The sequence below is a fragment of the Vicia villosa genome, linkage group LG3 (genome assembly GCF_029867415.1).
Source record: "Vicia villosa cultivar HV-30 ecotype Madison, WI linkage group LG3, Vvil1.0, whole genome shotgun sequence".
Classification (NCBI taxonomy): domain Eukaryota; kingdom Viridiplantae; phylum Streptophyta; class Magnoliopsida; order Fabales; family Fabaceae; genus Vicia; species Vicia villosa.
Genome location: NC_081182.1, coordinates 49,602,061 through 49,674,149, shown reverse-complemented (window position 1 = coordinate 49,674,149; position 72,089 = coordinate 49,602,061). Strand labels below are relative to the sequence as shown.

The window sequence follows — 72,089 nt, the reverse complement described above, 5'->3', positions numbered from 1 at the left end:
TTTTCAAAATCTCTTTCTCTCTTTTCAAATATCTTCCTTTCTTTTCAAATCTCTTTCTTTCAAATCAAATCCTAGCTTTATTCTACACCCCTTTTCTTTTCAAAAACCTACCATACTTTTTTTCAAATCCTACTACTATTCTAACGGTACCATTCCATTCCCAACGTCTCTATCTCTCTCTTTTCACTCTATAAATACTCCTCATTTTTTCCATAAATTCTCACATCAAATTTCACTCATCTCCCAAGTTTCTCAAACTTCTATCTCATAATTATTTTCTCTTCTTCCCCGGCAAAAATGGCAAAGTGGATGGATACACTTTTTCTTATAGTCATCACTATTTTTACGGTGATCATGTCCTTCTTCTGTCTGCATAGTCCTGAAAAATGCGGACCTGCGATGGTTACACTTCCGATCATCTATTTTCTGTTGTTCATAGCATGGATTATTAATCGTCATATGTAAAGTTTGTCGTATCTTCTGTTTTTTAGAATGTACCGTTCTTTATGTTTACCGTACTGTTCGCTACGTTTTGTTTAGGTAATATTTGTACTGTCAGTATTAAGTATTATACTATCTATTATACCGTCGTTTAACTAGTAAGATAATATTATGTGTGTTTATTGCTAGTTAAATATTTAATTTTCTATGCATTAAATCCCTTTCAATCTTATTATTGACGGTAATTTTGTTCGCGTACAGTGTATTTTAGTTATTTATTATATTTGTGTTTTCTAACAAATCATGTAAATAATTTCTCACTATTAACACAACAAAAAACAAAAAAGGAAAAAATTGACTTTAACTGTTAAGTTTTCACTTTAACTGTTACGTTAATACCCGGACAGCTAGTTACCAGTCAAACCCGCTATCAGCGCAATTCTCCGTGTTTGTACCATCAGTCAAATCAATTTTTCGCACTTCAAATTTCCAAGATTTTGTTCTAGAAGTCTTCTGATAATCACGTGATCAACAGAGACTCAACACTGCATAAAAATCAGGTACGCCTAACTGTCTCCTACACAAACAGTCCCTAACTAGGTTTTTTGTTTTTTTCCAGGAGAACGAGTTTTTGAGACCTCAAATGGATTTCATGGATCTCCATATTTCTCAAAGTACCACCAGACAAATTTTCAAACTTCGATTCGCTCGGACGCACAGTCAACAGCTCAAACAGTCAGTAGACGACCAATTTGACCAAAAAGTCAACAGACAGTCAAAAATGCAATTTTTTGTCAACATCCATATTTTGTCAAAAGATTCATCATGTGATCAATGGTTGATCATAATTCATCATGAAAAGTTCAGAAATCGACAAAACTCAAAATTGCAAAATTAGAGTTTTTTACCTAAAAGTCAACTGAACTTTGACCAACCATAACTCTCTCATAATTTATCAGAAAAATTCCAACTAAAGCTCATTCTCAAGGAAATTCAATTCTCTACAATTTGATGTTGGGACCAAGGTCAAGAAATGCTTCCGCCTAAGAGATATAAGCCAAAACATTACAGGTCATTTTCAAAGTCAACAAAAAACAGTTTTTTGTCAAAGCCCATATCATCAAGATAACTTCTCCAAATGCAAAAACGCTTCCAAACTGGCATGTAGAGGATATCTTGGGCTTTCCAAAAAGTACAAGAACACTTTCATAGGATCAAAATTGAGGGAGATATGCCTTGATGAAGTTGACCTTTTTTGGAAAAATGCATGAAACAAGTAATGACCAAAATTTGATTTTTTTTTTTAAAAGGCCAATTCTTTTGTGATTCAATCTTGATTCTCATATGTTTAAAGATATTCACAACATATCCATGATTCATGACATTTTTATTTCATTTTAATTAAATTTTATTCATTTAAAGTTTAATTAAAGTGAGATAATTCAAAGATATTATCAAAGATGCTTATGGTTGCCAATCAAGACCAATTCAAGATGCTTAAAGATATTATTGCAAGATTGAAGAGAATAACACTTGAGTGTTTTAACCATGGTTAAAGAAATGCACTCATTGAAAGAATATTCCATTCTTTTTCCACAAAATCAATCATGAAAATTCCAACTTGCAAGGCTTCCATATCAAATCATTTGCCTATAAATAGAACTTCATTTTCTTCATTCAAGAGGGGGAGAAAAAGGAGGAGGAACAAGGAGAGCATAACAACAACAACAACAAAGTCATAGCTTAAGAGTTTTATATTTTTCAAAAGTTTCAATAAACTTGTAAAAATCAAGGCTCATTCAAATAGCCACCTTCAATCAATTTCAATCACTCTATTCCACTCTTGGGACATCATAGAGTAAGTACAATGTAATTTTTAATATGTAGTAGTGTTAGGAGTTCATGAATTAAAAACTCCATATTTATGCATATTTTCAATTTCTCAAAAAAATGTTTTAATTTTAGTTTTAAGTTGATAAAATGTTTATTTAATTTTTAACATAAAAATATTTTATTTCTTTTCATAATTAATTTATTTTGCTTAATTAATTAGTAATTATGTAAATATTGTTTTTTTAAATTAATTTCAACCAATAAAAAAAACTCCAAAATATTTTCCTTTTAGATTTAGGTTTATATTTTTATAATCTAATTCTTGACATAAAAAAGAATATTTTTCTTGTTAAGTTTAATTATTTGTATAATTATTATTTTAATTAGCTTGTTAATTAACTTAAAATCAATTCCAAAAAAATCACAAAAAAAATGAATTAAGTTTAATTTGTTTTATATTTATTTTTGTATATTATTTGATATTATTTCTTATCTTTTTCTTTGTCCCGAATTGGAATAAAAGATCAAATATGGCAGAGATTGTATGCAGTTGATTTAAGACTTTTGGAAATTTATCGTGTAGTCGCTATGACTCTATCAAGCTTCTGATAAATTTTCATTAACTTTAAATCCGAGATCATCATTCACTCACCATCGATCTTCACTAACATCGTGGATATACTTGACTAGCTTCAAGATGATTCTCGTGCTAACATACTAACAATTAACTTTAAATTCCGCATTTTATTATATTGTTCTTTATATTTCTTGCTTTATACTTTATTTTATCATTCATCATATTTATGTTTATGTTATTTTCTCTTTGTCCATTTGGACATATTATTTATGTTTCTGTTATTTTTTCTTTGTCCATTTGGACATATTATTTATGCTTCTGTTATTTTTTCTTTGTCCATTTGGACATATTATTTATATTTCTGCTATTTTTTCTTTGTCCATTTGGACATATTATTTATATTTCTGTTATTTTTTCTTTGTCCATTTGGACATATTATTTATATTTCTGCTATTTTTTCTTTGTCCATTTGGACATATTATTTATATTTCTGCTATTTTTTTCTTTGTCCATTTGGACATATTATTTATATTTATGCTATTTTTTCTTTGTCCTTTTGGACATATTATTTATATTTGTGCTATTTTTTCTTTGTCCATTTGGACGTATTATTTATGTTTCTGTTATTTTCTCTTTGTCCACTTGGACGCATTATTTCTGTTTCTGTTATTTTCTCTTTGTCCACTTGGACGCATTATTTATGTTTCTGTTATTTTCTCTTTGTCCACTTGGACGCATTATTTATGTTTCTGCTATTTTCTCCTTGTCCACTTGGACGCATTATTTATGTTTCTGTTATTTTCTCTTTGTCCAGTTGGACATATTATTTATGTTTCCGCTATTTTTTCTTTGTCCATTTGGGCATATTATTTATGTTTCCTCTATTTTCTCTTTGTCCATTTGGACATATTATTTATGCTTCTGCTATTTTTTCTTTGTCCATTTGGACGCATTGTTTATATTTCCGTCATCTTCCTTTTGTCCACTTGGACCATATTTTTACCATTGAGCTAAAACATTAATAATCAAGATAAAACTTTAAAAAAAAAAAACACTTTGCACACTTGCACCTCTATGGTTCTCCCTCTTATTACTTTTTTTTAATCATACCATCATTTAAGAAAAATATTAAATGCATAGGAAAGGTCTTATAAATTGAGAGTAGATAACTCCTAATTGCTTGCTCAAACACTTTCATTTTTCAAACAACGTATTTTCAAAACTTCTCATCTATTTTCAAAACTTTCATCTGGTATTTGAAGGGCATTATTCCCGGTGAAACTCTTCAGAGACCTATGTGACCTATTGTCCATCTTCACTTCTTCTATTTTCAAATCAACAAAGCATTTAAAAAAGTGAGCTAAGCAATTAAGAGCCCATGGATAACCATGGATACAAAGGGTGCTTAAAACCTTCCCTTTGTATAACCAACCCCCCGAACCCAAAATCTGTCAAAAGGTCTTTTTCTGTTCTTTTATGCCTTTCCTAATATAATTGGATAAAATAAAAGTCGGTGGCGACTCTTGCAATAATAAAAAAAATAAAAAAAAAGAGAGCAAGGAGTCAGTTCGCCTCAAAAAACCGAGTTACAGCGAGCACAAAAAAGAAAGGCGGGAACAAGTCGGTGATCCAGGAAATCCTATCAAGGCCGAGCGTAGACAAGGGCGCGCAACCCCTACCTGTGCTCGCCATCGGCGACGACAACTGCTGGATGACCCCGGTGTACAACTTTCTCACAAAGGACGAACTCCCAACCGACACAAAAGAGGCTTCAGCAATCAAAAGACGAGCCTGCTCGTACACCATCGTCGAGAACAAACTATACCGACGAGGTTTCTCCATTCCTCTCCTCAAATGTGTCGACGCCTCGCAAGCGCTCGAGATTCTTCAAGAGCTTCACGAAGGAATCAGCGGTCAACACCTCGGCGGCCGGTCACTCGCAAGAAAGGCCCTCAGGGCCGGGTATTACTGGCCGACCATGCAGCGGGACGCCAAGGAGCACGTCCAGAAATGCGACAAATTGCCAGCGTCACGCCGACATGCACTTAGCTCCCCCAAACGAGCTTAAATCTTTATCCTCACCCTGGCCCTTCTCCACCTGGGGAATGGACCTCCTCGGACCCTTCCCGGTCGGTTCAAACCAAAATAAATACCTGGTAGTCGCCGTCGACTATTTCACTAAATGGATAGAAGCCGAAGCTCTCTCCAAGATCACGTCCCAAAACGTGCTCCGTTTTTATAAACGGAACATACTCGCTCGGTTCGGGATACCACAGGCGATTATAACCGACAATGGCACCCAGTTCACCGACAGAAAGTTCCAAGAGTTTGTGGCCAAACTCGGAACGAAACAGCACTTCACTTCGGTCGAACACCCCCAAACGAATGGGCAAGCTAAAGCTGCCAATCGGGTCATCCTCCGAGGACTGAAGAGGAGACTGGGCGAAGCAAAGAAAGCTTGGGTCGAAGAACTACACAGTGTTCTCTGGGCGTACAGGACGACCCCCCATTCGAGCACAGGCGAAACCCCGTTCAGGTTAACCTACGGCACCGAAGCCGTGATTCCCGTGGAAATCCGAGAACCTTCTCGCCGAACCGAGTCGCCTCTCGAGGAAGAGCTCAACGACGAAGCTATGAGGGAAGAACTCGACATGGTCGAGGAAATCCGAGCAGGATCTTCCCTCCGAGAAGCAAAGTTGAAACAACAGATAGCTCTGCGCCATAACGCCAAAGTTATCAAACGCGAATTCGAAGTCGGCGCCCTAGTGCTCCGCAGAAACATGAAAGACTCGCGCGAGGGCAAACTAGCCCCGAACTGGGAAGGCCCATACCGAGTTTACAATAAAACCGAGAACAGCGCCTATTATCTCGAGAACCTTCTCGGCGAAAAACTTGCTCGACCTTGGAACGTTGAAAAACTCAGATGCTATTACAGTTAGATACAACCTAACGATACCCGGCCTCTCGTCCGAGCACGAAGGTAAACCGGGCAAGGACTCGCGTCATGGTACGAGCGCGAGTACTCCACGACAGCGACAGTCGGAGCTCCCGATCAGAAGGCGAAACCGACTACACGGCGGGCTTTACGCCTAGACCCGCCGCGGCAGTACCTGCACGGCAGAACCCCAGCTCGCGATGGGACCGTTCACGCCGCGAGCACTTGGCCCCGACCGCGGTCTCGTGCCCGCTAATGACGCACACCTGCTCTGCGCACCCCGGACCGTACACCACACGCCCGGGCAATCAACCTCGGCCGAGCACAACATAGAAACTATTGAACACCACCCGAAACATATGACAATAAACATTGAAACAAAGCATAAAATACAAAATAGTATTAAAAACCGACCAAAATGGCCGGAGATATCCAAATATTACAAACATGACGGGCACGCAGGCCCCAAAAAATTATCCGGGCATCGCCCAACAAACGAATACTTTGGCACGCAGGCCACAAAATGTATCGGCGCGCAGGCCAGAAAAAGAAAAGAAGCTGATCAAATGTCGCCGTCGTCCTCCTCGGCACCGTTGTCTTCATTCTGAGCATCCTGCTCGTCTTCCCAATCCTCAAACTCGGGGTTTGACTCGATCCGCCCATCCACAACCTTGTTGTAAGGACCAATTCCCTTCGTCACCAAGCGCGGGTGGAGAACTTTCAGTTGATCCACGGCGGCCCTGAATCCAACCCCTAATGTGGCGACGCAGTCGACCTCCAGCTCCCTCACCTTGCCCAGAAGCTGAGAGCGAGTCACCAAAGCCTTCTCGTCTTCATCTTCCTCGGCAGCAAGGAGGTGAGACTTTTCCAGTTCAGCAACCCGATCACGCAGCCTTTTCTCCTCGGCTTCCAAGGCCCTGATTCTGTCCTGCGCCTTGCAGAGATCTTCAACAATGCCGTTTTGGATCTCGTATTTATCCTTGTAATTCTCAAACTCGTGCTCCAGCTTGTCATGTTTGAGCTGCAGAGCGTCGTAATCCTTCTGGGGACAGACCCTTTGAGTATTAAGAGCCAAAGCCAAGGCAGCCACCCTCATCATTCCCTCAAGATCCTCGGACAAGTCATTGTCCCGAGACACCCTGTCCCGTCTGACTATGTGCCTCACCTCCTCGCGCTCGAGCAACACATTCTTCTTCGAGAAGAGTCCCCTGTGCAAAGTACAAGAGGGCAGCACTATGTCATCATCAGAGGGGTTGTCATTGATGAGAGGACGAACTTCTGGAGTCCCTTCACTCCTTTGTTTCTTCCCGGCCGGGGAACCACCCGAGGCCGTCCCGACCGACGAAGGAGAGCCACCATCAGGAGCAGCCGCAGCAGCCGCTTTGACCTCCTTGACTCGAGACCTCTTCCCGGTCGCCTTGCTGGCCGCCTTATTCTTTGCTCTCATCTTCACGACTTTATCGTGCAAGTCGGCCATTTGTCCTGTAAAACAAAAGTTAGTACCGAAGAGACATAATTCAAACAAATGAAATAATTTCCTCACCAAGCAAAATTATAAAATCCCCGTAACCCCCGCACTCGAGGACAGCTTTGGTGTTGATGTGCCGAGGCTCCAGCATGGGACCCCCATCCTCTTCGAATAAAGGGTCCCCGTTAGGATAGGTGCATACTGCCGGCCTAAACCCATCTACGAAGGAGACGAGCCGTTGATACCCCGCCGTGTCGCGCTCGTTAAGATCGTCATCCCGGAAAATATAGTAGTCGGTCCCGTTCTCGAAGTGATCATATTGCCACTCCAACGGGAACCGAGCAGCTGGACCCACGTTTTTCACTCCGTCCTGAATATAGTCTCGGATCTCAAACAAATGATCCTCGGCCCCAGGAGTGAGAGGTTTAACCATAAAGTATCGACCCTTGAAGTGCTTGATGGAGTCTTGGTAAATGGCGAACAGCTTCTTCGGCTGCTTGAAGGACACCCAACTCCATTTGCCATCCGGGTCACGCAACCTCTGCAAATGAAACACTCTGAAAAATAGGGGCAGAGTCGCCTCGACCTCCAAAAATCCGCACACGATTTCAAAGGCCCTTAGAAACGCAAAAGCGTTGGGGTGAAGCTGGGACGGACACAAACGCAGCCACCCGAAAACGCTCCGCTGTAGATGCGTGAAGGGGAGCCTGAGCCCGACCTCCTTGAAGACGAACTCATACATAGCGAAGCGAGGACCGGGGAATCGCGAGCAGATCCTCTGATGAGGCTTGGGCACAAATGCGCCCCAGGAAGGCTCCTCATTCGGACCAAGATCTTCGAGGACATTAAAAGCCTCCTTAGGATGCGTCGAGAAACGCGATGCAATTGTTCTCGGAGCGACGACCACCCATTCCTCAAGCTCCCTCGGAGAAGTCTCAACGATTGGAACCCCCTCGTCCTGCGAGCAACCAATAGCTTCGTCCCCGTCGGATATGTCGAAGACGACGTCGTCCTTGTTTTCATCAGCCATTTACCTGAAAAGCAGAGGAAACAGTGAATTCGACTTGTCAAATCCACCCTTCCACCGCAAGTCAAGTGAAAGGGCGAGGAGAACGGACGAGGAAAGACTCCTGCCTATGACCAACATCCACGACACACTCTCCCAGGTCCATCATGTCCGATCAACTACCATCGAACTACACTAGGAAAACGTGCTCGCAAGATAAGGCGACCACCCCAAACCATGGTCGGCAAACATATCCAATTCTCCAACAAATTCATACCCTAATCGAGGCACACAACTGCTCTTACTCGCCGCATTTAAACTCTCCTCGTCTAATTCAAACGCTGGACGTTTCACTCAACGGCTCTCGCTCGGCTTACTCAAGCCTCATTCGGCAAACGCATCTGAAAGAATAATAATTTCCTAAGTCTACTCGGCTCACTCATAAACCCTGCTCGCTGCACTCATAAATCTTGCTCGCCGCACTCAAAACTAAAACGTAAATCTTAAATAAACACAAAGGAGAAGACGAGGAACTTACTTGAGAGAGCGGAGGAGAGATGCACGAGACGAAGAAGGGAGCTGTGAGCGAGTCTTGGAAGTTTTCAAAATGCTAAGTAACAAATGAATGATCTTCTCACTCTTTATATAGAGGAAGAAGGCCAAAGGGCATCATGATGGCCTAGGCAACCTAGGAGGCGTAATCATTGCCTACACCCCCAAGGCGGCTCTAAGCATGGGAAAACGCCAAGTGTCATAAATTGTCTTGGAAAGCCCAAACGGCGCAGTCAGTACTTATACCAAAACGGCGCTGCAATGATGTCAGTCCCAACAGTCGCCACCTGTCAGTCAAACTCTGACGGAAGCAACCAAAACGTGTCAGTTGGAAACCAACGAAGAGACAGTTACCTCCTCGGCCAGACTCCGGGAACTCGAGTCAATCACCTCTTTGGTCTTACATCCGGGCAGCAGCTCCTCTCCCCACAAACCTAAGCATCCGAGGAAAGCCCAGTTGACAGCAAATGTTCGTACGCGTGCTCGGCCAGCCTCTTGGTTAAAGTCATCACTCCCACAAGACTAATGACTTGGGGGGCTCCTGTTCTGGACTGGGCCGAGCAGGCCCAGCTCTTCCTTCTGGCCGAGCAGGTCCAATGCATTTGGGCCCATTTGCTTGGTAGTCGTTACAACTACTCAAGCACGAAGACCACGTATCACACTTCAGCGGAGGATCCGGCCAACCTCCTCCGAATCCTACGCCACGCTCATCCAGGACGTGGGTCACCTGCTGACTCAGCCCTAGCACAAGAGTGTTCTGGCAGTTTTCTAGCACGTGGGCCTCCAACTGGATTTGGCCCAATTAGGAAACCTTGGCCCAGCGCTGGGGGCTATAAATACCCTCTTTCACTAGAGGTCAGGTATCACATTCTACACTTTCTAAACCTTCAATCTCTGATAGCTACTGACTTTAGCATCAGAGGACCTTGCAGGTACCCCCCCCCCCCATTTTGCTCTTCAAGCCAGATTCTGCCGCCTTGACGATTCTTCTGATCAGGTACGATCAAAATTAAAATGTTATCCTTTTTTAGATTCTTATATATTTAAAAAAATAATAATAATCAAATAATAACTTTTCTAAATACTTCTTATATTAAAAAAAAAATTGTGATTTTAAAAGAAAGTACAACAAATGAATCAAGTCTTAGCAGTTGGTTTCATTCAGTTCTATTGTCATTTACTCATATATAGAGCTATTCCCTCTTAAAGTTGTTTCCAACATTTGATATTTTCCATCCACTTCAATCATGGATTCTATTTCTTTCAAGATTGTCTTTGGTACATGGATGGGTTCAGGGCCGGCCCTAGGGGTAGGCCACCAAGGCTACCGCCTAGGGCCTCACATTTTTATGTGATATTTATATAGCTTTCATTGATTGAATTTTTTTTTATAAAAAAAAACATTGTTAAATATATTAATTAAACAATATTTATTTAATGTAAATAATAACAATAATTTATAATATTTAGAGTATATAACCATTTACAATATGTATTGTTTGAGTTGTTAATGTTAAAATTACACATATAAGTCATAAATTTTTGAGTTTTTTAATATAATAAGAGACTTTATATCTACAATTTTTAAAATAATTTCGGTATTACTTTTTAATTATGAATTTTTTAAATAATAAGAAGAGTATTTAAATCAAAATGATTTTATTATCAATTAAAATAAAATATTAAAAAAAATTGATTATAATAATTTAATAATTTGAATCTTAAAACATCTAAATTATTTTAATTTTAAAAAATTAATTTTATTAATTAAAAAAAAGTTAATTATAAATTTCGCCTTAGGCCTCGAAATGTATTGGGCCGGCCCTGGATGGGTTAATGCACCCAGACAGAAACTAGCGCAAGATTCACCGCGTATGTAGAATTCTAACTCTTTCGGACAAGAATCCATGATTTTTCTTGCTCAAATCACCAATGTCGGACACATTCACGAATATATATGATGATTAAAATTAAGAAAATGCATGGATAATTAATGGAAAAGTGCTAAAAGCTGCATGCATCACAAATGGGATGTGTTTGTTTTAAAGATTAGAAATATATTTTCGGAAAATTGACATTAGAAATAAAATAATTTCATGTTTATTTTAAGTTTATAAAAATTGTTTTATGTTACTCAAGAATTTTTTCAAATTTATTCTCATATTTTAAAGGTGAGAATCCAACATTTCCATAAAAATAATGTTCAACTAACTATAATTTTTCACTAATATTCACATTTTTTATTTGTGTTTTTTAAATTAAATTAAATAAAATTTAAAAATTTCTGAGATATATAATTTTTAGCCAAACACTTGCATATGAATTATTCCTCAAAATAATAATCATAGGAATAGGATTTCAAAGAAAGATATTTCTTAACTTGAAACAAACGTACCAAAAGCTCTTAAAAGAGTGTTGATCCAAAATCTTTGAATTCTCCGTGCTCAAGTTCAACGCTCTTAGAAGAGCATCAAGCCGGAACTTTCGGGCTCTTTTGTGTTTAAATTCAAAACACTACTATAAAAAAAACTCATTTTACCTCAGACGCGATGAAAAACTCAGAGTTTAGTTTTCACAACAATACAAAATTTAATTTTTACAGACAGTCACTAAGTATCAAATTTTGTTTTAACCTATTTTTTTTGTTTCAAGCCGCAAAGTATCAAATTTCTTGACAAATTTTTAATCATCCTCATCATCATCAACAACAACAACAATAAATATAATCATTAAACATTAAATCTCTACAACAACAATAACAAAATCAATAGAACCTTTAAACATTAAATCTCAAAAATAACATCAACAATAACAAAACAAAAAAACAAACAAAATCAATAGAATCGTTAAACATTAAATCTCAACAACAATAACAACATTAAACTTTTAACTTGACACAACAACAACTAACATTGTTAAGTTACATTCATACTTTCTTAACTAACATTAAACATTTTTAACAAGCAATTATAAGAGAAGATATTACATTAAAGAACCAACCTAGAACATTTTCCTGCTCTTGCAATCCATCCCAACGAATAGTGTTGTACTTCATGCAACTGTTTTCATTATCATTGTTTTCATTACGTTAAATTTGCATTTTACCATTAATTAGTATAATTTATTCTTCAAATATAACTGTGTATATAATTATTTTTTAAACCAATTTAAAAAGCTTATGTTCAGTTAAGACTAAATTATTCATAAAAACATTTCAAAAAGGATTTTTTGGGATCGAACTCAGGACCATTTTAACTATCCCCTAAATTATTAGGAAATCAATGGATAAAGTTGCAAGTTTTCATGTCGCTCTTCCTTATATATATAAGATAGGATCAAATGACACCAAGATGTCAAACTTAGTAACATGACATCTTCGATAACTCTTTACCGTAAATCTGTATAATAAAATCCACTGTTGAATTGAAAACTAACATCATATAGATCATGTTCATAAAATTTAACATCAATCAGAAATTATTTGATATGTCAACGAGATGCATAAAAACTAACGTCTTACAAAATTTCAACAAAACCGTTAATTTTGATCATTCTGTTTAACATATTAAATGATTTCTAATTGATGTTAAATTTTTTAAACATGATATATATGATGTTAGCTTTCAAACCAACGGTGAATTTTGTTATACGGTGCGATAAATAGTTATTTATATAGTACTAGATCATATATTTGACATCAAATCTCAACTGTTAATAGTACTCGATCAAACGATCATATAAATAGCTTTTTTTTAGGGAAAAAATATGATATATATATATATATATATAGCAATGCTATGCTTACACCATTTCCTACACCCAATACTTACACCGTATACACTGTTCACCGTATTTATACAATACGGTGAATAGTGTTTTTTTAAATAAAATAATATTAAATGGTGAACAGTATTCGTGAACAGTAACAATGAACAGTGTCGATGAACATTGTTTATGAATAGTATATGAACAGTGACTTTTAATAGAAAAACAAAGTTGGTTAATAAAGTAAAAAAAAAATTGGTTAATGAAATGATGAAGTTGGTTAATAAATATTCTGATGTTAAAAATATTTTTTAGTAAAATAAAGTTGGTTAATATAGTGTAAAAAGTTGGTTAATAAAGTTATAAAGTTGGTTAATAAACTGCCCAGATTTTAAGTAGTTTGAAGTTGGTTAATAAAATATAAAAAGTTGGTTAATGAAGTTATAAAATTGGTTAATTACATAATTTTATTTTCATATTCTCTCAATCTTAAAAATAAAAAAATATTTTAAAAAAATAATAATATTATTATTAAATTTCACTATTCACCGTATAAGTTAATAGTAAAATAGGTGTAGATGTAAGAAAATGGTGTATGGATATCATTTCTCATATATATATATATATATATATATATATATATATATATATATATATATATATATATATATATATATATATATATATATATGCAAAGAGAACATTTACTAATATAAAACGGAATGATTACTTAATAAGAGAGGTGTCCATGATAATTGTATAATGTAGCTTTCTGATGTGACATGTATACAAAACATCTCTGTTTTAATTCTATATCTGGCTAAAGAGGTGGTTAATTTGAACTCATACATGACAAGGCTCATAATCAAAACAACAGTGTATGTGGAACAAACTTTGAATTGATCAATAATTTGTGATTTGATATGTGGGATAAGAATCAAGAAGAAGATAACCATTAAAGGCACAAAAACCAAAACAAAAGTAATTGCTTTCCAGCAAGGAACCACTTACTTTTGCTTGATGCTCCGCTCAGACGTTGAGGAATCCCATCATTTTTTACCACTTTATTGGTAAGCGGTTTCGATTTTGAACAACTAGAAACTTCTACAAACCACTTTCAACAATTTTGGTAATTTATCCAACTCTAATAAAAAAGAGTAATATGTAGTTTATATTTGCGACTCACAAAATAATTTTTGTGGATATTATATATAACTATTTTTCATTTATATCAATATAAATTACTCACATACTTTAAACAATTATTCTTAAAAAGTTGTTTAAATATAAATTTCAATTGTCATTAATTATTTTTAAAATTTTTGTGAGTAGTTTATATTTAATATAATTTGATATATCAGTTATTCAATAATTTTAAGACATATATTTTTACTTGTAATAAAAGCTGAAAGTTAGTATGAATTACATATTCACTATTATTTTTGATATAATTTTTTCATTACTTTTAAAGAAAAAAAAATATGTATGACATTTTTTATACGGTCAACTAATTACGATCATGTTAAGTGTCAAGTCACATTGTTATTTTTAAAAAAAATTATATGATATAATTAATTTATGAATCCCAATTGAATAACAGTGTAAAATTATTTTATACTATCAATGCACTACCTTTAACCTCTAATTTTGATTATTATATTATTTTTATACTGTATATAAATTATAAATTTGTTAATATTTTCTTTTATTAAATAAGATACATCAATGTAATTCAATTTATTCTTTTTAAAATGTTAAAATATATTAATTTAAAAAATATTTAAAATTTAAAAATTAAATCTAGTTTCATTAACAACCACCACAACATCGTTTAAATCGTGTAGGTTTTCTTATAAAATTAAAGGCGTAGACACTATCACAAAATAACTTTTATATATATATATATATATATATATATATATATATATATATATATATATATATATATATATATATATATATATATATACATACATATATATATATATATACATACATATATATATATATATATACATACATATATATATATATATATATATATACATACATATATATATATATACATACATACATATATATATATATATATATATATATATATATATATATATATATATATATATATATATATATATATATATATATATACATACATATATATATATATACATACATATATTGTAATTGCAAAAGCCTCTCAAGCATATGTGTTTTGATGAAGACAACATGGACATCAAGCTCTCATAAAGGATGTGCAAAAAGATTGTCAAAGCTAAAGAAACATCTTTCAAAGTCTTGAAGATATTGTGAAGATTCAAGAATCAAGAAATAAATGGCAAAGGTATAAACAATACTCACTTTGACATATAATTGTTCACAATATCTACTCTCATGCATATCATAATCATAAACAATTTTCATATACCATAGAAACCACTTAAAACCTTTTTTCATAGTTAAATTTCAAAATAAAGGTTTTAGGAACCGGGTTGTCCCTACAGGGGAACCGGTTCCCAGATTTCTCAAATTTTCACTCTCTGTGGTTTACTATGGGGAACCGGGTTGTCCCTATGCAGGAACCGGTTCCTCAGTGCAAAAATTCAAATATTCTGCTGTAACGTTCAGCAGGAACCGGGTTGTCCTATACAGGAACCGGTTCCTACTGAACCAGTGTGACTTTTCCATTGCTTGTTTCACATAAACGAAAATATATTCTTCACATTGAAACATTGCATTCCTACATGGAAAAATACCCTTTTGAAAAGGTGTTTAACACAATATATATTACACATCTTTCATAATCATTTTTTCACCTTCTTCATTAACAATTCAACTTCATATATTATTTTTTTTTTCAAATATTTTCAAAGTGTTCATCATTCATCTCTTTCAAAGTGAAACTTGCTATACACTCTTTCATTGAGAAAAATATTCTAAGTTTCATGCATACATTGTGAACACTTATATTCATTTTGAGAATTGTTTTATTGAAGAAGAAGATCAATCCAAGATTGATAAGTGCTATACAAACTTCATCTAAATCTCTTGTAAAAATTCAAAGTTATTATTCCTTACTATCCAGGATTGTTGGAAGTAAGTGTTGTGTTTGAAGAGGATTGTTCTTCATCCACATTAGTGTTGTTTGATCTTAAAGGTGTTAAGAACCTTTGATCACCCTATAGGTTAGATAGTAAAGCATAGGCTTGTACAATAATTCTAACTATAGTGAAATCTCTTTCGTGTTTGAAAGGGGACTGGAGTACTCTCGGATTGTGAGGGGAACCAGTATATATCGCCGTGTTCTTTATCTTTCCGCATTTACCGCATTCATCATCATTACCAAGAAAAAGATATGAACCAACAAACACCTTCAAACACTTAACCAAAAAGTTAGTAAACACATTGTCATAAAAACCGATTATTTTTGAAAACCTAATTCACCCCCCCTCTTAGGCGCACTTATAGACTTACAATTGGCATCAGAGCAAGTTATAGGTAACTTGTTCCTAAAGATCCAGAATGGCTTCCGCAAATCAAAGACCGGTTTTCAAAGATGGTGGTTCTAACAACAAGCCTCCATTGTTTTGTGGTGAATATTTTGACTTTTGGAAAATCCAAATGAAGGCTCATCTAGAAGCACAAGGAGAAGAAGTTTGGGAGGCTGTCCTACAAGGTCCTCATGTTCCTACAACGGTCGTTAATGGTGTTGGATCGGAGAAACCTAAAGCGTCATGGGATGATAATGATAGAAAAAGGGTTCTTGCTGACAAAAAGGCGATCAGTCTCCTTCATGGTGCTCTTAGTATGGATGAATTCTTCCGAATATCAACATGTACAACATCAAAGGAAATTTGGGATACTCTTGTAGAAACTCATGAAGGTACCGCTGAAGTTAAAAGATCAAGGTTGAATACTTTAAGCCAAGAGTACGAACTGTTTAGAATGAAGCCCGGAGAAACTATTCTCGATTTGCAAAAACGATTCGTACATTTGACAAATCACTTGAAGGCACTTGGCAAGACTCTTACTACCGAAGAACTTAATCTTAAAGTGCTCAGATCTTTGACAAGGGAGTGGCAACCAAAAGTGACGGCGATATCCGAAAAGAAGAATTTATCAAAACTTACTTCGGCAACACTATTTGGAAAACTTCAAGAATATGAGACAGAACTTGGAAGATTGGAAAAGCATGAGAACTTAGAGAAGAAATCCAAAGGCATCGCATTAAAAGTAGATTCAATAGAAAGCAAAATGAAAGATGCATCAGATGAAGATGAAAACTTCTTGCTTCTTGTAAAAAGGTTAGGCAAATTTTTTGGAAATAAAAATAATATTGATAATACTAACTATGTCAAAAGGAAGAAATTCTCAAAGCATAAAGATAAAGAAGCATCCACTTCATCACAAGAAGTTACATGCTATGAATGTGGGAAACAAGGACACATAAAGCCAGAATGTCCAAAGCTTTCGAAGAAGAATGTATTCAAAGGCAAAAGAGAATTCAAAAATAAAAAGGCCTACATAGCATGGGAAGATAATGAAGTAAGTTCCTCATCGGATTCCGATAGTGACGAAAGTGCAAACCTAGCACTAATGGCATCACACCACTCCGACGATGAAGAAGGCGAGGTTAGTTATGATAATTCTCTTTTTGATAATGGTGCGCAAGGTGCAATAGAAGAATTATTAAAAGAATGCAAAATTCTCTATAAAACTATCTCATCTCAAAAGAAAATAATATCATCGTTAGAAGAGAAGGTTAAGATAATTGAAGTAGAACATAAAGATGACAAAGAAAAAATGATTAGTGTTCAAGAAGATAATGTTGTATGCAAGAATTGTGAATCACTTTCCTTCCAAATTGTCCAATTAAAACGTGTTTTAGAAAGATATGAAAAAGGGCAAATTGGATTGGAAAATGTTCTTAGCACACAAAGATACTCCAATGATAAGAGCGGACTTGGTTTCTCTAAATTTGATAAACCAACATCCAACAAGACTATCTTTGTCAAGGCTAGTAACCAACCAATTCAAGAGAAAGTGATTAAGCCTAAAGTAATGCAACATTATCCTAAAAGGAAGAACTTTATTAAGAAGAAATCTTATCCTCCTAGATATAGAAGTAACTTTGAACCTACTTGTTTTTATTGTGGTATTATTGGTCACACACCCAATGCTTGTTATGTAAGGAACTTTAGTGTTCCTAGTGGACATTATGTATGGGTGAAGAAAGGAACTAACTATGATGGACCCAAAGCCGTTTGGGTACCTAACAAAACTTAATTTGTTTTGTAGGTTTGCTTGAAGACCACTTCAAACCTATGGTATCTAGATAGTGGTTGTTCAAAGCATATGACGGGTGACCTAAACCAATTTTCAGATCTAAGGTTAAAGGCCAAGGGTTTTGTCACTTATGGAGACAACAATAAGGGAAGAATTCTTGGCAAAGGCAAAGTTGGTGCACCACCTTTCACATCCATTGAAGATGTTCTTTATGTTGAAGGACTAAAGCATAATCTTCTAAGCATTAGCCAACTTTGTGACAAAGGCTTCAAGATCAAATTCACTAAGGAAGAATGTTTGATCATCGATGAAGTCACCAATGAGGTAAAACTCAAAGGTACAAGAATTAATAACATTTTTATGATTTCTTTAAATGATTTATCTTTGAAAGTAAAATGTCTGTTGGTAAACAATAACGAATCATGGTTATGGCATAAAAGAGCAGCCCATATTCATATGGATCATTTAAATAAGTTAACCAAACATGATCTTGTTATCGGCTTACCTAAGATAAAGTTTGTCAAAGATAAACTATGTGATGCATGTCAAAAAGGAAAGCAAACCAAATCTTCTTTCAAACCAAAGAATGTGGTGACTACAACAAGACCACTTCAATTATTGCATATGGATCTATTTGGTCCATCAAGGACAAGAAGCTTCGGAGGTAATGTATACGCTTTAGTTATTGTTGATGATTATTCTAGATATTCTTGGACTTTGTTTCTTGTGCAGAAAAGTGATGCTTTTAGAGCCTTTAAGAAGTATGCAAAACAAATCCAAAATGAGAAATCATTAAAGATTGTATCCATAAGAAGTGATCATGGTGGAGAGTTTCAAAATGCATCATTTGAAGAATTTTGTGAAGAACATGGTATCTCTCATAATTTTTCAGCACCAAGAACTCCACAACAAAATGGAGTAGTTGAAAGGAAAAATAGGTTTCTAGTGGAACTTGCAAGAACAATGCTTAGTGATGCAAACCTTCCTAAATATTTTTGGGCGGATGCGGTTAGTACGGCATGTTATGTTGGAAATCGAGTAATCATTAGACCTATCTTAAAGAAGACTCCATATGAACTCTTCAAAGGAAGAAAGCCAAACATTGCTCATTTTCACATTTTTGGATGCAAGTGCTTTGTTCTTAACAATGACAAAGACAATCTTGGTAAGTTTGATGAGAAATCCGACGAAGGTATATTTCTTGGTTATTCTCTTTCTAGTAAAGCATATAGAATTTATAATAAAAGAACTTTAACTATTGAAGAATCCATGCATGTATCTTTTGATGAGACTAACACTTCCAAAGAGGAAGAAGTTGTTTGTGATGATGATGATCCTTTAGATTTACCCCCGGAAGAACCTTCAAATAATACAATTGTAAAGGCACCGGAAGAACTTTCAAATGATATAATTGAGAAGGCACCGGAAGTACAACAAGAAAGTGTTCAACAAGAAAGTGTACAACAAGAATCGAACACCAATGATCTACCAAAAGAATGGAGAACTCATAGAGATCATCCTATTGATAAAGTTATTGGTGATATTAGTCAAGGAGTTGCAACAAGATTAAATCTCAAAGATGCTTGCTTACACATGGCTTTTGTTTCTCAAATTGAACCTTCAAAAGTTGATGAAGCCTTAGGAGACGATCAATGGATAAATGCAATGCAAGAAGAATTAAATCAATTCGAAAGAAATCAAGTTTGGGAACTTGTTCCTAGACCAAGTAATAAACATATCATAGGTACTCGATGGGTGTTTAAGAACAAACTTGATGAGAATGGTATAATTGTTCGAAACAAAGCAAGATTGGTGGCCCAAGGTTACAATCAAGAAGAAGGAATCGACTTTGAAGAAACATTTGCTCCGGTTGCAAGGTTAGAAGCTATCCGTCTTTTACTTGCTTATGCATGTTCATTAAATTTTCAGCTTTATCAAATGGACGTCAAGAGCGCATTCTTAAATGGCTACATCAATGAAGAAGTCTATGTCAAACAACCCCCGGGATTTGAAGACTTCAAGAATCCTTCACATGTCTTTAAGTTGAGAAAGGCTCTTTATGGATTAAAGCAAGCACCTAGAGCATGGTATGATAGACTTAGCAATTTTTTGTGTGAAAAGGGTTTCGAAAAGGGTAAGGTTGATAAAACTTTGTTCATTAAGAAAATCAAGAGTAACACTTTATTGGTTCAAGCCTATGTTGATGATATCATTTTTGGATCGACTAACAAAGAAATGTGTGAGGAATTCTCATTGATGATGCAAGGAGAATTCGAGATGTCTATGATGGGAAAGATGAATTACTTTCTTGGACTACAAATTAAGCAACTCAAAGATGGAATCTTTATCAATCAATCCAAATATTGTAAAGAACTATTGAAGAAGTTTGATATGGATAATTGCAAAGCAATGAATACTCCAATGGGCTCCGGTACATATGTTGATCAAGATGAATCCGGTACTCCAATTGATATTACCAAGTATCGAGGTATGATTGGTTCTTTATTGTATTTGACGGCAAGCCGTCCTGACATAATGTTTAGTGTTTGTCTTTGTGCTCGCTTTCAAGCAAATCCAAAGGAATCACATCTTATGGCGGTTAAAAGGATCATGAAGTATCTCAAAGGAACAACCAACGTTGGCTTATGGTATCCTAAAGGTAGTGTTTGCAATTTAATTGGTTATTCTGACGCGGATTATGCAGGATGTAAAACTGATCGTAAAAGCACAAGTGGTACTTGTCACATTCTTGGAAATGCATTGGTATCATGGGCTTGTAAAAAGCAAGCATGTGTTGCTCTTAGTACGGCCGAAGCGGAATACATAGCAGCGGGTAGTTGTTGTGCACAAATTCTTTGGCTTAAGCAACAACTTCGTGACTACGGACTTGATCTCGGATGCATTCCTCTTCGATGCGACAATACAAGTGCTATAAATATCACAAAAAATCCGGTCATGCATTCAAGAACCAAACACATAGACATTCGACATCATTTTCTTCGTGATCATGTGCTCAAAGGAGATGTTGAAGTCACTTTTGTCGATACTCATAATCAACTTGCGGATATCTTCACCAAGCCTCTCCCGAAAGAATCATTTTATAAAATTCGTCGAGAACTTGGAATTTTAGATGAAGGTGATGTTTAAATTCATTCCTCATTATCACAAAACAAAGGTGCATGTCTCTAAATATACTATGTCTTAAATTTTATATATGCTATACTTTCTTTTTCATAAAATAAAGTATTTTGGACTTTTTGAGTCCAGGAACCGGTTCCCATGTAGGGACGAACCGGTTCCCCATAGTAATTTCCAGAGGCGTTGTTTTGGTATGCTTCAGGAACCGGTTCCCATGTAGGGACGAACCGGTTCCCACGTGATTTTTGCAGATTTTCTGTCTTGTAGCTGTAACGTAAACTTGTTTCAATTTTTGAAATTTAAAAGCTTTTTATTGTCATTTAAGTCACTCACACCCACTCACATCCACTCATTTACTCACTTTAATATATATTCTCTCATCTTCATCCTCTCCAAACCCTTCCACCTCCATTATTCAACCAAACTTTAAACCCCACTATCTCACCATAACTCTCAAATTTTTATTACCCACTACCTCACAACTATAAATCATCCTTCATTCTTCCATATATCCCACTCAAAATTTCCTTCACTCACCAAATCCGAAAATACATTATCAAAACCTAAGTTCTCAATCCTTCAACCATGGCACCCAAACTTTCAAGAAATGCTAAAGGAAAGAATAAGGTTGGTGAGACAAGTGAAGATCCACAAGAACAACAACCAACTCTCAAAAGTCGGAGACTTACATTCAACATTCGGAGTCGGAAACTTCTTCCGGCAAAATACGGTAATCTTCCCGACTTTCCTAGTCATAGCTTTTTTTTTTCCGGCAAGACTAGAACAAGCCGGTATAGCTAACTTTGTTCTTGACCATGGTGATTATTACCCGGATTTAGTTCGAGAATTTTATCACAACTTTAGGATAGTCACCGATGAATTTGAAGATTTTACCTTGTTGTCTCAAGTTTCAAATAAAGATATATGTTTAGATGTTGAAGATTTTGGAAGAGTATTAGGAATTCCATCACATGGTTTAGTGCTTATTCAAGGTAACATTCCGGAGGATTGGCTACCTTATAGTAAGGTTGATGTGTTTGTGAGTATGTGCCGACCAACTCAACGCGAGACGGCACGCCAACAACTTGTTACCAAATTTAATATGTTCGGTTCAAGCTTATCTGTAAGTGATAGGATGCTTCATCTTATCATAGCTTATGTTTTATTTCCGAAGAATTCTAACCATTCCAGGATAAACGAGTTCGAGTTGATGGTGTTGCATGCTCTAAGACGTGGCATAGAGGTAAATTGGTCTCTTTCAATCATGCGCCATATGCAACTAATGGCTTCCCTTCAAGGAGGACTCCCATATGCAAGGGCAATTTCTCGCATTATTCAAAATGCCGGTGTTCTTCTTCAACGGGAACCAAAGAAGAGTATGAATAGACCCGAGTGTGCCATCTCCACAACATCCGCTTTAAAAAATACCGGAATTGTGATGGGTAATGATGGAAGATATTTTTACAAGGTTGATGTTGAGCCCGCCGCACAACAGATGCAACAACCTCCCGAAGGAGGATTTACCATGGATATGATGTTTCAAAAGCTTTGCTCTATCCAAACATCTATTGACAACAATAGGAGGGATAACAACTATGAGCATAATCTTATGAAGAAACAAATGAGGGATATCCAACGGACTCAAAGAAGGATCTTGGCACATTATGAGGAAGAGGAAGAGGGAAGTGATGAAGAAGAAGAAGAAGATGATGAAGATGAAGAAAACATGGATGAAAGTGACTAATTTCTTTGCTTTTTAATTACTATGTTTTTATTTTATTAGTCTTTTAATTTCATGTTTTTAGACATTGTCTTAATTTATGTTTCGTGATGTTTAGGATTAAATTATGTCTTTGTTTGTAACCGTAAAAACTACGTTCCGTATCGTTCATTCGTGTTATGTTGTGATGTTTTACATTTCATTGTGTGATATTTGTGTTATGTTTCAATTTCATTTCAAGATTATCTTTTTCCCCATCCTTTTTGATAATAACAAAGGGGGAGAAGAGTATGCATGTTTGTGTTGTTGTTTTGTTCAAAAGAAAAAATGCAGGCCATTGCTAAACATTAAAACTCATCACCATAAATCAAAGGAATCATGGATTTAGGGGGAGTTTCTAACATAGGGGGAGCCTTGCATTATTCAACAATTTTTTCAAAAGCACAAAACAACTCAATCTCAAAACATTTTCAAGACTTGGTTGTCATCATCAAAAAGGGGGAGAATGTAATTGCAAAAGCCTCTCAAGCATATGTGTTTTGATGAAGACAACATGGACATCAAGCTCTCATAAAGGATGTGCAAAAAGATTGTCAAAGCTAAAGAAACATCTTTCAAAGTCTTGAAGATATTGTGAAGATTCAAGAATCAAGAAATAAATGGCAAAGGTATAAACAATACTCACTTTGACATATAATTGTTCACAATATCTACTCTCATGCATATCATAATCATAAACAATTTTCATATACCATAGAAACCACTTAAAACCTTTTTTCATAGTTAAATTTCAAAATAAAGGTTTTAGGAACCGGGTTGTCCCTACAGGGGAACCGGTTCCCAGATTTCTCAAATTTTCACTCTCTGTGGTTTACTATGGGGAACCGGGTTGTCCCTATGCAGGAACCGGTTCCTCAGTGCAAAAATTCAAATATTCTGCTGTAACGTTCAGCAGGAACCGGGTTGTCCTATACAGGAACCGGTTCCTACTGAACCAGTGTGACTTTTCCATTGCTTGTTTCACATAAACGAAAATATATTCTTCACATTGAAACATTGCATTCCTACATGGAAAAATACCCTTTTGAAAAGGTGTTTAACACAATATATATTACACATCTTTCATAATCATTTTTTCACCTTCTTCATTAACAATTCAACTTCATATATTATTTTTTTTTTCAAATATTTTCAAAGTGTTCATCATTCATCTCTTTCAAAGTGAAACTTGCTATACACTCTTTCATTGAGAAAAATATTCTAAGTTTCATGCATACATTGTGAACACTTATATTCATTTTGAGAATTGTTTTATTGAAGAAGAAGATCAATCCAAGATTGATAAGTGCTATACAAACTTCATCTAAATCTCTTGTAAAAATTCAAAGTTATTATTCCTTACTATCCAGGATTGTTGGAAGTAAGTGTTGTGTTTGAAGAGGATTGTTCTTCATCCACATTAGTGTTGTTTGATCTTAAAGGTGTTAAGAACCTTTGATCACCCTATAGGTTAGATAGTAAAGCATAGGCTTGTACAATAATTCTAACTATAGTGAAATCTCTTTCGTGTTTGAAAGGGGACTGGAGTACTCTCGGATTGTGAGGGGAACCAGTATATATCGCCGTGTTCTTTATCTTTCCGCATTTACCGCATTCATCATCATTACCAAGAAAAAGATATGAACCAACAAACACCTTCAAACACTTAACCAAAAAGTTAGTAAACACATTGTCATAAAAACCGATTATTTTTGAAAACCTAATTCACCCCCCCTCTTAGGCGCACTTATAGACTTACATATATATATATATATATATATATATATATATATATATATATATATATATATATATATATATATATATATATATATATATATAAATGCTAAGCAGTGTCCTCAAGGCAATGGTTAAAATTTTAAAATAATAATTTTATCTCGGTAATCTGTGTATTTAATGCATTGGAAGTTAAAATATTAAAAATTTTATAAAATATTTTTTTTTTAAGAATGTTTAACCATTGCCCTGAAGGCACTAGTTAGCAAGACCCATATATATATGAAACAATAATTATTTTTTAAGTTACTTTTATTATTTATTAGTATATTTAATTTTCAAATAAATATATACATGAGATATTTACTTTAAAATATATAATGTTTATTAAATAATACTATTAGAAAAAAACTTAAAATAAATAATTTATTTTCAAACAATTTTTTAATAAATAATTATTTTAGAACAATGAGAATGACATTTTAAATTATTGGGTTAAATAAGTTTTTGGTTCCTCTAAATACAGTGGTTTTCAATTTTAGTCCCTCTAAACATTTTCTTCAAAGAATGGTCCTCCTAAAAATTTTAATTTTAACTTTTGGTCCCTCTTGCAATTTAGCGACGATTTTAACGGGGGTTTTAGTAACGGTTTTTTATTTAGCGACGGAATTAGATACCATTTTAGCTACGATTTTGCTATGAGGGACCAAAAGTTAAAATTAAAATTTTTAAGAGGATCATTCTTTGAAGAAAATATTTAGAGGGCTAAAGTGAAAAACCGCTATTTTAAAGGGATAAAAACATATTTAATCTTAAATTATTAAAAAAAATAAACATAGAAAAATAAAAGAACATAAAAACAACACAGGAATATAATATGAAAAACTTTAATTAGAGAAAAAGCCAAGTCACCTGCCAAATAAATAACTCATCAATCAAATGAGACTTGTGCTTAGTTAACATGAAATTTGATTTCAGAATCATTGATCCAGATGTTAATGAACATGTAAAATTATTGTTTACATTAGTTCGGTTTATATTTTATAATTAGACTTATAAATGTTTACCTGTCTAATGATTTTTCTATCATTTTTGTGACTTTTTCACCTCAATTTGATCCTACAAATGTATTGTATATTCGTGATTTTGCACTAAATTCCATGTTAGTTTCTAAGTTATCTTACTCCTTTAATTGTGTGTTTCATTTCTATGATAACAATTGCACTTTGTAAGATTTGAATTCACATAGATGATTGGTTTGTCTAGTCCAGTTGAAGGACTATATAGGCTTATCTTAGATGTTAATGCTCAAGTTGATGCACCAATTTCTGAGTCTAGTTCTAATAGTTTTTGTTTCTAAGCATAATTTAATTAATTTTTGCTTCTATTAATAATAGCAGTGTGATACTTGCTCAAGCCTTATGATATTTTAAGTTAGGTATTTTATCTCATGATAGACTTCTCAAATTTTTTCAATCATATCCAAATATTACGAATGATGATAAGCAGCTTCGGACATTTGTCACTTTTCTAGAGACAAAAAACTTAATTACTGCATTTTGACATATGAGGCCCTTTATCTACATATTCCATTCATGGCCATAAATATTTTCTCTCAATCCTAAATGATTTCAAAAGATATGTATGGATTATCTTACTTAAATTCAAAGCAGAGGTTATCAAGTATGTCAAGCTTTGATGAACAAGAACTGAAAATTAAAGAGAAAGATAATAGAAAGCATGGAGAAGATGAAGATTTGTTATTCAATCAATAATTCTGTTACAGATTATTTTCAGTTAGTTACCCAATCAACTAACTCTTATCCTTATATAGCCAATGAAAAAACAGAAAGAAGGATATTCTATCCTCTAAGGTATTAGCTACTAGTTTCTATCCTATACCTCCAATACTCCCCCTCAAGTGGGAAGGTATATATCAAACATTCCCCACTTGGAAGTGAGCAGCTCATACAGTGGACGGGAGAGAGCTTTTGTGAGAGGATCGACAAGTTGCTGTGAGGACTTGACATGAATTAACGTAAGGAACTGAGTTTGTACATGCTGGCGAATGAAGTGGCAATCAATGTCAACATGCTTGGATCTTTCATGGATCAACGGATTCGATTCTAGCTGAATGGCTGACATGCTATCACAAAACACCATGATAGACTGCAATTGGATTTCAAAAGTTTGCAAAAGTTGTTTGATCCATAGCAGTTTAGAGGTAAGGGAAGCTAGAGCCCGATACCCCGCTTCAGCAGATGATCTAGCCACAGTAGGTTGTTTCTTTGATTTCCATGAAATCAATGCTTCACCTAAGAAAACACAAAAACCAGTAGTTGATTTGCGTGTTACTTTACAACTGTCCCAGTCAGCATCTACAAAGGCAGTAATGTGAAAAGAAGATTTTGCTGGGAAGAGTAAGCCTTTTCCAGGAGACCCCTTAAGGTATTGTAAGACATGATGCACCCCTGTCAAATGTGTGGTACGAGGCTGCTGCATGAATTGGCTCAGTTTGTTGACTGCATATGCAATATCAGACCTTGAAATTGTCAAATACATGAGTTTACCTATAAGTCTTTGATAGGCAGAAGCATCTTCAAGAAGTTCACCATCTGAATCATTGAATGATACTGTCGAATCCAAGGGCACACTCATAGGTTTTGAAGCAAGATAACCTGTGTCTTGAAGCAGCTGCAGGGTGTACTTTTTTTGACATAAGTGAATCCCCTTTTGTGAAGTGGCAATTTCTAAACCCAAGAAATAATGTAAATCTCCCAGCACTTTTAATTTGAAATGTTGCTGAAGAAGACCTTCAACTTGTTTCAATCTTTGTGGATCAGGTTCTGCAAGTACAATGTCATCTACATATACTAATAATATGACCAAAGATGAGGCTGTGCCACTGGAAAATAAAGAATGATCAGTTGGCGATTGCTCAAATCCTAGAGAAGCAATGGTGTAGCTGAATTTTTGATACCATTGTCTGGATGCTTGTCTTAAGCCATGTAGAGACTTGTTGAGTTTACAAACTAAGTTCTCCCCTTTTATTGGATAGCCTTTAGGAAGTTGCATAAAAACTTCTTCAGAGAGATCACCATTTAGGAAAGCATTATTAATGTCCAATTGAATGAAATTCCATTTATGTTGAGCAGCAATAGAAAGTAAAATCCTGACTGTGGTGAGTTTTGCTATAGGGGAAAACGTATTTAAGAAGTCTACCCCAGCTTGTTGTATGAACCCACGGGCTACCAAGCGTGCCTTATACCTGTCCAAGGACCCATCAGCTCTATATTTCACTTTGTATATCCATCTACAGCCCACAACCTTCTTGCCTGGTGGAAGAATTTGAAGAGACCAAGTGTTATTTGCTTCAAGAGCTGCAATCTCCTCTGCAATGGCTTGTCGCCATTCAGGACTGGAGACAACTTGATGATAAAAGGAAGGTTCATAGATATTGGACACTTGGCCTATAAACTATCTATAAATTGGCTTTGGGTTTTCATATGACAAGTGGTGTTGTATTGGATATTGGACATTGCATTGGTAATCTTGAAGGTAAGAGGGAGGTCTATGCACTCTAGATGGTCTTTGGTACGGGACATTTTGTTCAACGGGTAAGGCAGCAGTATGGTCATGAGTTAGATCCGAGGGATCATGTATAGGATTATCTATGTCAGTCTACGGGTGTTGAACATTAACATGAACCAAAGGATTTTGGACATGGGGAGTGAAAGAATCTGCTATGACTTTAGGTACCACAGTGTCAGAAAAGAAACCGGACAAGACCATGTCATCAGCAATAGAGTAAAAAGGAAACACAGTTTCTTGGAAAATTACATCTCTAGTGACTAAGACTTTTCTAGTGTCTAAGTTTAGAATTTTGTAGCCTTTGACACCATGTGGATAACCAAGAAATACACAAGGTGATACACGTGGAGTGAATTTTGACCTATATGCAGGAATGGTAGATGCATAATACAGACAGCCAAAAACTCTCAGAGATTCATAGTTTGGCAACTTACCATGTAGCAGTTCAAAAGGAGATTTGTTGTCTAATCCTAGGGAGGGGACTATGTTGATCAAGTATGCACTTGTATTGACACATTCACCCCAGAATCGTATTGGCACTTTGGAATGAAACAACACAGCTCTGGCAACATTGAGTAAATGCTAATGTTTCCTCTCAACAACTGAATTTTGCTGAGGTTGATGAGGATATGATAGCTAATGTATGGCTCCTTCAGCTTGCAAAAATTCAATAAGTTGCAGTTCCTTTGCATTATCACTGCAGATTCCTTTTATGTTAGTGTTAAACTGAGTTTTTATGAGCTTAAAAAACAGTTTAATCAACATAGGTGCTTCAGATTTGTGTTTTATGAAATGAATCCAAGTGTATCGTGTATGATTATCGACAATAGTCAAGAAGTAATAATAGCCATCATATGTAGATTTTGCAAAAGGACCCCACACATCATAATGAACCAAATCAAAAGGTGATTGACTACGATTATTATGTTAAATAAAGGGTAAATGATGAAACTTAACAAGAGGACATATTTTTGCAAAATTCATGATTCTCTTTATTGGAAGGAAATACATTTGGAACTTGATGGTGAATAGATTGTAAAACTTGATCAGACAAATGTCCTAATCTAGCATGCCAAGTAGAGAAAGAAACATTAGCAACATTACAAGTAGGTATATCCTCAAGAGTAGCAGAGGTATGAATAGGTGCACATTTGAGGAAGTAAAGACCATGGGTGTAATCACCCGAACCAGTCACCTTCCCCTGCTGACTGTCCTGAATCATAAACCCAGATTTAGAAAATATAACAGACAAATGAGGGTTTTGTAGCAACTGACCAACATATAATAGATTTATGCGAAAATGAAGAATGTATAACACATTTTGTAAAGTCAAATGAGAACTAAGAACAACTGTGCTTATAGCAGCCACTGGAACTTTAGCATTGTTTGGCAAGGTCACAAACTTGTGAGATAGAGATTTATATGAATCAAACATTTGTAAAGAGTGTGCAATGTGTGATGTTTCCCCTGAGTCCACTATCCAAGTATTGCTAATAGGATATGAATTTTGATGTGATGAAATGAAAACCATACCAACTGAATCACCTGATGGAGAATCTAAACTGGATTTTCTTGCCATCTGACCTTGAATGTATGCAATGAGTTGCTGATACTGCTTTGTGTTCAAGGGTGTGTCTTCCTCCCTGATGTCCGTGTGAACAACATTAGCATTAGGTTGCGAAGAGTTTGAACCTTTTCCCTTTTTGAATCCAGGTGGATAGCCATGAAGTTTGAAGCATTTGTCCTTGATGTGATCAAGAACACCACTTTGTGAACATAAGGGACGATCCTTCTTACCAGCTTTAATCTTCGCACCATTGGAATCAGTAACCGCATAAGCGAGGTTTTCATTCTTTTCAGTGGTAATAGCATTGACAACACGTTGTTTCTCTTCTTAAATTTCCAATGAGAAAACTTGACTAACCGATGGTAAGGGATCCATGAGTAGAATTTGATTGCGAATCAGATTGAAGCTTTCATTCAATCCAAGCAAGAATGTGAGAACGTATTCACGATTGATGTGTTCAATCAGAGGATTTACACCACCATAAACACATTGGTGAATATGGCGAAATTCAGCGAGTTCCTCCCAAAGTCCTTTGATCTTGGAGTAGTAGGCACCAACTGAGAGATTACCTTGAGTACACGTGATGAAATCTTTGCGTAGTTGAAACAAACGAGGATCGTTGTTCTGCAAAAATCGTTCTTAGAGGTCATTCCAAATCGTCGCTGCAGTGGAGGCGTAGATAACGCTGCCGGTAAGATCTTTTGACACTGAGTTCAAAAGCCACGATGCAACGACATTGTCATTACGTTGCCAGAGTTGGAACTGAGGATCACCGTCAGGAGGTTGCTGAATCGAGCCATCAACGAAGCCAATCTTATTCTTTGCACGAAGAGCAATGAGTATTGCATGACGCCATGACGGAAAGTTCTCTTCCGTCAATAGACACGAAACCAAAATAAGACCAGGATGATCAGAATGGTGAATGAAAAAGGGATTCTGCTGTTGACCATCCATGACGATGTCGAGGGAGGTGACGAGCTTGACAAAAAGAATCGAAAGCGGAAAGAAAATCAAATCTTGCAATAGCAAGATTTGCAGATAAAATCTACTAATACCATATCAAGTATGTCAAGCTTTGATGAACAAGAACTGAAAACTAAAGAGAAAGATAACAGAAAGCATGGAGAAGATGAAGATTTTTTATTCAATCAATAATTCTGTTACAGATTATTTTCAGTTAGTTACCCAATCAACTAACTCTTATCCTTATATAGCCAATGGAAAAACAAAAAGAAGGATATTCTATCCTCTAATGTATTAGCTACTAGTTCCTATCCTATACCTCCAATAGAAGTATCCATTAATGTTCAAATTTTCATTACCCTTGTTGAAAATTAATTTCATTACATGTTATAAAATTGTAAAAATTGATAATGGTGCTAAGTTTGTTATTTCTCAATTTTATGCATATAAAAATATTGTACTTCAAAGATTTTGTGTAGTGTCTCCTCGACAAAATGGGAGGTTGAAAGAAATCACCAACGCCTTCAAAATATAGGTAAATATTTATTATACCAATTCTAATTTCTAAAATATTTGTGCACATATGCAATCTCAAATGCCATTTTCATTATCAACATAATCAATACTCCTTTGTTATATGATAAATCATCTTATAAAATGCTTCACAATTCTTTATTGATATGAACCCAATAAAATTAATTGGTTCACTTTGTTATGCTTCCACTTTACAAAAGCATTGAACTAAAATTGCTTGTAAAGCAATAAAGTCCTTATTTTTAGGATATGTTGTTGGTTTCAAAGGCTTGATCCTATTAGATATTTATTTACGAGAAATATTCATATATAGAAATGTCACTTTTCATGAACAAATACTATCCTACCATATTCATAATTCATATGCCATGCATAATTGGGGATACTTTAGTGACTTGCATAACAAGTCAGAGTTTAATTCACCTAGATGCAATGTACCTGAATCACCACTTTCAGATTCTATTCCTCCAACTCCTATCATATATCCCACTACTATATATGATGTCTAACCATATATTGCATCACTTCCACTTGTACATCATCAAGAGTGAGGCATCAACCATCACATCTCAAATACTATGTATGTGATTCATTTAATGACACACCAAATTAATATTTTTCAGGTACTCTCTATCCATGTCCAATTTTAATTCTTGTTCATAATTATTTCATTTTCGCCATCGTTTTAGCCTCTTATTGACCATATACACTAAACCTAAATCATATAACGAGGCTAACAAGTTTGATTGTTAGAATCAAGTTTTCTTGATAAAAATGATATTAGGGAACTTGTCGATATTCTACCCAATTTTAAACCATTATGATGCAGATGCGTCTATAAGATTAAGCACAAATAAGATGGAAGTATTCAAATATTCAAGGAAAGTGTAATTTTACAAAGGTTACAATCAGATAGAAGGTTTGGATTACTTAGATACTCATTGATCCCTAGCTAAGTTCACTACAGTTAGACTTTTCATAGCTCTTGCATATATCAAGAGATGGAATTTAAATCAACTTGATGTCAATAATGCATTATTGCTTGGTGAGTCACATGAAGATGTGTACATGGTTGTTTCACCTGGTGTCAAACCTTTTAAACCAAATAAACTGTGCAAGTTACTTAAGTCTGTATATTATCTTAAACAGACCAGTAAGCAATATTGTGAGAATATTGTCTCTCTTCTTACTCATCATTGTTAGAACAAGCTTCTTCAAATCATTTTGTATCTTTCAAAAGCAAGGATTTTTAATTTACTATCTTGCTTGTTTATGTTGATGATGTAATTATAGCAAGTAATTTCTATCTAAGTTCTGACACATGAAAGATTCTCTACACTATGCATTCAAAATAAACGATCTTGGTCTTCTCAAATATTTCTTAAGATAACAGACTATAATCAAGGAATATCATTATGTCAAAGGAAATATTACATTAACCTACTAATAGACTCTAGATTACTCAGTTCTAAGCCTATCGCTACTTCACCTGACCCATCTATTAAGTTACATAATGATAACAAATATCCATATAAAGAAATACCATCATACAGAAGGATCACTGGTATACTTACATACTTTAGCACCACTAGGCAAAACATAACATATATCACTCAACAACTAAGTAATCTTTTGCTCAAGCCTTCAATTATGTATTACAATTTTGCTTGTAGAGTTTTGTGATATCTCAAGAATTGTCGTGGTCAAGGACCTTATCTTTATCTGTAGTTGAGCCTTGAGGCTCCTTCTCTTTTTTCTAATTTAAATTTCATTGGTATCCAATCTTAATAGTTCCCATTTGAGGTTTTAACCCAGATGATGATGTAATCTTCATTAGTGTTGTAAAGATGGATCTCCTTAATTTCTTCTTTGTCTATAGGGGCGAAGGTGTTATCAATAATAGTATAGTTCCAACTATTGTTCCCCTTTCAATTAGGTCCCTAACTCCAATTACCCTTGTTTCCAATAGTTTTTGTGTTAGAACTTTAAATCCTTCTTGATTAAGGATCCAACTGTCCTTCCATATGTTGACCTTCTCCTAATTTCCTATAATCTAAGAAGCACCTTTTTTTATGATCCACTTACTTTATTATATGCTTCTCCAAATGTAGTTATGGTTCCTGCATGGGTATGCTTGAAGAAAATTCTTATTAGGATAGTATTTAGCTAATAGAGCTCTGGTCACTAAAGAGTTATGGCTAGTGATAAGTCTCCATCCTTGATTATCCAATAAGGATTTATTTAAGTCTCTGATTTTCTAAAACATAAACCACCTTCATATTTATTGTTGCATATATCTTTCTAATTTTTCCAATAAATTTTTTAATGCTAATGTTATCTCCCCACTAGAAATTCATCATCATCTTCTCTATTTCCTGGAATATAGTCTTTGATAACATGAAATAGCTCATAATATAGTTGAAAATAGGATGGATAACTACTTTTAATAGAGTGACACGATCTGCATAAGATAAATTGTTAGTATTCCAACTTTTAAGTTTTTTACTTATTCTATCAATAATAAACTAAAAGGTTTGGATTTTAGAGGGGTTCATGTATGTAGGAAGACCTATGTATTTATGGATTTTATTAGTGGTGGGAATTGTGATTCATTTTGTAAAAACGTCTCTCTAGTCTTAGATAGTGTATCTTCTAAACATCATTTCATACTTTTCACAGTTGATCTTCTAGCTAAAATAATTACGATAAAAGTTTATGATATTAAGGAGAGTCTTAGCATGTCTCTCCTCATTTCTGTAGAAAATTAAACTATCATTTGCAATCATAAAAATATCGATAATTTTAGGGGTTATTTTATCAATAAATATACCACTTAGCAAATTTCTAGCAAGAAGATTATTTAAAAGGTTGAAGAAAACATATGCACAGTTTATAAATAGATAATGGGAGAGAGGATCTCCTTGTCTAATTCCTCTAGTAGGGTAGAAATTTTAAGTTGGTTGTCCATTGATCAGGATGGATAAAGAAACTATAAAAATGCACTTCATGATCTTGTTGGTTAAAATTTAAGGGAAACCCACAGATATGAGAGTGTTGTGTATGAAACTCCATTCTAATCTATCATAGGCTTTGGTCATATTCATTTTGATGCCAACATAACTCGTCTTTCTTTATTTTATGTGTTTCACATAATTGAAAATTTCATAGGAAATAATAATGTTTTCTGTAATTAATCTTCTCTCCATAAAAACACTTTAATTGTCACTTATAATCAGGGAAAAATACTCTTGATTATGTTTACTATGGTTTTAGTGACAAGTTTCATTATAACACTACAAAGGGCTAAAATTTGTAGTCAGGTGGGGTTATATGGTTTTTACTCTTGGGGATGAGGCAGATGAAAGTGTTATTCAACTCCTTGGGTTCCTCTTCTTCATTCAATTTTCTAAGATTGTGTTAGTGATGTCTATCCCAATATATTGGTAGAACATAGTTAGGGTTCCGTTAGGGCCAGGGGATACATTAGCTTTCATTTGAATTTTCATAGACTTCTTGAGGAGAGTAAGGATTGCCAAGCTCTCGTCTCATGGTCTCATTAAGTTTTTCTTTCATGATGTTGCTGGTATGGTGACAAGTAGGGGTTTGTGTTGAGACATCTGTCTTAACATCTGTTTTGCAAGTGCCAGAATTTTAGGAATAAAGTAGAATGGAGAGCGGAATGTGGGGCCTTATATTGTGGTGCAAAAGATCAAAAGAAATAGAAAGAGTAAAGGAGTGCATAAACATAAAGGATATTATAAGAAGCAGCGAGTGAAAGAGAAAAATGCTAAGTTAACCCCGGGGTCAAGGTTTTCATTGCTTTACAAAGAGAAAACATCGGGGAATTCAAAAGATGAGAATGTGAATGGAGTGGACAATATAAAGCCGAAACATGCCAAGAAAATATAAAGGAATTGAAGGAGAAGCAAATGTACGAAGCAATAGAAAGTATGCAAGTGAAGAAAATGGGACACAACAAAAATGGAAAGGTAATAGAAAAGTCAACACTCCGAACAAGTTGGAAATATCATCCAAAGGTATAACCAAGGACAAAAGGGGAGCAACACGTGGTGGGGTCAAACATATCATGGATCATTTAATAGAGGATTTGGATCAAGGACCTAGGATCGAAGGCCTACAATGGAATATTAGGTTGATTATTGGAGACTTTAATCTTGGGTAAAGTTCTAATGGGCCTCATTTATATATGAATGCCACTGGGGCCCATAATTCAGTGGATAGGGCTGTAATAGATCTGAGTGTAGTTATGATAGAAATTTGCTCTTTTGGGTTTTGAAGGTTATGTTTTTCTACTATTCTTGGGTATTCATGTGGAACTGCGTTGGGGTGGAGTAAGGAAAATGTTGATAGAAATTTACTTTTCTTAATGGTCGTGAATGTCACTTTACCCTGATGTATGCGAGCCTTAGAGAAGGCGGACACAGAGAATCATGTGAAAATTTATAGGCCATTGCTCAGAATGTTAGGGGAGGTTGATTTGTAGGTGCAAATATCAATGACATCTTCTTCGTGTTAGAGAAAAGAGGGGGGGCCTTGGTGTCCACTAGGAAGTGTAATATGTTTTTAGACAGGATCAACAGCTGAAAATTGATGGAGATTCCTTCCATAGGTCACAAATTCACACAACGAGGACTTATTCTTCATGGGGTGCAAAAGGTTCGAAAAGGTTCTTGATCACAAATTCACACAACAATGCTTGGATAATTTAATTCTTGAATGCTGATGAAAAGGTTCGAAAAGGTTCTTGATCACAAATTCACACAACAATGCTTGGATAATTTAATTCTTGAATGCTGATGAAAAGGTTCGAAAACGATAAATTGTAATCCTTCAAAATTTTTGATAATCTCATGACTAAATAACAAGAATCTCAAACATAAATTGCAATATCAGTGAAGCGCAAATAGAAGTGGATGCCTACATTCCCAAATCGCAACACCGGAAATTCGATGATGGCATCATCAAATCTCAATATTGGAACCAAAGGCAAGATCGAAAACTTCAATCGAATGTGCAATCTTAAATCTCAAATAGAGCTGATGTAATCGCAAAGCAGAATCGCGAGAATCAGAAGCAAGAAATCACATATGATAATCTTTACATTAGATGAAAGAAGAACTCATTGATCTTGGAAAATTGGAGCCCTACGTTTTTGAGGAAAAATTCGAACAGGAAAATACAATTGAGGCTAAATCGCAAATTTATCTCCATGAATAATCAATTCATTAATTTAAAAAATTCACAAATTTATTTGTCTGATTAATGAACCGGTTGGATCATACCGTTTTTTTATCAAATTAACAACAATTTCGATCTTATAATTTATCGAACTACCTTATTCTCTAATTTCTGCTCCAATTAATCTGACCGGCCGATCAAAATCGATTTTAAAACATTGATAAGAACTTGATTTTCTTGAAATCATTAAATTATAAAACTAATCTAATACAAACATTTAAATTAAAAAAAATGCTCTTATGGATTTGGCCTATTTTCAAAGTAAAGTAGACTAGATTCAATCTTTACAAAATTGCTCAAGATAATGCCAACCAACCCTAGTCCCTAGCAACAAAAAACCAAAAACACAAACTTTATTTCCCTAATTTTCGTTTTCTTTCCCCTCATCTGACCCCCATTTTCATCAAAGTAAGTAGTATACTTTACTTGGGACCCACTTAACCTGCCCATCCTTAATTCATCATCAGTACACGTGGCAAGGTAACGTTTCTCTCCCTCTTTCCTGTTCCTTCTCTTCACGCTATTTAGTCCTCTTTCCCAACACTCTTCCAATTTCAGAGAAGCACTTCCACGCTTCTCTATTATCACAATCAAACCCTAAATTATTTTCTACCGGTAATTATTTATCATCTTCATGCCTCTTTCTTTTGTTTATTCTCTCAATTTTTTCTTCATAATATCATCATCATGCATGTCTTTGATTTTTTTTAAATTTTTTTTTGTGATTTAAATTGTGATTATCTTTAATTTGTGGTGATTATGGTTAATCGGTTGAAAGCATAGTTTTGGATTTTTGTTATGTTAAATTAGTTTTTTTTTTTTTTTTGTGATAGGTGTGTGAGTTGGTGATTTTGAGGGTGTGAAACTGAAATGGTTGGGAATTATAATCTGAAAACTGAGGATTTGAATTTGTGTTTTGAGAATCTTATGATGGTTGCTGGTGGTGAGAGAGGAGGGAATATGAAGGTTGGTGTGATTACTGAATGGAAAGATATTCCTGTGGAGCTTTTGATGCATATTTTGTCACTTGTGGATGATCAGACGGTCATTAGAGCTTCTGGTGTTTGTCGTGGTTGGAGAGATTCTATTTTCTTTGGACTTGCTCGTTTATCTCTCTCTTGGTATTTATTTCTCTCTCTTTGTTTGAGTTGAATTTGATTCTGAAATTGCTGATTCTGGTTTCATGTTTTTTTAGATTATTTATCTAAACTAGGGGGTTTAACTGCTAAGGGCCTGTTTGGATCAGTTTGTTGCAATTATTAAGCAGAAAATAATGTATTGTTGCAAATTGAAATAAAGATCTGTCCATCTTTGTCACTCTGCTTAGAAATCTTTGAAAAATGATCTTGAAGAATATTTATTTTGATTCAGTGGTATTAAGCGCTTATTTTTTTGCCCTGCTTTGAATGGATTGATGTAGTAATAACATGACTATGTAATTGTTTTTTTCAGGTGTAACAAGAACATGAACAATTTGGTCATATCTCTTGTTCCAAAGTTTGCGAAATTGCAAACTCTAGTTCTTCGTCAAGATAAGCCTCAACTAGAGGATGGTGCTGTTGGGACTATTGCAAATTTCTGTCATGACCTGCAGATTCTTGATCTAAGCAAAAGTTTCAAGCTCACGGATACGTCACTGTATGCTATAGCCCATGGTTGTCGTGATCTTACAAAACTAAACATCAGTGGATGTTCAGCATTTAGTGACAATGCTTTGGCCTACCTTGCTGGTTTCTGTAGAAAACTGAAAGTTTTAAATCTATGTGGATGTGTTAGAGCAGCTTCTGATACTGCACTTCAGGTGGTATTTTTATATAGCATACACTTTTTTATATTCACAATCATATTAAAAATTGAGATAGATTTTAATTATAACGCCAATTGTATATTGGATAGGCTATTGGACACTACTGCAATCAGCTACAATCTTTGAACCTTGGATGGTGTGACGAGGTTAGTGATGTTGGAGTAATGAGTTTAGCATATGGTTGTCCTGATCTTAGAACAGTTGACTTGTGTGGCTGTCTGAAGATTACAGGTATTTTACCTACATATTAAGTTTTTTTACTATGTAACACAGACACGGACACTAGACACGGCCACTAATGGTGAGTGAAATTTTAATTTTGGCTTTGATTGCAGATGATAGTGTGATTGCTTTGGCAAACAGGTGCCCTCACCTGAGGTCCCTTGGACTGTACTTCTGCAAGAACATTACAGACAATGCAATGTATTCCTTAGCACAAAGCAAGGTGAAGAACAGGATGTGGGGAGCTGTGAAAGGAGGAAATGAAGAGGATGGACTAAGGAACTTGAACATTAGTCAGTGCACTTCACTCACTCCTTCTGCCGTTCAGGCAGTTTGTGACTCATCTCCTGCTCTCCACACATGCTCTGGAAGACATTCACTCATCATGAGTGGTTGTCTCAACTTGACTTCTGTCCATTGTGCTTGTGCTATTCATGCACACCGGGGAATCAACACTTTCCCTCATCCTGCTCATTAATAAACCACATGACTTCAAGGAAGTGCCTATGATGGGCTCAGAGAAGTGTGTGATGCTGTTATCCTGTCCTTATCCCCTCCTCTGTGGTGTAGATATGTTTGTGTTGGAGACTTGAGCTTCAAATGAGCAGCCATTTGTTGTTGTGTTTCATACTCTTTGTACTGTTTGTTTTATTTATTCCCCCAACTATGGACTTTTATGATATTTTGGATGCAAAAAACTAGCTTGTTCCTGGAGTTGTAGACTTGTAGTAATTTGTTGGAAGACATGGACTTCTAATCTCAAAATGTGTTTGGTATTTAGAAGAATATGAACGTTGTGCATCTGTGTTCCATGATGGTTAAATAGGTTTTTAATTTCTAAAATATTATTACAGTAAGACCACCACTTACAATAGGGTGTTGAATGAAAAAAAATTTAATAGTTAATGACCACCACTTACAATAGGGTGTTGAATGAAATTTTTTTTTAATAGTTAATGGTTGCAATGAAATGTTGAATAAAGTCTTGAAATTGATGTGGAGTAATTGATGTTGAATTTTATTAAATAAAATCATTGTAGTGAGTAAAAAAGTAAAAGTTGAATGAGTGTTGAATTATTAGGTGGAAGAGAGAAGATGATGGAGTGTAAAAAGTGAAAAAGAAGGATATTGAATTTATAAATCATTGTACATAGTAGGGATGACAATTTTATCCATCTCTAGTGGATATCAAAAATATTCACAAAGGATAGGGTAAAAACTCGAAAAAAAATTGGGTATTGGTATGGAGTTAAGTAATTATCCACTAAAATAAATGGGTATGGATACGGTATTGTATTTTAGTACCCATTCTATTCATATCGGTACTATATATTTATATAATTTTAGTTTAACTATTATGTACTCATGTTAAGTTATCAATTGTATTAAATATTTTAATATAAATATTTGTTTATTAGCCCAACAATAATATTTTTATAAAATAATATAATAAATTATAATTGATTTATTTTTTATTAAATATACCCATTGGGTTGTTTTTTTTTTTGACTGGAAGGATACTTATATTAGATCAAAGGGCCTAAAACAGCCGGAGATACAGAATTCGCTCCCGGGATACCATCTAACCAGGTCCGGGAGCCATAAGCCTTACCAAGCAACACAACATTGTGTGCATCAGAATTACAGACCCTAGGAATAAAAATAACAGAACTAAAAGAGAAAGAACTCAAAAGTAACCGACACTCCGCCGCTATAGGATCGAGGGAGGCATTACAAGAGATGGAATTGATACAATCTACCACCACCAACGCGTCTGACTGGAACACAATCTTGTTCATCTTAAGATCAGCTGCTAAGAGAATGCACCATCTAATAGCCAAGAGTTCAGCAATGCTGGGATCGACCAGGATATTTTCCTTCTTACTGGCAGCCATCAGCGTCTTGCCGAAAGGGTCCTTGAAGGTACAACCAAACACCGTATCGCCTGCCTCCGTGAGCCCAGCATCCACTTGTGCAACAAAGACATCCTGGGGGAAAGAGACATCCTTCCTCGCAGTAGAAGACAGATTTTTCCCATAAGGATCTGGAGGCCATCTAACAAAGTCCTGCACACAATCAAAAGCACCACCTGCAACTGCAATAGGGCAAACAGCTTTCCCTTGGAACACCACTACATTTCTAGCTGCCCAGATTTTGTAGAGGCAGGCACAGAACAGCTGAACACTATAGACATCACTGCCCTCTAGAACAGATTGAATCCAGAAGTTCACATCAAGACAGATGGGAGTACGGTAGCCTATGGGAGACGCGAAAAGAACTTGTTTCGCAAAGTGACAATCCATAAAAATATGCTGCAGAGTCTCAATTCCGGATTGACAGAAGGGGCATGAAGGATCAATGGGCATACCTCTTTTGACGAGATTCCCCCTCGTGGGAAGGATATCTTTAGCCACCCGCCACAAAAAGTTCCGCTGCCTTGTGTAGATGGGCGCCTTCCAAATCAGCTTCCAGAGGCTATGGTTATGTAAAACAGAAGGGCCAGGGAGAAGAGAGGCCCTGTGCGAGCGCGTAGCGTGATACGCAGTTTTTACCGAGAATTCTCCACTCTTTTCAAAATGCCACACCAACTTATCATCGTTTGGGAGCCTTGAGAGGGGTATGCTAACAATCTTCTTGGCATCTTCATGGGAGAACGAGTCATAAATAACCTCTCTTTTCCAGACACCCAACTCTTTGTCAATAAGATCACTGACAAGATCCTCCTCTCCTACATTTCTAGCACCATACAGAAGTTTAAACTCAGGATTACGCAGGTATGAATTTAGGAGTGAGAATTTTTTTAAACTAGATATGGAGACGGTATTATATTATCTTGTCTAAATCCTATCCATTGTCATCCATAATACATAATCTAATACACCCTCAGTTAAATGAGAATCAAAATAGTCAATTTTACTTGCAGTATTTTATGTTTGCATAGAAAAAAAATTACTCATTTTGTTCTCCACATTTTATGATAAGTGCATACTAATTGAATAGTACTACTACTTTAGCAAGTTGAGTTTATCATAAAGTTGCAAACTCTAGTACAAATACATATTAAATTGTTATGACTATTCAACCTCTGGACCCTTCTAGATATTTAACATGATTGCAATCTTGACAACTTAACTCTAGTTAATTTTTTCGTCTTTATATATGTTGCCAACTATGGTTAGATGATTCTTTTTTACCTTTTTCTATTATATGATTATTTATTGCAAGTTCATTATTTAACAACCAATATGGTGTAGCACAAACGATAGATATTTGAAGTTTTCAATCGTTTGTTATAAAGTTTACCGGTGTCTTTAATCGTATGTTAAATGAATTTCTTCTAAAGATTAATCTCTAGTTTGCGGGGATACTTTAATTACGTAACACATAATTGAGAATTTTACTTCAGAAATATCTTTGGTGATAGGGGAACAATTTTTTCAAACAAAATTTTTTGGTACAGACTAAATTTTGGATATTTTGGACGAAATTTCTGATACGTTAAAATTTTCGGTAGTGCATTTGAAATTTTCAGTATTGGTAAATTTTTATATAAAATTTCAAATTTACCACTGAGTATCGGAAATTTAGTTGTATATTGAAATTTCTGATAGTGTACCTATTTGAAAATTTTCAACGATCATGATTTTGCCGACATATTTGGAGGATTCTGATTGCACCGACAAATTTGTGTGGTCTAGAATGAATCTCCATTTGTATACATAGGGGACATATGTTATAGAAAAATACATCTCAAAAAATGCATCTTCCTCAATTTCTGATTAAGGCTGAAGTGTATTTCAACGGAAACAAACTTCCGGTTAAATTCAAGCTTCCAGACGACACCACATCTCTCGCCAATTTGACAAACAAGTTGAATAAATTACTCCATGATACTGATAACAAAAGGGTGAGGAAGATCGAGTTTCGTAAAGATTGGATTGATAGTAATGGAAGAGTGAAATACAACTTGATTGAGTTAAAAACCGACGAAGATGTCAAAACCATATGAAAATTATTTCGCCGTAGAATAACTAAAGGTCCTATCAGCAATATATGTCTCATAAAAAGACAATGCAAATGTGTCATACAAGCTTCCTAGATATACCTCGACCTACTTCCCCTTAGCCACTTGCACTTAAGACAACTCTACATAAGCCTCCTCGTCCTTAGCTTCTTGAGACTAAGTTGAGGCTCAGGAGGTCAATATTTATCCATACATATCTTACACACATGCTTCTTATTAGTAGAAGTAATATCTAAGTCCCCCTAGTGTTTGTCCTTAACATATTGGTCCGGTCTATTACTAACAAAAAATATTTAATACACAAAACTGACAATAAAAATATCATAAAACCTAAAATTGAATTGAAATCTATCCTGTTTCATATTATAGAATCTGAATACATGCTCAGGAGGATATGTTCAATTCCTATAATCTGAAATCATATCCTTAGGTGTTTTTGAATTGTTCAATCCGAACTAAACCGGTAGAACAGAATAAATAAAAATTATGTATTCAATCAAACAATCAGGAAAATGAACACTAATGTATTTCAAAATAGGTATGTTGGTGATGATTCAAGCAATATAGGGTCTAAAATAAGGCAATGCAAGTATTTAAAAAATTTAGGAGATTTAGGTTTGCTAAGCTTGAAATATTGAAGTGAGGGGAAGAAGAAGGAGTTTGTGAATTTAAGAGGGGTTTTGGATTCTACAATTCTGAGAATTTAAAAAGCTATGGATTCTAGAATTAAAATGTCATTTTTGTTAGAACATACAAAATAATTATGGTGTATCAATAGAGAAAATGTTCAATTGAAGAAGATGAAGATTAAGAAATTTGAGAGAAAATAAGAGAGAGTAATTAAGGGTGAGTGAACAAATTGACATTAACAACAATGAGGAGTAGTGAGCCCCTTTTATAGTACAAAGTTACAAGTGATCAAAATCACCAAAAACACTTAAAAACAGAAGTAAAACAATTCAGCTTCAGTGTAACCGGTTACGGCAAACAGCGTAACCGGTTACGCCACTATAATTTCACTTCTGTTTTTTGATATCGGGGCTGTAACCTGTTACGTAACCAGTTACTTCAACTGAAGTGCTAAAAACCAGTAGATTCAACAATTTTTATCAAAACAAGGAGTCTCTAAGAGGATTTAGTAGTGAAAAAAAAACATGTATTTTATGTTATGTACCTAGAAATATTGTTCCTTTTGAATAGGGGTAATTTATGTGATTCCTAACCGGGACGATTATTCTTTGATACCTGTTCATAAACATAGAATTTATATTTATAATATACACTTGTAAACGTATATAGTTTGGTGAAGTAAATATACTATACACCTATGCAAATGTATGATTTAGTGAAGTAGTTATACTTAGAGTTGTGAAAATGGGCCCGGCCATCGGGTTGGCCCATAAGTCCAATAATTTAGTGCGGGTAAGGCTGCAAAAGACTTAAAAAAACACGTCGCTATCTTTTTGGGCCAGTCAATCGAGTCTACGTTTTTCATGGGTCGGATCAAGCGGGATTCGGGCTAGCCCATTAAAAAAAGATTTTGGTAAATTTTAGGGAAAAAAGATTAAGATAAGATATGATTGCATAAATGTGTTTTCAAGTGATAAAGAAAAATTAAAGAGGATGAGGATATATTTTCAGGATGATGTGATCAAGAAAATGATTTTGAGATGAATAGAAAATCTGATAAATATTTGTGATAATATTAAGTTACTTTGTACTTTTACATATATGTTTTTGTGGCATTCATATATACATATGTTGATTTGATGAATATTTTAAACATCACGTAACTAAGTTTACGATGACTCTTTACTTTTACTTATGTTATGTAGCTTTTATCCATTATATCTTTTTTATAAAATTAAGACTCTAATATTAAAATACGCGTCGGACTGACCTATCTAATGTATTATAACTTATACTATACATCTGTACATATATATAATTTAGTGAAATAATTATAATATACACCTTTGCGGGTATATCAGTGAAGTAGTTATTTTCCCAAATATACTTTACACTCGTGTGAGAATATAATACATTTAGTTAATTTATAATTAAGTCAGTTAGTAGCTTAAACTAACTAACCAATTAACTAACAAGTGAATAATTAATTAGTTAGGTTGATTGCTTAACCAACAAGCTATATAGATGTTGTAAATCATGTTTTGAATATGAATGAAATATATCACTACTTTTAAAACTTTAATTAGTTATGTTGAAATTTGACTTAAAACTTTTATTTACGAAGAGAAAGAAAACATATTTTTGGAGATTGCATAAACCGCGAAAATTGAAAAATTCTATGAAGTATGTCAAAAAGTTAAAAAATCAGAAAATTGGAAAAAATCGGGTCATGAATTGTCAGAGCGGCGGCGGCGGCGGAGACCGAAATTGCGGATGGCGGCGGTGTTCGAAATCGGGGCGGCGGTGGAGGGTGGTCAAAACTGCGGCAATGAGCAGGCAGAGTACGACGACGATCGAACCGAGTAAGCAGCAATTTTCGACGAGTTGCGGAAGGAGCGCAGAGGTGTCGACGACCCCACAAAGGCAGTCCGACGAGTTCGTACCACGACGGGTGGCAATCCGTATGGCAGTCAGCGGGTCGGTTTGTCCGATTTCAGGATTTTTGGTATTTCAGATAGTTTATCGATTTTCTTTTTTCGGTTCGGCTCATGGATCCATTTGTCAATGGGTGGTGTTTTTTGGCATTGTTTACTGGGTTTTAACTAATGTAAATATGTATCTCTTTATTGTTTTACAGGGTGACAATCTTAGAGTTTAAAGTAAAATGGTAGAGCAAAGGATTAAGGGTTTTCTCAAGAGAAAAACTTAGAAAAGCAAAAGTTTTGGGAAACTTTTGAAGTTATCTAAGGGAATTTGGAAATACTTATTTATACATTGGGTTTGTGTACTCACATAATTTAGAGTTGTAGTGGTTGAGAAACACTTGGGTATAAAATAGGGGTTGTTCTTGGGCGCCTTCAAGGTTGCTCTTGGGAACTCTTAAGGAAAATTCTATTTCTTGTAATATGTAATATTTTGTAACAACTTTTTTAACTATAGTGGATTGGAGAGCTGTTGTCTCCCCCAGAGTAGATCTTTTAATCGAATTGGGTAAATAAAACTTTCGTCTTTTCTCGCTTTATTCTATTATAATTTCTACTTATTGATTATTATTGTTGAAGGACATTTATTTTGGTTGTTATTGTTATTTGCCTCACAAATCAAAGTATTTGATTAAAATTGAACCTTGTTGTTATCACAACAAGTTACTTTGGCACACAAGAAATCCCATTGCGCTAACAATTGACATCGAGAACGTGGTTATGTCAAAGGGAAACATGAGAGCGTTGTGAGGGGGACCATTAAATTGAGTGGCACTTAGTGATTTGAGTGATTTTTTTCAGGGATCTTGCAGAAATCATGAACACAAATGTTGGATTTCCTTCTAACATCTTGATTCTTGATATAAGTAATCTTGAAAGATGAAGTTTCCAATGAATTCATTGTTTAGAGCTTAAAATGTTCTTTATATGGCTATGAAGAACTAGGAGTCGAGCCACACATGCACAATTAATCACGTTCAAAGTTTGGAAGAAGAAAGATTGCAAGGTTTTGTTATATATTCAACAAAAGCTGGATCATCATCATATTTGAAAAGATTTCAATGGTGTCAAAATCAAAGGGTGTGTGAGATACTTTAGAGAAGTACCATGATTATGAATGAAAGGTAAATCATTTGAAGCTCCAATCTTTAAGGAGGAAGTATGAGTTGTTGCAGCTGGAAGATGATCAAAAGATAAGTAATCACTTTTCTAATTTGATTGCAGTAGTGAATAAAATGAAGACATGTGGTGGGACTATCATTGTTCATGAAGTGGTTCAGAAAGTGATGAGAACTCTGGCTTCAAGATTTGATTTCACAGTGGTGAAAATTTAAGAATTCAAAGATTTGAAGATCACGAAGATAGAAGAATGGTAGAATCATTTGAGGCTCATGAACTTTGGTGATTGATAAAGGAACTAAAAGACCAGTTCAATAAGCTTTGCAAGCTTAAGTGATGAAGAAAGATGATCATGAAAAAAGTTTAAGAAAAAAGGTAAAGAAAAATACAAAAGTGCAACTAGTTCAAGAATGGAGGATCAAAGGTTGATGATAAAGTTGAATCCTCCAAGAGTGGAAGAGGCTTTGATACCAACCAATCAAATAAGAAAGAATTTGATAAAAGGATTGTGCAATGCTATAATTGTGAAAAATGTGCCCATTTTGTTGGAGAATGTTGCATGAGAAGGAAGGAAAAAAAAGAATGAAAAGAGTGATAAAGATGTTCATATAGCCTATGATGATGACTATGATTCAAAAGTTGTTTTGTTAATGTCCATAACCAATGATGAAAATCTAATGTGTGAGTTATGGTATATTGACCCAGGTGTTCATATTACATGGTTAAACATAAAAAATGTATATTTTTTTTACTCAAGCAAGAAAACCAATGTCCAACTTACAAATAAAGTTCGAACAATTGTGATTTAAAATTGATATTTTAAAAATATAAAATTAAAACGAATTTATTTTGTTGTTGTTTGTGGTGAATAAGTAACAGACCCCGTGAGATTTTATGGCAAAATACAACAAGCTTTTGGTTATAATAAAAATAGGAAAACAGGTCCTACCGGGAGTCGAACCCAGGTCGCTGGATTCAAAGTCCAGAGTGCTAACCACTACACCATAGAACCAGATGATGTTGATTTAATGAGGAAGCATTATACCATTTCTTTTCTTGCACGTATCTTAACTTAAAAACTTTAATTCAAAAAACTTCCACTAATAACTACTCTTAAGATATTTTAAACGAAATTAAAGCCATTTTATATCGAAAGTATTTTACCTGCTATATTAATTTTTATGGAAACAATGAATTTTTGTTCAATAAAAAATTATATATCAATTTTTAATAAAACGAATAAATACTTATAATCAAGGTATGTAAATTTCCCTTTGCTCATCTCTTTACTTAGCTAAAGGTTAATTTAAGAGTTTTTCTTGAGTATGGATCATCTTATTATATTTATTTATTTTCTATCTCTTTTAATTTCACCCTCTCCTGATTATAATATATTTTTAAAATTAAGAGAGCATTAGAATGAGAAGAAAAAAAAGGAGAAAAAATAGATTTAGGAAATCCAAAATCATTTTTAAAAGGTATACTCCGTAACCTATTAAGTGTGTTATACAATTTTTATAATTAAAATCTCATACAATTATTTTTATTGTAATTTGATTCATTTGCAGTGTATAAAATAAATTAACACATAATATATAATATTTACCATGAACAAATATTTTCCTACGACTTAAAAAAAATCTTTAATTTTTCTTTATCACTAAATATATAACTACTATTTAATAAAATACATTAATTCTTTGTAAGTGATTACGTAAATAGTATTTTACAATGATCACATAAATACATTTTAAAATTTTAAATTGTGTACAGTAAATAACTAATTAAAATCTAAATTATTAAAAAAAGATTAAAACTATATTATAAAAAAAAAAAATATGTACAGACAAGGTAAGGTCTGATGAAAAACTATGATAGAAAAATAAAAAAAATAAAAAATATGAAGAAGAATTTAAAAAAGTCAAAACAAAGACCACACTATAGAGAACGACTCCTAAGTATAATCAATCTGAACTACTACTCAGATCTAGAAAATCTAAAGTTTAGTAGGTTTTAAACCTTTTTCTAAATAACTCCTCCCTAATAAAGAAAGACAATGTCCCACCACAAGAAGTTCAATATAGAATTTGAGATATTTAATCAGATAGTAGACATAAGACATTAGTTTTAATGACAGCGAGAGCGTATTAAAATTAATTAGGTATTATTTATTTTCAAAAGGTGTTTTTAAACTCAGCGGGACAGCGAGAGCGTACGTTAGGGGATATTAGCATAATCTAAGTCAACAGGGCGAGAGTTTGAGATGAGGGTTTTTAATTAAATAATATCTGCATGAAAAAGGCATTTTATTAATTCTGATGTTTTCAAAAAGCGTTTCTAAATCTGGTGGGACACCGAGAACGTACATTATGAGTTAGGATCGTAGTCTTAATCAATAGAGCGAGAGTTTGAGAGGAGGACTTTTAAATGACATATTTAATAAAGATTTTTGATTTGTTAAGAGCCTTGTCAATAAAACTTCGGATTACCAAAATTAGACGAATTACATACCGATATCCGTGCATTTATATTTTATCTAGATTTAAGATTTTAGTTTCCCCTTATAAACAATTCAAATATCATTAGCCTTAGCTTTACATAGTAACTTTAGATAATGGTAGATCGATTTATAGTCCCTGTGGATTCGATATCTTTTAAAACTACACGTCACGACTGTGCACTTGCAGTCATCAGATTAATAGACACGTAAAGTCGCGATCAATACATCATTGCAAAGTTTGAACAAGTTTTGCACAATAGGGTCCGTTCAGCGACCCTCAAGCGCGCTTATTGAATTCAATTTTCAATAACCCCGCTTGAAGCGGCTAAAAACAGTAGCGAAATGAAATCTGAGCTCCGCTTAGCGGACCGGCTCCGCTTAGCGAGCGTAATTAGTTTTCCAAAAAAAAAAAAACAGCATCCGCTTAGCGAGCCAGAGCCGCTTAGCGGACGTGCGATTATGCAGAAAAATAACAGAACCACACAGCACTGCGTAACCACACTTCCACCACCCAAAACTCATCCCAATCAATAATTAAACACATATAATCGCAGTATCTAACATCATTTATCATCAACCATCAATCAAAATATGTTTTCAACCAAAAATTCATGCATTTTCATCATAAAACCCTAATCTTTTACAATAATCAATCCATGGTTTCTACATACAATTTAACCCACCCTAAACATCAGTATACATCTCTTTAGCATGAAAGAACCTCACCCTTACCTTGGGTTTTGGATTGAAGACAACTCTAGCTTCAATCTCGGATTCTCCTTTTCTCTTCACTCTTCTCTTCTTTCTCTATTTTCCCCAAATGAGATTCTAACTTCTAATTCTCTAAAACCCTTGTTTTGTTAAACCTTTACTATCTTTCTCATAATGCTAATGGACCCTAATTAACACCTCTCAATTACTAATACCGACTTAGGCCCAATAACTCATAACACTTACTAACTCTCTAATTTATGTTATTAACTAATAATACTCAATAAATAACACAAAATCAATTAAATGCACAATTAACACATAAGTATCAATTAATTCACATAACACACATAAAATAAATAATTAAAAGAAAAACGGTCGTTACATTTCCAACCTTTAACGACAACCTTCAAAGTTTTGTTGTCTATATATTTTAGGAAAGAAACCATATTGGCTTTCCAACAGTCATAATTTGTGCCATCCAACACGGGTGACCTTTTGAATAAACCTCCATCCTTAGTGTTATCCATTTGAACATAAAATATCTTCACTGGAACTCACCCAAATAGAAAAGGGTGTTTGCTCTGATGTCAATTGAAATCCTGTTCTTGACGGGAGAGATGTTAGACATGATGTTGGGAAAACTCATCCAACTTTTTAAACCAATAAAATAACTCAAGATATTGGTAATCCAGTATGGTGAAACCACATTTACGTCTGGAGGACACTCTATCCAAGAAAGGAAATTCACTACTTTGAATTAGTAAAATTAGTCTTATAGGAACACCAACTCCATGATGTTTAATGTCTCTTCCTAATCCTAGTGACTTTATATTTAGATTCCCTCTAAATATGAGAACCCCTCTCACTTTCTCTGAATCACTAATCCCAATTGATCAGCTAAATCATTAACACAACGATTGTTGAATTTATAACTAAACTAAGACAAACCAACAACTATGCCAAGCTACAGAAGCAATAGTGTGGTGTACAACAAAAAAGATCAAACATTAATCCTTATGTTATGAGTGATAACATTGGCGTGGAATACAAGTAACAAAAGAGACAAAAAACTTATCACTAAGAACTTAATCCTAGCGCACAAAAATTGTCTCAAACATGAGATTTTAGTCTCCTTAACTAGAAATGCATTATGGGCTTTTCTCCTTTGAATTTATAAATTAATTTAGTATAGAATAATAGCTAAATCTGTTAGATTTGATTTTCTCCATAAAAATAACAAACAAATGATATGATTTGTTATAATTCAAATTACATTTAAATCTCCATTTAAATATAATCTGATCTTTAGAGTTGTCAAACAAATCACACAAACATAGCTAAACAATATGCAATAACTCTGATTAAATCTCGATAAAATAATTTGCACCTAGAAACGTCCATCATGGTCCGTTGACAAATGCCAAATGTTTCACTAAACACATGTTGGAACATCATATTCCACTTGTTGTACTAGAACATCCAAATTAACTCTCTTCATATATCTTATTTGTAGAGTGGATCTTGGATAAAATAAGTTTGAACCAAAACTGCAATAACATTTGTCAGTTATCCGAGACCAAATTTTGCACCAGAAAGAGAAATAACATTTGTCAGTTGTTCCCCATGTGTCCCTTCTGCACCAGAAAGAACTTGAACATACTCCATGTTGTTTTTCTTAATGCGTCCAATCCAAAAGGAACAACAACATCTAACATAAATGTTTTCAAAAAATAAAATATCTATAAATTAATCATCAATTATGAACATCAAAACTCACCCCTATTGTGCTTGGAGTCACTTTTGGTCAACATAGTTTACTTTGTCATCTTGTTTAACTAGTATAGTAGCTCACGAGATTTCTCTTGCGATTTTCTCGATTTCCAGATCTAACTATACACCTTTTGACCTTGGATTATGCATAATCTAAACAACCAAATAGCTTTAGTAGTATTTTTTAAACAAAATTATAAATTATAAAACAAAAGTAAAACATAATTTTAAATGAAGATAACAATTCAAGTACAATCACTTATTGTCGCCATGTTGAAGTAATAAAAAAATTAACAAAAATTGTACCATTTTTTAGAGTAAAAATTGAGGTTACATTAATTCAGCCCTAAAAAAGCACAAAACAAGTGAAATTATCGTATCTACTAAGATTAAATTAACCTCGTACAAAGACAAAGTGAGTGCGCTTATGAATTCAACACAATGTGGAACTAATAGAATCGGGGGAGGGGGAGGGGGGGTGCGCGTAGAATGTAATTGATTGTTTGATTTTTAATGGTAAACTTGAATATTGGTAAGATAATAAAATACAATTAAGTTCCTCTTTTGAATCATCTATCTCTAAATGTGAGAATTCCTATGACTATTCATATAATATGTATGATTTAATTATGACCTTTTACAAAATATGTAGTTACGATCTGACAACCCCTTATATGTTGGTAGTTTCGGTCGCAAGGTGACCCACTTTATTAAAGAAACACTCTAGAGGTTGGGAGTCTTCAATTCCATTGAAGCAGGTTTTATGGCACGTAAAATAAGTAGAAAGTTTTACAAAACACTGAATTACACCTCTTAACCCCTAGAAGCAGAGAGTCTTCAATTACTAAGGCAAATGTTTTATAGCGTGTAAAACTAGGCTAATGGCTGAGATTATTCATGTTACAACTAGAATGATCATTTCAATCTCATTAATTTACCAGTTAGATAAACAAATTACCAGTAAGGCTCATTGTCCTATTTATCAATTCTTCCAATTTCATAGATGGGATAAAACATTTAGTTCACATATAATGAAAACCAATAATTCATTACAATATCAACCATAGAGAATTGTATTGAGTCACTTGTTTAGCTTATAATTTTATAGTAAAACATTATGAAATTTGTCTGATTATAATGATTTCCATATTGTTTGGTTTTTTCCACGAATATTCATATTCTTTATTAAAACTTGCCAAATGAAAACACGTACACGTTGATAATAAAAGTAATCAGAAATATAAATTTTAGGTACTGATAGCATAATGTGATGGATTATCTTAATTTAATACTTATAATCATAAAAGCATGATACCTCTAGATAGTTGAGCGAATTCATAAAATCCATATTCATATAATTTGGAAGATAAATTAATTTGGAATCATACTAGCAATGAGTATTATTGTCGACTAGCAATGCAGTATTATTAGCGAAATATGCTTATGAATTTCACAAAACACAATGTCTAAGAAAAATAGGCGATGCTGATAAGGGGTAGTTTCATTCCCACTTTGCTCTCGTTCACACTATTGATGCTCAAGGATATCATATTGTCTAGATTATTTGAGAAAACTTTTTACGAATTGCTTTGGACATTTTCGCTTTAGATTTTCTTAACTCTTTTTTTCCCTACTTTTTTTTAGCTTTTATCTTTGGTTTCTTTATGGGTGAGGTCTAGCTTCAACCTTTGATACTTGTATTTTTTTTAGTAGAGATTGATTTATCTAATAAAACTTTTATATATATATATATATATATATATATATATATATATATATATATATATATATATATATATATATATATATATATATATATATATATATATATATATATATATATATATATATATATATATACTCCAAGAGTAAGTTATTATAATTTATTTCACATCTTGATCATTAATTCTTTTCAATTTAATAATTAAAAATAATAAGTAATTAAATTTGGAGAGAGAAAATTATTACTTATTATTTTTAACCATTTGATTGAGAAGAATTAATCGTTAAGATGTGGAATAAATTATAATAAACCTCATATATATATATATATATATATATATATATATATAGGGAGCGTATCCGGTGAGAACTAATATCTATTATGAGAAACGAGAACTATTTATATGAATCGTCAGATTTAATTAACGTTCAAGATTTAAAAGTTCCATATCAGGATACACCTTATTGAATTATTTTTGTTAATATTAATATGTAAAATTTCCATAAAAAGAGATTCTTACTCAAAATAGTTATGATTATTAACTTTTTTATGCTATATTGAATATTTAAAAATTTTATAAAAATGTTTTTCTATTTGTTATAATCATATTTAATGTTAAAAGATAACAATTTAAAAATAATGATAATTCGATGCAAGAGCTATATTACGTTAATTTTTTACTTAGTAATTTCTACTGCAATGCAATGACTAAATTGTTAATAAAATACTGGAAGTCTCATTTGATTTTAGAAGCAAGTCTAGAAAGTTTTATATGTAAAACTACATTTTGCAAAAATGTAGAAATATATATAAATTGGGAGATACAACGTTAATTTTTTTTTTTTTAAAATCAATTTAATTTTCTAAGAGTTAATAATTTTTAAAATAAATTTATGAATTCATTTTATTTATTTTTATTACTAGGAATATGTGTAAATAATATATGGTTATGATTATTTTGAATTTAATATTATTTTTCAGGTATTTATTTGGATTTTTTTTAGTCTTCAAAAATATTTATAGTTTACATCATTTTTAATTGAAATAAAATTTTTAAATAAATTTAAATTACATTTTATACTCATATCCTAAGTAAATTTTAATTATGTTTATAACAAATATTTTATATTCATTTCCTAACTAACAATATTATGTTTATAATAAATATTTTAAAAATATTTAAATAACAATGTAATCATTGCAATAAAATTATTTTGAGTAAGAATTTCTTAATATGGAATTTTACATATTAAGTTTAATAGAAAAAAAAATCCAATAAGGTGTTCTTAATATGGAATCTTTAAATCTCAAACGTTAATTAAATCAAACGATTGATATTAATAGTTCTCATTTCTCACAAATCTATTAGTTCTCACCAGATACGTTCCCTATATATATATATATATATATATATATATATATATATATATATATATATATATATATATATATATATATATATATATATATATATATATATATATATATATATATATATATATATATATATATATATAATTAAAAAAATTTCCATTTTAAAAATAATTTTGTAATATAAAAAGAGGTTAAATATGTTTTTGATCCTTATAAATTAACAAATTTTGCTTTTGATCCCTATAGAAAAAAATTGGCATATTTTGGTCAGTACAAAATTATTATGCATATAGTTTTAGTCGTTACTATTAAATTAAGAGAAAAAGGGATATGCACTGACAGTGTAAAATATTTTTACACTGTCAACCAATCATAACCATGTATCCAATTAAAACACAATTTTAATTTTAAAAAACTAATATGATATGGCAAGTGTAAGGATTTTGATTGGTTGTATGTGTAAAGTTAATTTACACTGTTAGTGCACTACCTTTACACTGTTAAATTAATGTATATTTTTTATTGATTATTTTGCAGACATATTTAAAACGTTATAAAAAGTTCATTCAAAAAAAGAACTCAAAAATTGATTTCTAAATCGAGATTTTCATTACTTTTATTATTATCTTTTAAAATTTTAAAAATTCATATTTAATTTTTCTTATTTTAAAAAATTATAAAATTGGAGAGTTTAATATTTTACAATATTCTAAATATGTAAAAAATTATTTAGAAAATTTAAAAGTTAAAAAGATAATTAAAAAATTTTCAAATTTAAAAAAAAAAAGAGGGACTAAAACTGCATGGATAAAATTTTGGCAGAGACGAAAATTTGTTATTTTTGTAATAGGGACTAAAAATAATATTTGAGATATTTATTAGGACCAAAACATATTTAATCCTATAAAAAAGTAATAAATATTGTTTTATGAATCTAAAAACACAATTTTAAATAATTATTTAAAAAGAGTAAATATAATTTTTTGAGAAAATAGGTGATGCACTGACCGTGTAAAATAATTTTATACTGTCAACCAATCACAATCATGTATCCAATTCCATCACACTTTTATCTTAAAATTTTTTTAATGACATGGCAAATTGCTTGTTTTCTATTGGATGACAGTGAAGGATCGAACCTAGTACTAGTATGTTAATGACCAACATCTCAACCAACTAAGCTACGCTTTTTCGTTGAAACTTAATGTTTTTTATTTGCTTTTCTTATTAATGTTCTAACTGAATAAAAACTGTACATATTAATTACTAAATTTTTTATAAATTATTAATATATATACTTTTATATAAAATATATTTATATTAAAACTGCACATATAAAATGAATAATTTTTTTAAAACAAACTGTACATATAAAATGAATATTTTTTTAAAAAAACCGTACATTTTTATAATTTTGTTTGTTTATACAATATACATATTACATTATAATTTTGTTTGTTTTATAAAATATATATTAGAATCATTATTGTATATATTAACTAAATAAAATAAATATAGATGATGCAATAATTATAAAACTAATTATATTTTTCAATTATAAAACTGAGCAATAATTAATAAAACGCAAACAAATATTAACGTTTTATTTTTTTATATAATATATTAACATCTCAAATTTATAAATTTCTAAAAAAACTGAGCAATTTCTATAAAATATTTTACAATATTAATTTATATTAGTTATACTAACTTTTTATATTAGTTATACTAAAATATACTTTATATATTAATAGTTAGTTTATAATATTTTAAGGACTCCTAGTATAATATTAATATTTTTTTTTTGTTTTATATATATGTTAATTTTTTTTATATTAACGTTAACAACATTTATTTTGTTTTATATATATGTTAAATTTTTTTATGTTAACGTTCAGTATATTTATATATATGTAACATATATACTAAATTTTTTTATTTTATATGTTAAATAAATGTTAACATTCAGTATATATATTAACATTTTTGTTTATTACATTTAGAAAAGTTAATTAAAAAATTATATAAAAACGTTAATTAAAAACTTGAAAGTGTTATAAAAATTTAATAGTTTATTAAAAAATTTATTAGTTTATAAATTTAAGAATTTATAAATTTAAAATATTATATAAAACGTTTTATATTAATATACTAACTTTTTATGTTAATATAAAATACATTAATATGTACAGTTTTTAAAATATAGTTTATAAAAACATTTATAAAAAATTTAGTAATTAATATGTACAGTTTTTATTCAGTTAAAACATTAATAAGAAAAGCAAATAAAAAACATTTAGTTTTAACATAAAAGCGTAGCTCAGTTGGTTGAGATGTTGGTCATTAACATACTAATACTAGGTTCAGAATCTGTGTTTTATAGGGGGCGGTTTACAAAAAAAAAACTTTATGGGGGCAAAATCAAAACTCGTCCTAATGACAGAGGGCATCGTATATTTAACCCTTAATTAAATGAAGACATCTCTAGAAGCACAAAAAATTGCAAAAATTTAGTAGCTATTGAAAAGATGGAAAAAAACTAAATTCTCATTGTTTAGAAAAGGTAGAAAAATATATAATTTTGAATTTATTTGAACCAATTCTAATTTTTTTTATAGCAGCAAAACTTTGCCAAATACATTATATTCATTTTGAGTAAGGCTATTTTGACACTAAGATATATATTTAAGGTTAAATATGTTCTTGGTCCATCTTGACACTAAGATATATATTTAAGGTTAAATATATTGTTGGTCCTTATAGATATTTCAATTTTGACTTTTAGTCTCTATAAGAAAAATATTGATTTTTGGTCTCTATAAAATTACTTTTGCACACAATTTTAATTTTTATAGAGCTGCGTGCAAAAGTAATTTTATAAGAACTAAAAGTCATTTTTGATAATTTTATAAGAGATAAAAACATATTTAACTCATACATTTATATTATATTTATTATTCATCTTGTTCATCAATACGATGAACAATATTTTTTAAAAAATATAAAATTAAAAATATTTATAAAAAAATATTTTTTGTTTTGAAAATATTTATTGTAAGACAGATAAATTTGTTGTCATTAATCAATTTAATTATTGTACTGATCATTATTAACTATATATTTTACTTATAACTCATTAACTAAGTTTACTACTTCATTAATCAATAAAATACATAACATTAAAATTTCAACAAGTGAATTGTAAAAAAAAAAAACTTTTATTGCGAAGAGGGGACGAGGGCGTCCGAAAACTACGGTGCCTCCATCACCTCCAAACGCTGCATCGTCGGCGAGCCTCCCGGTGAGTACTGCAAAGAAATACGATGCTAAGCAAATTGAACCTGAGACGAATGTAACTGAAGCGATGAAAGAAAACCTAGAGAAAACAACAGATTCACGTAAGCTTTGGGTGGATGTGCTCAATGAGAATCGCAACCCAAATAAGGGATTGGCGATGGCATATGTAGCACCGGTAAGGATTGAAAGTGAATTTGACATTGAAATCGAGGAAGAGGACGTGACCTTTGAATTGAGATTCTGGGAGAATACCCTAGTTTTGTACGAATTTGGGGAAGACCTCAGTATGAACACGGTGAAGAACTTCATGGTGAAAAACTGGAATTTCGTGACGCTTCCTGACATGTATCATCACGAAGAGGGATATTTTCTCCTTCGATTCAAGACTCACGAAGACACTGATTCTGTGGCTATGTTACTCTCTAATGTCAAATCATTTTCTATGTCTACAGGTCTGAGCATGAATCCTCAAAAATGCAAATTGTTTTGTGGTGGAGTGGATGAAATCACTAAAGATGCCATCAAGAAGATCTTTGGGTTTGAGGAAGGTGAATTACCAGTCACATATCTTGGTGTTCCCCTAACTAGTAAAAGGTTGAAAATTACTCACTATCTTCCACTTACAGAGAATATAGTTGGTAGAGTGAGACATTGGACTTCAAAGCTGCTCAGCTATGCAGGTAGAGTTCAACTCATTCAGAGCATAACTTTTGCCATCACTCAGTATTGGCTTCAATGTTTCCCTTTTCCCAAGTTTGTCCTTGCCAAGATACACTCTATCTATAGAACTTTCCTATGGACAAGTAAAAATGACAATAGTAGGAAGAGTCCCATAGCCTGGAACACTGTTTGCAGATCTAGGTGTAGTGGTGGACTCAACATCATCAATCTCTCTATTTGGAATCAGGTGACTATGCTTAAATTCTTATGGAATATATGTAGGAAAGCTGATAATTTGTGGGTGCTATGGACTCACATATATCATCTGAAGGGGATTCATGTTGTGGATGTGGAGACGGGAAATTCTTGGTCTTGGATATTTCAGGCCATAATGTTTCAGAGAGACAACATTACTAGGATCCAGGTGCTATGGGACAAGATGATAGCCAGGCAGAATTTCACCATGAAGCAGGTTTATGATGTTCTTGTTGATGATATGCCAAGGGTACCTTGGAGATAACTACTGCACCACAACTTTTCCAGACCTCGAGCCTTAATTACTACTTGGATGTTATGCCATGGCAGACTTCCAACTAAAGACAGGCTCATCCATTTTGGTTTTATACAAGATTCTGTTTGTAACCTCTGTAATCTTGCTTCTGAAACTATGCATCACATATTCTTTCAATGCAGGACTACAACTGATATTTGGCAAACCATTATGAACTGGATCGAGCTCAAACATACACCACAAGAATGGCCTACTGAACTGAAATTTTACTGCTACTAATAAGAAGGGATGGAAAGCCAGACTGTTGAAACTTGCTTTTGCAGAGACAGACTATGGCATTTGGCAGCTTAGAAATTGTCATACCCCAAAATTTGCCCATACTATTTCTCTTATACAAATTCAAATCAATACATAAAGCTCCAAGACACATTCTCCTATACAAGGCTCAGAAACTAGGGTTTGGTTTGTTCAAAGGAAAATCAATGAATCAATGGCTCCAAGGCATCCCATATGGCTCAAAGTATCTTACATTACCTCTATGACAAGTATCAAGTCTCAGCTTAAAAGATTGATCACTCAAATGTTCAGAATGTCAACAGTCGACTGGGTTGACCTAAAAGTCAACTGTGGGCAAAGTAAAGTCAAAACTCCTGATTTTTTGCCAAGATCCTAATATTGAAGTATCATTCACCATTTGATCAAGTATTGATCATGGTTCATCAAGGAAAGATCAGAAATCAACAATTTCAAAAGTTTCTAAATTAGGGTTTTTCAAGGAGAAAGTCAACCCAACTTTGACCGGCCATAACTTTCACACGGAACATCATAAATTTCCCACCCAAAGCTCATTTTGAAGGAAATTGAATTCTCTACAATTTTATCTCTCACATGCTAAGGCTAAAAATTCTTCATTTAAGAGATATGAGCCAAAACATTACAGGTCCACCCAGAAGCTCGCAAAAAGCAGTTTTTTGACAGGAGAAATATCAGTAAGATAAAATCTCCAAATGGAAAAAAGCTTCCAAAGTGGCTTGTAGAAGACATCTTGGGCTTTCCAAAAAATACTAGAACACCTTCATATGACAAATATTGAAGGAGTTATGATCTACAGAAGTTGGGAAAAATCAAGAAAATACAAGAAACCCTAATTGAACAATTGTGGATTTCTTGATTAATGGGCCTAATATTTTCACTACAAACATATCCATGACCCATAATATGACCTTTAAATCCATCATCATATTTTTATCTTTTTATTTATGTTTATTTGAATTTTTATTCACTTAAAAACTAAATAAATTAAATAAAATATAAAGGAATGGAATTTAATTGCATGGATTCATTTTTTATCATCCAAAGGCCTAAGAAATACCTTGAAGACCATGTAATTTCGTTGGTGCATGCATGGTTGGGATTTATATTTTATTTATTTTGATTTTATTCAATTTAAATCAAGATAAAATAAGATCATAATCAAAAGTGGTGCATGATTTGATTTTGTTAATCAAGGATCCTTCTTGGAACTCAAGCAAGTCACATAAATTTGATTGGAAGGAAATTGAGACAAAAATAGCAAGATTTTATACAAATTTTCAATCAAATCTTGTTTATTTTTTTCTCACCAATCACTTGATTTATGGGTAATCTTTTAACCCTAATATGCTTCAGTATATATAGTGACAAGAGGCAGCTAGCAAAGGGGACGAAAAAAAGGAGTGAAAGCATAGGGTTTCCAAACTTGCAAACTTTCACAAAAATTAGGGCACAAAGTTTCTAAGTCTACGACCAATATAAATGAGTTCCATGCGATTCATCATACTCCTGAGGTCATTAGGAGTCGTCCTCGGCCATCATTGAAGCTCGCAGCGTACCAGAAGCGTCACCACGAAATTGCACCACTTGGTAAAACTTCTTGAATCTCAAACCTCTATTTTACGCCATCTAAATGAGTTTGATGCCCATGATCATATACATAATAATGCTTGCGAATGTTTTGAGCTATCGTGCGTGAGTTTTGATACGGATATGTTGATCTACCATTGTTAGGGTTCGTGAGAACCAAGCTCTCATTCTTGTATTTGCAGGTCCTTTTAGTTCTAAACATCCATGCCATTGGACTCAGGGAAAGCTTATTAGCATATCTGGGAAGGTTTTGTGTGTGTGGCGTTTGATTTTTCAGGTTCTGATTCGAAGCCATGGAAGAGGAGAAACCTGCGGAAAATCCGCAGGTAATTCCATAGCTATACCCGCAGGTGATTCCGCAGGGCAAAAGGAAGAAGATGATGAGGTGTCCTCTGGCCCCACTTGCGGTGCATGCGTGTGAATGCTATTGGCCGGGAAGACTTTCTCTTTCTCTCAGCACGCGTGTTTATCCCTCACTGGCGAGTCAACGAATCACCTCCCTCTCTCTACTTCAGATTGGCCGCTACGTTAGTACATGGGGCCCACAGTTTGACTGGTTTGAAAAAATTCCATTTAGTTACTTTTATTATATTTATCTTTTACTAATCAGTATTATTATTGAATCAAAACGTGGCTCACTTGGCAAGAGAAGGAAGGCTGTTTCTTTAGGAACCTGGGTTCGATGCTCCCCAGGACCATATTCTTTTTATCAATAGTTGATAACAGATCATGCGCAGTGCAGTCAGACGTGATCATCATGCACATGCAAACACCAACCGTCAGATCTCTTCAAGTCTGAATCCAACGCATATGGAAAGGGAGGTATACCATGGAGCCTCAGAAGCCTACCACACCCAATCTGAGCTAAGTTTTTATTTTGTTATTTTTATTTTTAGTCTTAATTACATGACTTTTTTGTCTATTTTCTTTTTCTTTCTTTTATTTTCTTTTATTAAATTTATGTTATTTAAAGAAACTATTTTTATAACAATAATCATTTATTTTATTTAATCGAAAACTCGATTTATCCATTTTTATCAATAACTGTTTTTAAATAATAAAGAATTATTATTTTTGTATATACCCTAGGTAGGTATTATCCACTAACGCATTTTTAAGTCTGGTAAACCTTTTGGGTCACAATAAGTTTTCTTAATAACCCTTTAGGGTTTATAAACTTTTTAGGGTTTGTTAAGGTTTAAATCAGTTAATGCACTAACACTTCTCTTCTTTGTGTTCGACTTTTCAGGGTTAATCAAAAATCCTCCGACCCCGCGCCCTGGCAATCAAAAAGCTAAGTTCATAATCCTTTCTTATTCATATGTCATTTTAATTTAATTTTTAAATTAGAATTAGGGTTTATCAATGCCATTGAACTTCTCATACACTCACTCCCCTATTATTTTCATTTTAATTTTCAGGGTCAATCGAAGGTTCGAGGAAGATCAGGACATTCAAGATTTTTTGATTAATTATTGGTCCTTCTTATTCTTTGCCTTTTAATTCCCCATCCCCGCAGGTGTTTATTGTAATAGCGTAGGATTTTCATTCTGCCTTTATTTTTATGCTGTGGTTAGTAATCCTAGGGAGTGCAAGCTTCGTTAAATGAATTAGATCACTAATTACAAGATAATACATATGAATTGAATCACGTGATTGTTGCACCCACACACCTTTAAGGTAACCCCCCTCGTTGCCTGCTGCCGTATATTGTTTCCTGTTGCCTCTAAATGTACTAAATAGTCAAGTCCCTCGATTCCGAGGATACCTAAGCAAAACAAATGTTACTCTCAATTCATCATCATAAGATCATAGTCCCTTTTAAGTTGCCTTAACAAATGATCTTGTCCCTCGAAGTTGCCTCGGTAAATGATGATTGTCCCAATTGCTAAGGTATCCTCGCATGATGCCTTAAATGACTATTATATCCTTCCCTTAGACTACCTGCCCTCTTTATGGCATGGGACAGTCTTATGGCGAACGATTTCTCGATGACCCTTCACATCCAATTGAAAGACTTCCTGCCCTCTCATGGTATGGATAGATCCTTTCGCCCGAAAAGCTAAAAGAACGATTTTTCAAACTTAGGGTAGTTGCTACTAATTGCTTGCTCTAAATTCAAAAACTCTTTTCCACTCTTTTCAAATCAAATTCAAAAAGACTACGCTTATTTACAAGCTAAAGTTCTTCTTCAAAAATCTTTTCCAACAAATCTAACATTTCAAACAAAGTGAGCTAAGAAATTAAGAGCCCATGGATAACCATGGATACAAAGGGTGCCTTACACCTTCCCTTTGTATAACTTACCCCCCGAACTCAAAATCTTTTTAAAAGGTATTTTCCTGTTCTTTTAGCCTTTCTATATTGGATAAAATAAAAGTCGGTGGCGACTCTTGCTTAACCGCGACATTTTCAAATAAAGTCAGTTCACCGTATTACAGAACTGGCGACTCTGCTGAGAACGCTTTCGAATAAAAGAGGGGTTACCTTAGAGCTAGGATCACTTTAAATTTGTTTGACTTGTTTGCTTTATCTTTAAAGGCTGTTTTGGGTATTCTGTTGTGTGAAAGATCCTACACCTGGATCTAGTGTACCTTAGGTATGTGGCATGAGACCAGGGAGGCTGTACGACATGTATCGTTATGGTTGAACTGGTGGCCACCGTTAGTGCGACGCTTGTTGAAAGAGTATTGTGGTGTACTTTTCGTTATTATCGTATCCACAGGGATTATTGCGATATCACCGCCGTTCTATAGCCTATTTTGTCTTGAGTTAATGTTACTTTAAATTTGGGTTTGCAAAAGGTCATTCAATTCTTTTAGTAGCAAAGAGTAAATTAATGAAAGTTCTAAGTTAAAGAAAATGTATCAAGATTCGATTTCATCGACCTAAATTTGTATGTCTCCTTATAAATATACGTATATGAACATGGTAACGATCAACATAATTACGTATCGACGCCTATATCGTCCGTGTCCGCAACGATATAGTTAGATTTACCGTATTGTTTAACCGACGATTTCTCCACCGTTTAAACAATACAAATAACGTTTTAAAACCGATACTAAGTAAACATCAAACGCTAAATCCATGTCTGCAATTTATAGTTTGATAGATGATAAAGTTAGATCTAGATACAAATATTGATGTCTCAAACACTTATACCAAAGAAAAAGCTTTAATAAACAAACTAAACCATCTATATTGATCATCACTTGTTCATACACATATATTCACAAGAAAAACCTACAAAAGGCTAGGAAGATTACATCTTATCTTGATACAAAAGAGATTTAGCTATCCATGAAAATGGTAGCTTGCTCAAGAAGTAAAGGATGAAGATCAACAAGCATCAAAGGCGATTAATCGACGATCAAAGCTTCCAATCTTCAATTCTTTGTTTGCTACAGTGCACAAGTGTTCTTTAGCTCTCAAGATCAACCAACCAACACAAAATATCTGAAAACCCCTTAATATAGCATTTCTGAATTCTGTCCAGGGCGCGTCGCGCCCTCCAGCGCGCTACGCGCCATTACACTTAAAATTATAAACCGCCCATGCACGCGACGCGCGCAACTCTCTGTCTGGAAGCTCCAAAATATCTTGCCCAGGGCGCGACGCGCCCACATCCCAGCGCGACGCGCGCATACTTCTGCCAGTGAATCTCTTGTCAAGATCAAGACAAGCTCCAAACATCCCAAAATTGGCCAAAACCTACACAATCATAACTAAAACACATATTAACATAAAATGAAAGCTTAATATTATAAACTATAAATAATTATCTAAAACTTCAGGGAATTGCACGAATATCCGATAAAAACGGTCGAAAGGTGCCATTAATTAAACTAAATATAAACACAATTTGGCACCTAACAACTCTCCCCAACTTAAACTCTTGTTTGTCCTCAAACAAAACAATGATAAATTACCGGGAACACAAAATATCACAAATGAAACAACAAGGTAGAAACAAGAACAATTGAATGGTTCAAATTCCAAAAGTACACAAAGATCAATCCTTACCAGTTTTCATCAAAATACCATGATAGCAATGCTAATCCTATATACAAATTCTATGTCAGAAATTCCACAAAGCAAAAGAAGTTCAAGAATGAATCACACCTACGTATTTCTCTACTGAGAGAACAAAAATGGAGGATCCTAACACTCACCAGACAATGACGCAAACATACCGAATTAATTATAAACTCATCTAAGCATAAGATATATAAAAAGTGTATAAGCATGAATCACTAAGGACTTTCGGGTTGTAGCTTGGCTTGGTTAACAAGGAAGTGTCTCATATCTCACGGCCATTGAATCGAAAATGTCAAAACCTAAGAGAGCATTCAAATTCAATTATCACAACCTAAACAACCAAGTTTACCACATTATTCATTACTTGCTCAAGGGTCACAGAATTCTTTTCTTTCTTTCTTTTTTTTTTTTTATTATTTATTATATTTTTTTTTCTTTATTATATACATAAATATATATACCCCTTGAGCACTATCTTTTGATATATCCTCACCAATGTACACCTTTATTTCATTCTCCCCAACTTGTATATTACCAAGACATCACTAAGAATGCTCCCTATTCTAAGGCAAAAAGGGATCAATCCTTACCATATCAAATGGCAACAGTTCAAGGTAGAAAGAAAAGAAAGTCATCAAGATTCTATCAAAAATCGGTATAGAGATCTATATACAACATAAGCTTAACCGATAAGAATCTTGGAAAACGGCTCAAAGTGGTTAGCAAATACTCACACACTCACCGGGTAGGTTATATTTGGATTGGAAGTTTTTCTCATAGTGCAGAACAAAACGCCTTGATCACTTTCATGCTTAACACAATTTAATAACAATGCAAGATTAATCATAATAAAAACGAGTTAAAACGCACATTGCTGGTATCCAGCACAATTTATATATATACACAGTGGAAAGTCTCCTCACAACTACAGCTAGGCTAAAGTGATTCACAATTGAACTAATTTTATCCACAGAAATTAATGACAACTAATTTGTACAATTAAAAGCATCAGAATCGAAGGTACTTGATAAAAAAAATGATAAAGGATGTACCTTGCGCGTACAGTTTTCAACTTATATCATCACCACTCAAATTGTGTTGCATCATCCAAATTCATCGTGGCAACAAAAATTCGTGTTCCAGCTAATTAATCATCAGGACAACTTATCAAACCATTATTTCTAAAATATAAACACTAAACTAAAATAAACTACTTAAAAATAAATAAATGCAAAAATAAAATAAACTGAACTTATATAAAATAAAAACCACACCAAACAGGTGTTAACTATCCAAAGGCGTAAACTTAGCCTTTCAAAGTACCTCATCCAAAAGGATGGAACAAAACTATAAACATTAAAAACAAAGTAACTAAAAATTGTTCTAACATAAAACTAAAAACAATAAAACATAAAACAGTAAAACAAAACTACTCCTCATCGGAAGTCTCCGGATCATCCTGCTCCATCCCCTCCTCAGGATCTGGCCTGCCCTCAGGCCATGAAGCATAGGCAGATAAATCATCCCTGGAACCAACAGGCTGCTGCAGAGAAAGCTGCCGGATAGAATCCTGCAAAAACAAAAACGCTCTCTGATGCGCCATATGCATCTGATAGTTCCAATCACTTGCATCACCATACTGTGGACCAGCAGGCGGTGCAGCAGCAACCGGAACAGCTTGAGAAGCATCGGGAAGGTCAGATGCACCAGCAGCAACACCAAAAGGACGACCTCCAGGCAAACAGTACCTGTTAGCAAAAATATCATCTATAACACCATCCATGGGGATCATCCCACCAGTTGGGAACCGGACACCAGCCTTCCTGCACAAACCCATTATTAAACCAGGAAAAATCAACCTACATTTCACCCCATCTCCATGAAGAGTCCCATTCAGGGCGACTCTTTTCAGCTCATTCGCCACAATCCTGGACACATCAATGTTATCACTATTCAGAATACCCTGAACCAAACCTGCCGTATCAATGGTGAGGGAAGAAGTGTGACTCCGTGGCCTAATGTTGTAAAGGACCACCGAAGTCACCAACTGAGCCTCCTCCGTCAACTGACTACGAGTAAAAGTCTTTGGCAGCCCAGCTTTAGTCAGAGTATAGGTGAAACCAGTCCTGCAAATCCTGTCCCTAATGCTGTCTGCATCCCAATTTCCTCTATTCAACCTGGGATGGTACTGACACTCTTCTACCAAAGCAAGAGGGTTATCCAGAAAATCAAAAATAGCCTCTTTGCTAAAATCAATGGCCTTACCTCTCACCCATGTTTTAAACGGGTAAGCTTCAGTACCTGACCAACTGCTCGGAGGCAAGGCATTTGCATAAAACTCTCTGACAATCTCCACCTGATAGAATTGTGGTGGAGTGAACAACTTGTCCCAGCATGTTTCAGACAAAGCAGTCCACGCCCTTTGGAAGAGGCCGTGGTCAATAGGAACCACAGTTCGTTCACTCCACACAACGCGGCTTTCAAGCTCATGGTACCTCGCCTCTTGCTCCGGACCTAGAAACTTCGTCCGATCAAACCTGCCAGCTTGTGAGGAAGATCCTTCACCAGAACCAGTCTTCTTTCTCTTTAAAAAGGGTGCCATTCCTGCACAATTGCAATTCAAACAAAACACACAACAATTGAAATAAAGCTAGCACATGCTCAAAATTAACAGCACAATTCAAGCCACAGTCATCATCAATCATCAAACAGACCTATACAACAGCACAGACAACATAAAAAAAAATTCAAAATTGAACCCAGGGCGCGGCGCGCGCTGAACAGGGCGCGACGCGCGCTCTGCGAAACCCAGAAAAAAGCTTCATTTTTCTGCAAAACAGAAGAGAAGAACTTGCTTCTCCTCCCTTCTAAGGGTTCCAGCAGGCAAAAGATGCAGCAAAAGATGTCTTCTACCCTAGTTTTTTTTCAAAATTCCTAAATCTAAAAACCTAAACTTCTAAAACTTAAACTAATGGAAATAGAAGGGAAGAGAGAACATACCTTTGATGATGATGACAATAGAGAGACGAGAATAGTGAGGAAAATGCAAGAGATTAAGAACTAGAGTGTGTGAGTTGTTTTTCTTTTCTTTGAACAAAGAGGAAAAAGGGAAGAATGGAGGCAAAACCTCCAACAACCCTAAGAACCTCTTCAGCCACGAAACCGGGTCGGGCCCAGCATGGGTAGGCCCAAACCAAAATTTTTTTTTTTTCAAAAATATGTACAGCGCGCGACGCGCGGAGAACCGGCGCGACGCGCCCTCATCTCTGCCAGGAAGGGGTCTTAGAACTCACAAAGCGCGCGACGCGCGCAAATGGGTGCGACGCGCGCTACATCAGAAACAGCAGAAAAACTGCATTGTTTCAGCACGCCCAAAAATACCGGTAGATCGCTTCTGGCTCGACGACAACCTAAAAATCCCACCTGCATAAATAACATAAATACAAGTGAATATATACAACTTGGGGTGCCTCCCAAGAGCGCTTTGTTTAACGTCGGTCAGCTCGACGGTCAAAGGCAATCAAGGATCGCCAAACGATAAAACGCAAGTTTCACGATTAAAATCGCTTCCCCGATACACCTTCAACCTCTGACCATTTACTACCCACTCTTGGTTTGATTTTTGGTCCTCTATCACAATAGCCCCTTGGCTTCTCACTTCTTTGACCAAAAACGGTCCGGACCATTTAGACTTCAACTTTCCCGGGAAAAGTCTTAACCGAGAATTGAAGAGTAAAACTAATTGCCCTACCTTAAAGTCCTTCATTCTAACCTTACTATCATGATAGAATTTGGTCTTTTCCTTGTAAATTGAATTGGACTTATAGGCATGCAATCTCATCTCTTCCAACTCATTAAGTTGGATTTTTCTTCTCTCTCCACACAACTTGTGGTCAAAATTCAAAAGCTTCAAGGCCCAATATGCCTTATGCTCTAGTTCTACGGGAAGGTGGCAACTTTTACCATACACCATTTGGAATGGTGTAAGACCGATCGGTGCTTTGAAAGCGGTCCGATACGCCCACAAGGTTTCATCTAACTTCATTGACCAATCCTTCCTAGAGCTAGACACAGTTTTCTCAAGAATTCTCTTAATCTCTCTATTGGTCCTCTCAACTTGCCCATTAGTTTGTGGATGATATGGAGTAGCTACCTTGTGCTTTACTCCATATTGCTCCAACACTTTTTCAAGCGGAGCATTACAAAAATGAGATCCACCATCACTAATTAATACTCTTGGCGAGCCAAACCGCGAAAATATATTTTTCTTCAAAAACTTTATCACGGTCTTACCATCTGCTTTGGGTGAAGCAATCGCTTCCACCCACTTAGACACATAATCAACAGCTACCAAGATGTATTCATTTGACATTGAGGAAGGGAATGGTCCAACAAAATCAATGCCCCAACAATCGAATACCTCAACTTCTACAATACTTTGGAGGGGCATTTCCTCTCTTTTCCCTATTCCACCAGTTCTTTGACAACTGTCGCATGAGGCAACATGGTGGTAAGCATCTTTGAACAAAGTAGGCCACCAAAATCCCGATTGAAGGACTTTTGTGGCCGTACGCAAACCATTAAAATGACCACCATAAGGCGAATTGTGGCAATGCCACAAAATGCTTTTTGCCTCCTCATCCGCGACACATCTTCTCAAAAGATTGTCACTACTCAACTTAAACAAGTGAGGATCGTCCCAAACATAAAAATTAGCATCGTTTAAAAACTTTTTTCTTTGATTCCAAGTTAGATCCTCCGGTATCCAGCCAGATGCTTTGTGATTAGCCATATCTGCGAACCAGGGTCTAACTTCTTGTACCATGTACAGTTTTTCATCGGGGAATTCTTCCCTCACCTCTTTTTCATTGTTTGTCACCTCGGTATTCACTAACCGAGACAAATGATCCGCAATCAAATTTTCTGTACCTTTCTTATCTTTCACTTCAAGATCGAATTCTTGAAGCAAAAGAATCCACCGAATAAGCCTCTGCTTTGAATCAGGCTTGGTGAGAAGATATTTGATTGCGGCATGATCAGTATAACACACAACTTTAGAACCAATGAGGTAAGGACGAAACTTTTCCAATGCAAATACAATTGCGAGCAATTCTTTTTCTGTGGTGGCATAGTTAATCTGTGCCTCATTTAAAACTTTGCTCGCATAATGTATAGCATGGAATTGTTTGTTCTTCCTTTGGCCTAAGACCGCACCAACCGCATAGTCACTCGCATCGCACATGAGTTCAAACTCAAGCGACCAATTAGGAGCGACAATTATGGGTGTGGTGGTCAAATTTGCTTTAAGTTCTAGGAAAGCTTTTAGACATGATTCATCAAAATTAAATTCCATACCTTTGTTGAGCAAATTACTCAAAGGCTTTGCAACCTTGGAGAAATCCTTGATGAATCTTCTATAGAACCCAGCATGTCCCAAGAAGCTCCTTATGCCTTTAACATTCACCGGAGGGGGAAGCTTTTCAATAACTTCAATTTTTGCCGGATCGACCTCAAGACCCTTTGAAGAAACCTTGTGGCCAAGAACAATCCCATCCGTCACCATGAAAGTGCATTTCTCCCAGTTGAGAACCAAATTTGTTTCAATGCATCTCTCCATTACCACATCAAGGTTCTTTAAGCACAAGTCAAATGACGACCCGTACACAGAAAAATCATCCATGAACACCTCAATGCTTTTCTCAATCAAATCAGAGAAGATAGCTTGCATGCACCTTTGAAATGTTGCAGGAGCATTACATAGTCCAAATGGCATTCTTCGGTAAGCGAAAACGCCAAAAGGACATGTAAAAGCAGTTTTCTCGTGGTCCGCCGGATTCACTGATATTTGATTGTATCCCGAATAACCATCCAAGAAACAATAGAAATTTCTTCCGGCTAACCTCTCTAACATTTGATCCATAAAAGGTAATGGAAAGTGATCTTTTCTTGTTGCTTGGTTCAACCTCCTATAATCAATACACATACGCCACCCGGTCACCGCTCTCGAAGGAATCAACTCGTTCTTCTCATTTCTCACAACTGTCAATCCACCCTTCTTAGGAACCACATGCACCGGGCTCACCCATTCGCTATCGGAGATGGGATAAATCACCCCCGCCTCTAATAACTTCACAACCTCTTTTCTAACAACTTCTTTCATGGTTGGATTCAATCGCCTTTGAGGTTGTGCCACGGGCCGAAAATCATCTTCTAACATAATCTTATGCATACAATAGGCCGGACTAATACCCTTCAAGTCGGATAAAACCCATCCTATAGCTTCTTGATTCTTCGTCAACACTTCCTTCAATCGATGCTCTTCCTTGTTAGACAAACCACTATTAATGATAACCGGCTTAGTAGAATTGTCACCGAGAAACACGTATTTCAAGTGAGATGGTAACACATTCAACTCCACCTTTTGCTCTTCAACTTTAGGTTCATCCTTCAACTCTTCAATTTGAGTTTCAAATGGATTCATCTCCTCACAAGCCTCTAAATTTCTCAAGCAATCTTCAATTTCCTTCTCTTGATCTTTGGTGAGAACTTCGAGAGCTTCCATTAAAGTCTTCTCAAGAGGATTCGACAAGTGCATTTGATTCTCCACTTTCATAATAGCCCTTTCGGTAGCATCGATTCTAAAACAATCATCCTCATCATTAGGATGCTTGATGGCTTCAAAGAGATCAAGACATAATTCTTCATCTTGGTACCTTAATTTCATTAAGCCATCATCAATATCGATCATCATTCGGGCCGTCTTCATAAAAGGCCTTCCTAAGATCAATGGAATCTCAGGATCTTCTTCCATGTCTATGACAATAAAATCAACAGGATACCAAAATTTGTCAACCTTGACAAGCAAGTCTTCCGCAACTCCATGAGGATGAGCTGTGGATTTATCTGCTAATGATAACGTCATTCTTGTCGGCTTCAAATCGTTGATTCCTAATCTTCTCACCATAGACAATGGGATCAAATTAATGCTAGAACCGGTATCTACCAAACCTTTGCCTATGTGAACATTTCCAATAGACACCGGTAAGGTTACCCGCCCAGGATCATTTGATTTTATCGGAGTAGTGCGTTGAATTAACGCATTACAACAAGAGCTCACCGTTACTACCTCCGGATCCAAGAATCTTCTCTTCTTAGTGATGATGTCTTTGATGAATTTTGCATACATCGGCATTTGCTCTAATGCTTCGGAAAAAGGGACATTGATTTGCAACTTGCTAAAAATGTCCAAGAACCGAGCATAGTGCTTTGCATCTTCTTTCTTTGACGGACCGGGAGGGTAAGGTAATTTCTTCACTTGTATAGAATCATCCACCTTCTTCTTTCCCTTTTCACTCACACTCAATTTTTTTCTCTCTTTTTCTACAACTTTCTCAAGAGTTTC

General features: G+C 34.2%; 2 protein-coding genes, 1 non-coding gene and 1 pseudogene across 3 annotated transcripts; 2 read left to right on the top strand and 2 right to left on the bottom strand.

Moving 5' to 3' along the window:
- Positions 1–21,353: 21,353 nt before the first annotated feature.
- On the top strand, positions 21,354–24,465 carry LOC131661354 (uncharacterized). The gene is made up of 2 exons (XM_058930872.1): positions 21,354–21,731; positions 21,994–24,465. The coding sequence occupies exons 1-2, from the start codon at positions 21,587–21,589 to the stop codon at positions 22,743–22,745; spliced, it is 897 nt and encodes a 298-aa protein (XP_058786855.1). The 5' UTR covers positions 21,354–21,586; the 3' UTR covers positions 22,746–24,465.
- Positions 24,466–36,873: 12,408 nt separating this feature from the next.
- LOC131661353 (F-box protein SKP2B-like) lies at positions 36,874–39,205 on the top strand (annotated as a pseudogene).
- A 761-nt stretch (positions 39,206–39,966) lies between these two features.
- LOC131658013 (uncharacterized) lies at positions 39,967–40,743 on the bottom strand. The gene has a single exon (XM_058927351.1). It carries the CDS (start codon positions 40,741–40,743, stop codon positions 39,967–39,969), a length of 777 nt encoding a protein of 258 aa, XP_058783334.1.
- A 6,392-nt stretch (positions 40,744–47,135) lies between these two features.
- On the bottom strand, positions 47,136–47,207 carry TRNAQ-UUG (transfer RNA glutamine (anticodon UUG)). The gene has a single exon. It is a non-coding gene; the product is annotated as a tRNA-Gln (tRNA).
- Positions 47,208–72,089: the final 24,882 nt, after the last annotated feature.

Bases quoted from the DNA above. Each gene is read 5' to 3' on its own strand.
- LOC131658013 (XM_058927351.1), bottom strand. From the start codon at position 40,743: ATGGATTGTCACTTTGCGAAACAAGTTCTTTTCGCGTCTCCCATAGGC.
- LOC131661354 (XM_058930872.1), top strand. From the start codon at position 21,587: ATGGCACCCAAACTTTCAAGAAATGCTAAAGGAAAGAATAAGGTTGGT. The intron at 21,732-21,993 runs GTAATCTTCCCG...TGCTTATTCAAG, and splicing joins ACTTCTTCCGGCAAAATACG to GTAACATTCCGGAGGATTGG.